This window comes from Vicia villosa, unplaced genomic scaffold (assembly GCF_029867415.1).
Source record: "Vicia villosa cultivar HV-30 ecotype Madison, WI unplaced genomic scaffold, Vvil1.0 ctg.000893F_1_1, whole genome shotgun sequence".
In the NCBI taxonomy this organism is placed as follows: Eukaryota; Viridiplantae; Streptophyta; class Magnoliopsida; order Fabales; family Fabaceae; genus Vicia; species Vicia villosa.
Window position 1 is genome coordinate 241,643 of NW_026705402.1, and position 72,089 is coordinate 313,731.

Genomic DNA, 72,089 nt, shown 5'->3' on the forward strand with positions numbered 1-72,089 from the left:
AATCAATTGTATTCATTTTTTAATAGTCAATCTTCCGCGCTTTGCACCTGAATATCTCGAATGACATCAAACCCATAATTTGCAACAGAGGTAGGATTCTTGGTCAATGACTTGTAATACAATCCCCCTAGATGAATCAACTGGTGAAGAAAGAAACCTCAATTGGATCCATACTCCAAATCATAGCATATTGAATGTCATCTGATGGTGAAGATCAACTAAGCCAATAACCTTGATGTATAAAAAGGCATGAAATTGATTAGCCACAAAATCTCAAGGCACAAACCCTAATATAAAGAATCCTGATCCAAGAAAAATAGGGAAATAAACCCTAGGAGGAAATCCATGTGCATAGAAACCATTTGAGTAAATGTCTCTCAAAAGACCTGAACCAATCACAGTCTTTGTCGAGTGCAAAACACCATCTTTGAGGAAATAAGCTCTAGCCAAGGCCTATGTGACACTTCAGCTTGCTTCAAGACCCTTGATCTCTTGCCAGATTATTAATTAATGAATGCATGGTCTATGTTAATGCCCTAATGGAGGTATGCAGATGAATGCGATGCTTAAGCCAGTTAGAAGTTAGGGGTAGGACAAATTTGGGGTATGACACTCGAAACGGCACTAAAAACAGATCAACGGTTCAAAAGATACGTCATTTTCAAGTTTGGAAAGTTTTCTGCACAGCAAGGTCCGCTCAGCGGACCACTAGCGACTCGTGAGAGAAGCGAACTTCCTTCAGACCTCCGCTCAGCGGACCACTAGCGACCCTGGGACAGAAGCTAACTAGGTGGGGTCTTCCGCTTAGAGGACCCCCCTCTGCTTAGCGGACCTGCGATTTCGCAGATTCTCAGGTCTGCGACAGACCCTGCGATCTCACCCATTCTAAGTCCAAAATCGATTCTAAACATCATTTACAGACAGTTAATCATCAATTGCATCATTATTCATCATCAAACAACACATTACTAACCAATAATCTATGCAATTTCCTCAATTATAATCTCCCTAAACCTAACATATAATCCAATTGACCTATACAATATTCCTAATCAATGTTACCATCCAAAACACGATAAGAAATGCTAACCGGAGAGTCCCCCCTTACCTTAGCCAAATCCTTGACTGGTCTTTCCCTCTTCCGCTCCTCTTTACGTTCTTCGTGTTCCAATCTTCAGCTCTTCTTTCACGTTCTCCCTTCTTTTCACATTCTAACTCTTTTCCCTTATTTCCTTTATTTTATGAAAACATAAAATAATTAGTAATGGGCTTACTCACTTAGCACCCCCACACTACTAATTCTCACCACCCGGCCCAATGGCCCTTAAATCCATAATTCTCCAATAATCCCAAATGTCAATTACTGATATTAACTAATTAATTTCAAAATTCAATTAAATTAATAAATCAGAATTTATGGGGTGTTACAATGAACATATGCTACTGGGTGTTTAATGTCAATTCCAATAGACATACAATACTCATCAAATGGTTCAGATGAAAATACAAGACAATCGGGGAAATGAGCTCTTATTCGAATAAGTTGAGCTAGCAATTTTGCAAACACCTGGTTGCGAGATGACAACAAACAAACACTTGACCTTCTAGTTAATGTATCAACTAAAACCACAAAATATCTAAATGGTCCACAAGATGGATGTATTGGCCCAAAAATATCACCATATATACGCTCTAAAAAGTGATAGATTCATTTCTAATTTTTGTTGGTGATGGCCGAATTATTAATTTCTTCCAAGTAAGAGTTGCATGAGAACTTATTTGATTGAATAATTTTCTGACTCATTAACTGCTGACCGCTTGAATTTTCAATTATTTTTCACATCATTATATAACTGGGATGACCTAACCGGTCATGGCAAATTAAATGTAAACTTCTGGTTTACAGTTATTAATATTGGAACTTACTTTTCTACCATGCTTCATGCACAGTTTCAATTCATTTGTAATATAAGATCATCCAACAGGAGAATTCACTTTGATTATAGTATTAGCAGCTGTAATTGGTTGTATAAAATTTACAAATGAATAATATTTCAAACTTCTAATTCATATTGGTTTGTAAGGTGATCAAGATTTAACATTGTTTATTTGAACTTCTCGTTCATGATTTCAGCTGCTTATTCTCTCCCCGTAATATTCAGAAAAATAATGTATTAAGTGATAATCAGCCTACTAGACTGCAATCAAATATTTTATTATTTGCTCAAATCATATCCTTAAAATTGGGATTCATAAGACATCCAAATGTTCACTTAGATGAGAAATATTATAATAAATGGCAAGTTAAGAGAGAGTTAAGATATAGTATCTTGTTGGCTTGATGCAAATATATATATATATATATATATATATATATATATATATATATATATATATATATATATATATATATATATATATATATATATATATATAATGTACTTGATTGCATGTTTCCAAAGGATGATTTAGAAGTTATAATCTCATAAGTATCAATCATATAAATGACTTTAGATGTCTAAAGAATGGATCTTCAAGTCTTTTTTTTTTCATATGAACATATGCTACAAGATGTTCAATATTAATTTTTATTAATATATGTGATACTTATCAAGAAAGTTCCGGAAAGGAAAAATTCAAAAAATCAGATCATTGTTAGAGAAAACAATTTTACAAACTTCTAGTTGTGAGTAAACAACAAATATGTTACATGATATTTTGGTCGATGCAACAATTAATGTCATGAAAATTCAATATCTCTGATTTTTAATTTCCTTTAGAAACACAAAAATTTACTGGATTGAAGAAACTTCTGGTTTTTCAATATTAATTGTTCGCATCATATTATATCCGAGATGACTCGACCGATTTTACCAACGACACATTTTAGTGTAATTTGTAAACTTCTGGTTTACAATGACACGTGCTTCAATTATAATAATATAAGTGTAGTACAAACTCGAGGAAAAATTTGGTAGCTGTTCTATTACAAATATCAAACATACATTATACTTGTAAATAGAAAAGAATAGTATAATCAAGATTTATATGAGAAATCTAAGCACTATTAGAACAACTTTAAAATATGTAGCAACTTTATACTATTGATATTTTCCTTAATAGATTGCAACATATTTTTACTATAAAAGAATTTTATAGTGCAAAACTGTAGTCTATACAATCAAAAAGAATGATACATGTTAATTATATAAACCAAGTCGCTATCTATTGACATAAGAGACTAACTCTTTTATTTGACTAGTACCAATGAATATGGAGAGTGGAGTTACTTTGTAAGTAGCAATAAAATTTTGGCTCCCTCTCTATATCTGACTCTTATAGTCCCGAAACTAACATTTTCTCCTCTAGTAATCAATGTCTCAATTCTCTTGTTAAAATATCAATATTTAGACATAATAAGATATAAAGAAATTTTATCAATATGACTTTGTTTAATATGATATATTACAATTGAGGACACAAATTAAACACTGATGATCCTAATTTTTTAGCGTAAAAAAATATATATCTAATTTGGGTAATGATTGACAATATATTCAAAACCAATATAATAGTATCTCATGATTAAACACTTTAATCTTACACATGCATACGAACATATTATCATAAAATTATCAAAATCATACAAAATCATATCACTAAAATTATATCACCATATGATTAATTTGTTTTAATATCCTTCAGTGATGTTTGATAAGTTCTTCATGAACTATATAATAATTTATTTTGTTATCCTCTAGGGATACTTGATAAGTTCTTCATGAACTATATAAATAATTTGTTATAAACAATGATCTAAAAAAGATAACCATCATTCTGGGATGCGTTAAAATTATTTGTGTCATTATGTTAAAATGACAATCTTTTTATAAGTATATTACAAATTATGAATTTTTAGATCGACACAACAAAAAAATCTTTATAAAATCCTTTTGGGATATTTTAATATTATTCTTGCAATCTTTTTGGGATGTATCAAAATCGCAATTGATATTATCCTGGTCAAATAAGATATAATAGGTTGAAATTAATATATTTTATGATACTAAAACCAATAAAAAAATATACATGAGAGTTTCATGCTGATAATGTGTTGTGAAATTCACTAAAACAATATAGAGATGAATGAGAGATGAAAAAGAAAAAAAGAAAGAAAAAATAATATTATATTGTATTCTTCAAATACCATTTATATTATAATATAGATCCTATTTATAGATTAAAAATATGAAAAATCATAATGGTTAATAAAAAATAAAAAATGTATAAACTACTAATTAAGATGTACATCACATTTATATTTATTCAAACATTTAACAGCCTATAATCTTATTTCACATAATTTTTTCTATAATAAATAACTATGAATAATTTTGGCAAAATTGTTAGACTTTGAAAACCAATAAAAAATAAATAAACCGTTCAAACAAAAGTAACATAAACGGGACCCTTAGCACAAATCTGCTGATGATAAACATTAGAGCACATGTTGAATTAACGAGCAAAATTAAATGCACCCATGCATACATACTGACTCCATTCAACTCACACTACATGACAAAATGTACCGTGGAACTTTATATTGGATTAAAGGCTGCGCATCGACTATTCACCAACATATAATTAATTTATTCACCAACATATAATTAATGTATTAACCTTAGCTTTTCCCATATATAAATAATCTACATAATATAAGAGATATGAAACTTAACTTATAAATAGTGTGCTAAATAAAATTAAGAGGTAAAGATTTTCTCTAAGACTTTTTTGCGGTGAATGTTCGAATAATATCAACATCTTTAAGTGATTTGAATATCTCCCGCTCGGTGTAATATGTCATCAAGTCATTGAGCCACACATCATTGATCTTGTTGCGCAAATTAGACTTGATAATCTTCATTGCTGAAAAAGCTCTTTCAACGGATGTTGTCGACACCGGCAATATCAAAGCCAACTCAATGAGTTTGTAGACCCATGAAAATACTAAATGTTTCTCAATTTGAACCATTTTCATAGTCAAACTTTGAACATCTTCACAAGAAGTAAAGGAAGCATGCCTTTTTCACTTGATGTACATAAGTCTCAAGTTGCTCCCTTATTGTTCCACGATCATCATCAGATAAGTCTGCATGATAAATATTAGAAAGACGAGCAAGCTTATCAACATCAAACTTGAAAAAAGAGTTCTTGGGGTCAAGACATGAGAAGCAATCCAGCACAACGTTACTTCCTTCACTAAACCAGTGATCCATCTCCGCACATATTTTGTCAATAGCAACATAAAAAATCTCTGCACGGTAATGATGAAAATTAGTGACAGTTCTCCCTTCTCTTCTTGAACGACCCTGAACCGATATTTCTTCATCCATATTTGGCACCGGAATACTTTGAGCAAAACAAATTAATTTCTTGGACATCAATAAATAAATTATCCCAATCATTCTCTCTCAATGTAGCCAACCGAGCTTTAACATCATCAACTAATTCTATAGCAAGCACAATATTAAGATCTTTTGTTTGCATGATTTTTGAAAGTTCATTTGTGATACCAAACAACTTTAAAATGAAAGCAAATTTAAAGCTCTCCATTTTTTCTATCAAACCTGCCGCTTGAGATGGTCCACGTCCATCTTCATCAACAATACTAAGCACCTCTAACACGAAGGACCACATCTGATCCAAACGAATCAAGGTAGTTTAATGTAAACCACATATAGTATCCCCGAGTCTAGCGAAACTAGATGATTGTTACAAGCCGTTTCCTTGAGATATCTCACCACTCTCAAGTCTATTCAAAATATCTTGGTGTGTGCCTCATTCAAAGCATCCATTCTCTTGCAAGATGCATTTGTTGTGGTTACAATCAGGGAGATGTACTCAAAGAAATCATGAATAGATGAGCAACTACTAGCAACGGCCACAACCACCCATTGCAAACGGTCAGCATAACAATGGACATAGAAAGCATAAGGGTTTTCATCTAGAATCTTTCTTTGTAAACCATTAAACTCACCTCTCATATTTGAAGCCCTATCATATCCTTGCCCCCGTATTCTTGAAATAGATAACGTGTGACGATCGAGAATACCATAAAGAATATCCTTTAGTGCCTCAGATGTAGTATATTTGACATGATATAGAGCAATAAATCGTTCCACAACTTTCCCTTTGTAGTTCAAGAACCTAGAAATATAAATAAGAATTCAAATGTATTCGTATAAATTTGAATGAAATTTACAAGTTTAAGTTAATACTTGTAGTGGTTTCAATAACAAACTCATTGAAAGTGACGAAGAGGGGAGAAAGGAAATACGAATAGTCAGAGATAAAGAAAGAAGGAAGCCGATCTATAGTACTGTACCATGATTAGTTTTTTGAGTGAAAGTCCATTTTAGCCCGTCACAAAAATTGCAGAGGTTAGATTAGTCCCTGAGAGAAAAAAGTCCATATTAAATCCCTTACAAAAAATAATTGAGTCATGTTAGTCCCTCTACTAATATTTTTTTCAAACCGGTTTTTTTCTTGCTTTTGAGGGACTAAGTTTTTCTATAGGATTAATCGTAAACCTTCTACCATTTTTCTTATAAAAATAATCACTAATCCATCAAGCATTTTGTTTTATAGAATAATGCTTAAATTTTGACTCGTTGTAGTATTTACTTGAGCATTTTTCTTTATAATTATTCATTTTATTCTAGGAATCAACCATATTTAAGGAATAGTAACTGTGTGAGGGTTTTTATTGTAAAAACGATGCCAAAAACAAAGTATAATAAGGAACACAGTGAGAAGCAAGAAGAACAACAAGGATTGATTATAACTGCTATTATTTACTTTCTCTTTCAATCAAGATTACAAGTGTTACAAGAATAACAAATAACCCTCTCACCCTAAAAGCTTCAATTTTGCCTTCTCAATAAGGACTTAATCCACTATAATCAAACTGATTACAGACAACCACACTGACTGCAACCAATGCCTTCTTGAGACTCCTGACTAGCATCTATGCTTCTCAAGGAAACAACCACAATAAGCTCCAATCAACCTTGTTGACAACCCCAATAAGTTCATCTGATCCTTATCGTGAAACCACCATGACCGCAGTCACAATCTTCTCAGGGCTTTTGACTAGCACCTAGTCCCCCAAGGAAATCAATGAACCAATTTGATTACTAGTGTGTGTTATAAGTTGCTTCTGATAAGCAGATTACACAATTTTTAAGTAGAACAACAAAAAATTGTTGATAAGCAAGATACGAACAAAAGCTCCTTGCTAAAATACAAACTATACAAAGATTTCTCTAACAGAGTTTGTGAATCGCTTTGCTATAGTTTTGTAGAACTTATTTGTTGATTTCAAATTCTTTCAAAGGCTTCCTTTATAGAGAAGAATATATCCTGTGGAGGGTAGAATAAGAAATGCAAAGTACAGTTGTAAAGTCCCCAACGATCATGGTGGGATTGGTAGATAACAATTACAGGTTGGATTGTCCTTACGCCACCCTATAAGAGTATAAGTCACAATTTACGTTAGTAATTTTATGTTCACCATCACCCACAAGCCGTCCTTGATCTTTTAAGTCTTCAGAGGCTTCTGATTGTATGTTGGTTAAAGCATATTGTAAATGATCATAACTTGAATCTTTAGTCCCTAAGTCTTTGAGTCTTCAGAGCTTGTTCAGCAGAACCTTGTTTTCAAAGTCTTAAACATTTGGTCTTTAGAAGCGATGTCTTCAAATCTTTATAACTCGTTCAGCAAAACCTCGTCTTCAGCATCTTCAGAACATGGGACACAGAAGTAAAGATTTAGAAGTCCTCCAAAACTTTCTTACAAAGTCACGATTATAAGCTATTGTACTAACGTTCCTTGGAACCGTTGCAGAAGTAGCATTCCAGAGTCTTGACTTCCAGTGTAACACATCACTGGTACTCTGGAGAGTGTTGAGTTCAAAACTTGATGACGTCATATGCCTTTTTAACAAAGTCAGAACCTGTAAGGCAAAAGCCACACACTAGAACGAAAAGTGTTAGTGTATACAATTGTTCTTAAGATAACATATAAAGTTATCATCAAAACCTAAGGCCAAATCCAAAACCAATCTTATTCTTACATAATGGTTATCACGAAAAGGTGGTGGTAGTCTTGGATGTTTTGTACGGTCGTAGCTATTCCTACAAGCAACGAATAATTCAGATTGCCATTTCACGTTTTTTTCTTCATTCTTCCTTAAATTTTCGTTGACATTTAAATATCTCTCATTCTTAGCCTTAATCACTTTAATAAAAGCTTTGAATCTTCATTCTTCTCTATACACCTGAAATTAAATAAAAACAGTAAAATAGTAATATTAAAACTAAGTAAAAGGCGTGAACTTAACGATATAATCAAATAGTAAAGAACAATAAAAACTAGACTACTCCTCAATACTTAAATATAATTTTTGTCTCATGAAACATGTGATTTCTCGTGTATCTTTATGCCTTAAAAGTGTTTCAATTTATAGAGATAGTCATAAAAATTGGTGCATAGTAACAACTCTTTGAAATACTAATTATATGAACCAATGTATTCTTTCAGCGTTTAATAAGTGATATCAAATATATTGCAATAGTTCAATGGCGGTGACTTATGGCCAAACATATCTCTTGCCCAAAGGTTATGAGTTCAAATTCCTTGGATGTAGAAGTTTGTTCTAACCAATAATTTAAACAATCTAAAAATCAAAATTATATTATGTACCCCATAAGTTATTCCAATATCCTTACAATTTTAAAAATATTTTAAATTTATTCTTTTCTATTTTTACTTTTTGTTTTTTTTTTTTTTTTTTACTGTTTATCGGAGTAATTCGATAACGACAAGTGTTAACACTACGTATGCCAACCGGATAACACAACATGCAGAATTTCGGTTAATATAATTTTTAAAACCGGATAACCCAATTGTGTGTGTTTCGGTTTTTTTTCCAAAACCGGATAACCTATTAGCGTGTTATCTGGTTCATGTTTTGTCAAACCGAAAAAATATATATCTACAAGAGAAGAGGCGATAAACTGGATTAGAGAGGTTGGAATCAGGAATAAAGTGACAGTTATAATAACTCGTTCATATACCAAAAGAGGCAAGAGAGGAAGAAGTGACAAATTAATATTTGGTTGTGATAAAGGTTGAAAATACAAAAAAGGAGATAGCGAAACAGAGTGCTAGTAAAAGATGTGGTTGTCCTTTTAAAATTAGGTCAGCACCGTCGAAAGATGGTTCTGGATGGAAGATCGATGTAAAATATGGAGTTCACAACCATGGATTACCTGATAGATTTGAGGGTCATGCTTTTGTAAGTCGACTAAATCTAGATGATCAGCAGTATATTGTTAATTTGACAAAACGCCATGTTCCACCAAGACACATATTATTGTCATTCCAAGAGCGTGACCCGGAGAATGTCACTCGGATCATGCAAATATACAAACATAAGAGTAAGGGTGTGTTTGTTTCAAGGTTAGAAAAAATGTTCCCAGGAATAAGACTATGGGAATTCAAGATTCCTACTCAAGTTTAAAAAAATTATTCCAAGGAACTTTTTATTCCCAGAAATCTTATTCACACATGATTCTTTTATTTATATTCCAAGGCTTAAAGGGTGGGAATATAACATTCCCATGAGAATAATTTCAACCAACTATAACTTTCCACTACTAATTACATTTATTTTTATTTTTATTTTTTTTGAAATATTTTTAAACAAATTTACAATTATTCCCAGAAAACCTTAATTTCTACCAAACACATAAGTGGGAATAATAATCCTGGGAATACTATTCCAAGGAATATAATTTGAAACCTTGAAACAAACACACCCTGAGATACAGAAAGACATAAGGGGTTCCAGAACAGAAATGCAACAATTGTTCAAGTTGGTTGAAGAATAAGGCTATGTTTACTGTAGCAGGAAAAAGATGAGTCAGAAGTTGTGAGAGATATTTTCTGGGCTCATCCGGAATCAGTGAAGCTGTTGAATATGTTTCCTATTGTAGTGATTATGGACTGCACATACGAGACAAATAAGTACAGGCAACCGTTGTTTGAAATAGTTGGTATGACATCAACTAAGTTAACATTTGTTGTTGCATTTGCCTATATGGAATCTGAGCAGACATAGACTTTTTGTTGGGTATTGGATAAGTTAAAACAATTGTTTACTAAGCAGGATTTTTATCCACAAGTAATTTTGACTGATAGAGATCTTGCTTTGATGAAAGCTATTGAAACAATATTTCCAAAGACAACTAATTTGCTTTGTCGATTTCACATTAATAAAAATGTGAAATCAAAGTGTAAGGAATATGTTGTGGATGATATGCGAGAAACTGGGGAGAAAATGTGGTATGAACTTATAAGGGCTAGTGATGAGATGGAGTACCATCAAAGGTTGAAACAACTTGAGCATGCATGTGTTGACTCCACAGATTTTATTGATTATGTGAATGACACATGGTTGACTCCACATAAACTTCGATTTGTCGAAGCATGGATCAATCAAGTGTTACATTTGGACAACACCAAAACTAATAGGTATGTTTATATAATTTTGTCGATATCGTTTCTTTATCTTAATATTACAGATAATTAGTTTTTTTGTTTTATTTAAAGGGTGGAGTCTGTACATTAGAAACTTAAGCAAATGTTAGAGAACAACTTAGGTGATTTATGCAAATGTTGGGAGGTTATGAATGACAATATCAAGATACAAGTGGGCAACATTAGAGCATCATTTCAGAAGAGTTTTTATGAAGTTGAGCATGCACACACTAGTTCTTTTTATGTGAATTTGTGTGGTTCAGTATCAAGAGCTTCATTGAGGCACATTGCTGAAGAGTGGTTCAGGATTAACATGGTGGATACAAACACTCAAAAGTGCGGGTACTCATAGAAATGTATATGGTTTAATTTACCCGGTGCTTGTGAGTTAGGGAGATATACATTGAGTGGTGATCCGATACCAATTGAGGCTATTCACATTCATTGGAGAAAGCTAAGTATGAAAGGTAATCAAGATGTAGAATTATGGTTTACCCTGTGCTTGTGAGTTAGGGAAATATGTTAGATTATGATATGTTGGACTTTAATATGTTGGACTATGAGATATTGGATTTTAATATGTTAGATTATACTATTTTGTTGACAATTAACTTAATAAGTTTTTATTATATTGTGTTGACAACTGATTTTAAGCATAAGTCTTAATAAAAAATAAGTCTCAAAATATAACATTAGTCTCATAATAATACATAAGTCTCAAACTAAAACATAAGTCTACAAATAAAACATAAACCATGACATCAATCAGAGTCATTATCATAAGTAACTGGTCCGTCCCTAGGTAATGGTCCGCCCTGTTCTACTCTGAGTGCCCGAAATATCTCAACAAACTAATCATCTAGCGTAATGGTCATCTCGCCAAACGGCATATAAAATGACGATGTTTCAGGATGCCATCTCTCAACAAAAGCAGATAAAAGATGTGTATCTACTATGGACAAACTAGTATGCTGAAGAGATGACATGCCAGAGCCAACTAACCAATCATTCATCACATTTGGAAGAGTGTGCGGAACTCATCCTATTAATTTGCTGCCATGTGCAACAACCTTTAAGGTTGTCTTTGGCCCTCTCTCCTGAAAACAATATGTAATATATGTGATAACATATAAGTACATAAAATTTAAAATTATTCAACATAAAATTTAAAATTATTCAACATAAACGAGATATTAACGTACCTCGTCGAACCATAAATGGCGAGCAATATGATCTTGATACCTAGTCAGAAGAGAAGTATCGCTCGGTCCCCCTGCAGCTCCCTGATGTCCCTCGCCATCCTCCGTTATCTGTCGACGTTATCTTCCTCCTTGGCGCATTCCGTCGATCGAACCTCCTCTTCTACAAACCACTAAAAAAGAAATATAAATAATTAAATAAAATATAAAATATAAATAAAATATAAAAAAATATTTAAAAAATATAAAATATTTAAAAAAAGGCGAGCAGGACAACTGAGAGACAGTGTCTAGTTGTAAAAATATAAAAATCGGAAATCACAACCATGGGTTGTCCGGTTGGTGATTGCAAAAAATGTGAAAACTGGAACACTCAACCTTGTATTGTCCGGTTGCTAATTTCCCAAAAGAACAAAAAATCGGAACTCTTATTTGTGGGTTGTCCGGTTGTGCAATTGATGAAACAAAAATCTCTCTCTCTGGTTGTCTGATTTATGTAATCTTCTACACTCTCTCAGTAACTTTTAGGCAAAATGAGTGAAAAGTAAAAAAATTTCATTTTTAACTATTTATACAGGAATAAATTCGTCCAGAAAAATATTTTTTAGAGATATAAGGATAATTGTTAGGATACAAAGTATAATTTTCTCGAAAAATATCAAAGTCAACCCAACCAAACCAAGACTTAAACCCAATAACATATGATTTTGGACAAACAATTCAACCACTTATAGTCATAAAAAAGTAAATGAACTAGTGATCGAATTGTTTGTCCAAAATTATATATACTTGGGTTTAAGTCTTAGTTTGATTGGGTTAACTTTTCTATTGAATATTGATATTTTAATATATTTTGTTGGGAAAAATTATATTTTGTAAGTGGTTAAAATATGACTATATATTAACCACTTATAAATATAACTTTTCTATTGAATATTTTGAAAATTCTTCAACCGTAATTGCCCCATAACTAGTGTTAATAGTCATAGCAAATGTTAGAGCTATTGGAAACTCTCTACATTAAAACTTGAAAAGAATTCTTATATCAGAATGTGTCAATGATTGTTAGAGTATAATTTTCTAGTGGGTAGTTAACACTGTTAACTAAACACCCTTGGGCCTCGTTTTCTGTTTAAGTAGTTAGGCCCACTAGTTGTTGGATACACATATATAAAACTCTCTTGTATCTCTTTATTGTAGCTAAGCTTGTATGAACAATATAGCACAGAGTGCTTCATTCTCTAATAGTCAATATAGCACAGAGTGCTTTTCTTCTTTCTTTCTTATGTAACTGAATCAAGAACAAGATGAAGCACCATCTTCATCTTCTACAATGATAATTTGTGTATACACTTTTTTTACCAATATTGCTTCCTAAAATCACTTTTCGTTCCAGAACATATTTCTCCATCTTTACGATAATCAGGTGAGTTCCATTGTACATTCCAGAACATTGGTCAATAATTTTTAATAAAAAAAAATTCTATGGCTAAAGTCAAATGTTTCATTTATCTAACTATTATTATTAATTTACAATATACATTTCTTTTTATTTTTCATCTTGTTATTCTTTTAATCCATCATTCTCATTTTATTAATAAAAATTAATTTGATAATTTTTTTTCTAATTTCTTATTTTTCATATAAAAAGAAAATAAAAAAAAACAACTTATAAAAAAGGAGGTGATAGTAATAAATTAGAATATTTGTAATTATATAACTTTAATGTTGTACTTGTATCAATTTTTTTAAGCATAGGGTTGGACCCGACGGCCCCGTCCCAAATTTAATAGGAAAAATTGATAAAATTAAGTATGAGATGGATACATAATAAATTTAATTTTTAATTACAAAAACGGAGATGGGGATGCTAGTACTCGCAAAATACTTGTTCCCGTCTATTAAAATTACTTTGTTATTCTTATTTTTTTTATAAAAATTTTATCATTAATCCTTTTTAATTTTAAAATATCAAATTTATCAACTTCATTGAAATAATCAAGTATTATAATAATTTTTAAAGTGATCAAATATTTAATTTAATTATTGTTATAAAAAATATTTTAAAAAATAATAAAATTTATGTCAGTGGAGGCGACAGCGAGGTGAAACTGATATAGAAAGATGGGTACGAGAATATAGTGATTAAATCCGCTTCCGTCCCACCTCGTTGTCATGTCTAATTCTTTTATATTAATTGTCTCCGAATAAATAAAGGGTTAAGTATGTTTTTGGTCCCTATAAATATTTCAAATTTTATTTTTAGTCTCTAGCTATTAAGATATATTTTAGTCCCCGTAAAAATTTTATGCATTCAATTTTAATCCTTACTACTTTTTAAAATTTTGAAAACTGTTTAATTACCCTTAGAATTTTAAATTTTTGAATAATTTTTTTTATATTTGTTTAGAATACTATAAAATATTTCTTTACTAAATTATAGAATTTTATAAAATGAGAAGAATTAAATATGAAATTTTTAAATTTCAAAAAATAATGATAAAAGTAATACAAACTTCAACTTAAAAATCACATTTTGAGTTTTTTTTTTCGAGGAATTTTTTATAACGTTCTAAACATGTCTGTAAAATAATCATTCAAAAATATAAATCAATTTAACAGTAGGGACTAAAACTAGATACATAATAATAACCAAGTTACTCTTCTTAAATGCCTCTGGAACATTTGCAACAAAAGCGATAGCCTTTGGATCCGGTGGATCCATAAGGTTTATTTGAAAGGGAAGAATGTTATGGAGGTAGAGACGGGGCAGTCCTGGACCTGGATTATGAAAAAAGTGTTGAACTGTAAATCTATGATTGCTCTTATTGATTCGGAGTGGCAGCGCATGCTTTTAAACCGTAAGTTCTCTATGAAAACTGTGTATAACTGTTTGATCGCAGGTAATTCTGTTTGTTGGCATTCGTTGCTGAGACGTAATATTGCTCGGCCTAGAGCTCGAATTACGCTGTGGATGTTGTGTCAAGGCCAATTACCCACCAAAGAGCGATTGTACAGATTCGGTTTGCTGGATAACAAGAGGTGCAACCTGTGTGATCACGAAGAGGAAACCGTTGAACATCTCTTTTTCGATTGCTCTGCTACTAAGAGATTATGGACTGCAATTCTGAGCTGGCTTCATATTCACCACTGTCCTTTGCCTTGGAGTTTAGAGTTGCCTTGGATATTGGAGAACACTAAAGGAAAGGGTTTGAAAGCAATGCTTTTTAAATTGGCAATTACGGAAGCTGTCCACGAAATCTGGCTATATCGTAATGATTCTATTTTCAATAGCAATACGCATAGGAATAATACTGTGGAAAAGATTATTGATTGTATAGCATATAGAGGTTGGGTGAATAGGAAACTTAGATTGCATGTGCCAAATCTAATGTTTTAGGATCATTTTTGTTTGGCTGAATCCTATTTTAGATTGCCTTGGTTGTAATGTTTTTTTGAATTAATATATCATTTGATTGGTTCAAAAAAAAAAAAACATGCCATTTTTTTAATAGGAACCAAAAACAAAATTTAATAATTTTATAGGAACAAAAAACATATTTAACCCATAAATAAATGCTAAATCACCTAAAGATTTCTAGTTTTTTTTTTTTTATAAAAAAAAAACCATGTTTAGTCATATGCATAATCTTTGTGACACTTATTACTAAATTGAACATTAATAACACAAATAACAATAAAATAATGCCATGTTTCTAGAAATATATATACCCTGTTTAGTCATTATATAATCTTTGTGACATTTTACTTTCCTAATTTATCAAAATCTTTATATCATAAATAATAATAATAGAATGTATATTATTATTATTATTATTTATAATAATATTTGAATATGCACCAAAGATATCTCAAAGAATACATATTTGTTTATATTTAAGAAAAGAGAGTGAGAGCGGTAATATTGTTTATATTTTATAAAAAATAATTTTTAATTTTATTTTAAATATATTTTACTTTTCAACTTTCGTACATATTAAAAAATAATCATCATTTTAAATTAAAAAAGAATTTATTAGTTATTTTACAAATTTAATTTTTACTAAAGTCTAAAAACAAGTAAATTCAAAAGAAAATAAAGTAATATACAATTGTATTTTTGATGTGTTATAATTTAAAAAATATTTTTTGAATTTTTTAATATTTTATTTAATTAATATTTAAATGTATTTTTGATGTGTTATTTTTAATTATTAAAATTATTTTTTATTTTTAAAAAAATTTAAGCTCATTTCTTAAATTAAAAGAGGGCCTCAGAATTGATTGAACAACCCTGTTAATCATAGTAAATTATATTTTATAAACTTTTTAAAATATCAATTATGAATTTTATAAACTTTTTTAAATGTCAATTATGAATGTTGTGATTTACCGACTGTGTAAATATTTTTTTTAATATTATACAATATTTATAATCTAAAACTATTTTTTAAAACAACTTATTATTTAAAATAGATGTAACAATATTTAATTGGGCAATGGGCAGAATGGGAGTATAAGTATGTATTGCAACTGCAGCTCTATTTTAATGCATTTCTATTATAGTAGCATTTTTCTTTCACTTTTAACATCATGGTTTTTGGGATATAATTCTCTCTAGCGGCTGGATGGTGCAGCTCAATCACAACCATTGATTTCTTTAATGTGAATAAAATTAAATGTACCATAAAGAAAGTAAAAGAGAGTAAGAAAGCGTGAAAATTTCTTTATCGGTATAATAATGATTATGAAGATAAGATAGTTTGAATGGTGAATGTAGTAATAATAATCCAAGGTTGGTTTTGGACACAACATTTGGCAGATAGAACCTGGACGCTTTTTGAGGTCAGGTTCATTTCAAAAAGTGCCTACATTCATACTAGTATTAGTTAGTACACTTAGAACTGAAAAAACTCTCCACCGTTCCCAATCTCAATATTAGTATAAATATATGACACAATTTCACATTATAAATATCCCAATACATTTATTCATTTTTATCTTTAGAATACTGTTAGTGTATATTCTTATAGAGAGAAGTGCTTTCTGAATAATGGCAAATCTTCCGGTGAGGTTTCAAAGAATGATAGATGCATTTGATGCTGATATTGCACTTTCACGTGTGAAGCGCTGCAGCGAGAGTAGCGGAAGCGAGCACTCGCCAGAGAGTTCGCCTGAATTGTCTGATCTTGTGTTGTCTTTTATGGAAGACAACGAGAGATCAGGAGAAGAAGTAGAAAAAAAAGAAACAATTGTTCGTGACGAAGACCGTGATGAGACAGGTGAACAGGAAGATCTTGAAAAAATTGAAATGTTGAAGAACTTGTTTAATGGAAATGAAGATGTTGAAGAGGATGAAAGGGACGATAAAGAAAGGATTAGGAGAGAAGTTGAGGTTGCAATTAGAGGACTTGTTGGAAGTGATACTTCATTTCCTGGATTCAAACGTTGGTTGATGACTCAATTAAGAGAGAAAGATTTTGATGCTGGTGAGTAATTAATGCTATTCTAATTCTTCTAATAATTTAATAAAGTTGTTTTTTAATTTTTTATTTTAGTTAATTAACTCAGTTATTTAATTTTTGATTTATTTCTCTTTGAATAGGACTATGCAAAACAAAGTGGGAGAAAAAGGGAAAACTAACAGCAGGAGATTATGAGTACATTGATGTAAATCTTTCCGGAAAACGTTACATCGTTGAAGTTTCTTTAACTTCTGAATTCGAAATAGCTCGTCCAACAAATCAATATTCTTCTTTACTAGAGACTTTTCCAAAGGTTTATGTTGGTAAAATGGAAGAGTTCAAACGGATTGTGAGATTAATGTGTTCTGCAATTAAAGGATCAATGAAAAGAATGGATCTACATGTACCACCATGGAGGAGAAATCTGTACATGCAAACCAAGTGGTTTGGTTCTTACAAAAGAACAAGTAATGCAGTTGGAACAAGAAAAGAATTGTCACATTTTTCAGCTGAGACTTTTTTTCCTAAAAAGTTGATGGGATTTGAAGCAAGACATGTGAAAGTATATAATTGTAGAGATAATTATGTGAGGATTAATAATGAGTTTAGAGTTGGACACTTGACTGTAGCGCTGAATTCTGATAATTTTGGATTGTGATTATAGTTATGTTTGTTCTATTTTGTATAGAAGTGCTTTTTTTTGTGTGGTTAATAGGTTATTAAATGGTTTTGTCATGTGCTTTGCAAAGAGAAGGACATAAATTGTGCTAGAGAATAAATTTCTCTCATGTATAGCTATGATATTTTTATTTCATCTTTGGGTAGATATATACCAAGCAATTGAGGTTATTCTTACTAATTTTTTGTTTGTATGAGATAAATTTTGTGTAGACCATTATAGCTCATGATTGGTTTCTTGAGGACCAATATAGATTTAATAAATAAAATATCCAATTGGATACTTATATCGTGTGGTAAGTCCACATTTGAATGATATATTATGTATCTAGATGACATATTTCCGGTGTTTTAAAAACTAGACCGAATCTCGGTCGGACCGGTCAGATCGGGAACCGGGGAGGTCACCGGTCTGGTCTGATTGTCGAGTCAGATATACTATTGAACCGATGAGAACCGGCTAAAATCGGTCAAAACTGGAAAAAACCGGTGAATCGGCGATTTTAGAAAACTGGTGGTTCAAATACATACTCCTTTTTTTTCGCACAAAACGACGTTGTTTTCATGATTTTTTTTATAAAAAATATGATTAAAATATGATTAGACTTTATTCAAAACACATTTTCCGCAATCAGACTTGGTTTAACATTTATTTAAATTTATATTTTGTATTATTTTGTTGTGAGTGATGATTATATTTAGAATTTGAATGTAAAAAATAAACATGTAAAATTATGATATTTTAAAATTGTAAAGTTTTGTAGGTGTTGTGATATTTTTTAGAGACTAAGTCATCCGGTTCGACCGATTTAATAAATATATAGTATTGCAATAGAGACCGATTTATTCAACCGAGTTATTCGGTTTAATCCGATTTAGTCATGCGGTTCGACCAGTGACCCAATGGTTCAACTAATGAACCAATGACCCAGTACCCTCACCAGTTTGATGACCGGTCTGATTTTTAAAACTGCATATTAAAATGCATTTGGATGGATAAATGACACGCTGCAAGTGTAAGACAATATTGAAGTGATATAAAAAGATATCATTTCTCAGGGTGTGTTTGGTTGTGAAGTGAAAATGAGAAGAGAGAAATAAGTGAGAGAGAATAAGAAAAGAGAGAAAGATGTGAGAAATAAAGTAGATTTAATATATTGTTTGGTAAAAGAGAAAGAGAATAGAAATAGAGAAGAAAGAGGGGTTGATTATTTTTGAAAAGACAGAAATATCCCTAAATTAAAAAATAGCTCACTAACTTTCAAAATTGTACACAATAAGTTTTTTAATAATTAACTTTTTCATTAGGTAATGAAATATAATAATTTTTTCTTAATGTAACTATTAATTATTTTAATTTTAATTTTAATTTAACATATAAACTAAATCAAATATAGTAAACATAAATTACATGCATTCTAGATGTGACATTATTTAGCCTCAAAATAGCAAAGACTTTAATACTAGTGGAGGGCACAATTGGAATAACAAAAATATGGCATTTGTCTTTGAGCTTTCTTCGCAAGGGAGGAGAGATTGTAATTTATGTGGGTCCCACTATTTTTTAATCACTCTTCTCTATTTCTTTGTCAAGCCAAACAAGGAAAGTTGGTGTCTTCTTCCCAACTTCTCTCTCAGCAACTTCTTTCTCTTCAATTTCTCACATACCAAACAGACCCTCAGAGATTAATTTTGAGTAACGAGTTCTATCGATTCTTTGTTTATTTAAAACGATCAATATATGAGTTTGATTTGCGAGAAAAATAAATTTTGGTTTATCTCTTAATAATAAAAATGAAGAATCTGAGACTTTGTTTCATGTCAACAATTTTGCTCATTTCAATTCATATTATAACGAGGGTTCTGTTTCGTAGAAAACGATAAAAATTAGTAGTACCCTCTTTCGTCTCCGCGTTGTCGTGCTCTATATCCACAAGTTACTGCTTTCGCAACGTAACACATTTGCTTAGAAACCATTTTAAAAGAAGAGTTGTTACTCAGTTGACTCTGAGACACTTTCGTCATCTTAAATCAGATGTCTAAATTTCTAAATCTGACATCGATTATACTTTTTCAGCGTATAAGCAATGTCTATGTGTTCCTACTTTCGTAATGAATCTTTTGCATTAAAAAACATAAATATTGAAACTAAACAAAAAATCTCATTATTTATCATTGGAAAACTTACATGAGGTTTGTCGAATTGATAATCCTTATGTCTCGAATTCTATGATAATTTATTCAGACATATTCAATAATAATATAACAAAAACATCATGCATTTAATACATATTCATCATAATAATAAATATACAACTAAACTTGCTCCAGAGAGATTTTAAGTACATCAGTGCAGAAAAATAAAATACAGAAAACAAATAACAAAAAGTTGAAATCTAAAAAATGGAATTGTGTTTTTTTTCAAGATTACAGGGGTATTTATAGGCCTAATTACAGAAAGATAGGAGTAAATTTGTGTAAATGGCCTTAGATGTTGCTTTTGCAACTGTTGTAACAGTTGAGAATTAAAGAGGTAAGAGAAAGCAGCTCAAATAAGTGATTAGGGCTAATATTGTCTTCTGGTGCGTTATGATCAATAATGATCATTATGGCTTAACCATAGTGCCCTCTGGTCATCATTATGGCGCTATGAAAAAGAAAAGGAAGGAAGCTCCCACTACAGGCAGTAATGGTCATTAGGGCCCGATCGTAGTGGGCTTGATTTTTGCTCCAATTTGTCATAGATTGTTCCTTTTTATCTGAAATCCAAAGAAAACACAAATACAAAAGTAAAAATGCCACAAAAAAAAACAAAGTTTAACTATTTAAAATTTTAGAATAAACACACACAAATATGGTAAAGAATGCTAGTGAGCAAATCTCTCGATACTTAAACCATTGTTTGTCCTCAAACAATTTTCTCAGGACAAGATCTTTTTGAAAAAAAAACTTTTAGAATTAACTTGCATGTATACCCGCATTGAAATTCATGATCCACTCAACCAAAACAAATTATTTCAGTATTCGTTTAGTCCTAAGGGTATTATGAAAATATATTTTAGAGTCTCCCTCAAAGAAAATAGTTGGATCATAAACTTGTCCTTAAATCTATGTATCTAATTTCGTCTCCTTTCAAACACACAACTAACCATATTAATTTATTTCATGATTTTACATAGAATTCATAACACACATGCATTTACTTGAACCGAGGAATATTTATTTTTTCGGTCTTAGGAATGAGCTAACTTTTGGGAAGGGCATTCAATTTAGAACTTTCTGACTTACTCTAATTAGACATCATTTATTCATTATATACTTATACACATACAAATTTTTATTATTATTCGAGCATTAGGATCAACCACTATTGAGATGAATAACCAGGCGAGGGTTACCCAACTTAGCAGGTGTAATTGCATTTTACTACTCATCTTTATTCAACTTTTACTTTTTTTGGTTTTATTTTTCCTCATTCAAACAATAAATAATGTGTAGAATTTACATGCAAGACCAATTTGTGTGAACTAATAAAAATACATCATGCTAACGAAAAGTACGAGTCAAGTTAAATTAATCTGGAATCAAATCGGGAGGCTCTAGATTTTAGAACAAGATTTATTTATCAACTTTCCTAAAGTCCTTAGCTTCAAGCTTCATTTTTTATAAATTTCACACTTTCTCAGTGCAGTGAAATAACAAAAAATTTCAATATTTTCAAATAATTTAAGTTAGGGAAGAAATAGATCAATAACAAAAACACATACAAACAAACACAAGGTACAAACTATGATAAACAAAAAACAAAGTTAAAGCTAAGATAACCCTCTCCCAAACACACACACTTAAACTAAACATTTCATTTTAAAAAGTAAGAAGAGAAGGGATTCAAAGTACTCACAAGATCATGGTGAATAAGAGAAGTGACCCTGAGACAAATGTAACTTATAGATCTCTTGAATCATTTGATTTCACCTCTATTGCTCATCGACTTGTCTTTATTGCTCTCGCCCTTGTCTCAATAATTACGCCTCTATTATGTTTTTCCAAGCCTGTTTTTTTTTTTTGTAGGTTATGCTTCATGTTTGGTAGGTAAAAGAGGATATGGCACAATGAAGGCTTCTTGTATTGGGACATCAGTTAAGGGCTCTTCTAGAATGGGAAAATATTTTTCTCACAAATATTCGGGGAACTATATGCCACTTGCATACAACCAACTATTTTTATTGTTCACTTTCAATCTACTTTAATTAGGAAGCTCAATCATATGTTCTCAATATCTGACACTATTTATAGTCAATAAAATGTAACAATCGTCTGTGTGAATGATCATCCCTAAATCTCAGACAAACTGTACTAGTTTCCAGCAGCTTTGACCATTTACATTGAGGGGACCAACCTCTATCAATAACCTTCCAAAAGTTAGTTAGATTAGTAATATTGAAATTGGCGATGTTAGAGATTTCATATAAATAGAGATCCCTATAAATAAAGATCTCTTCCCTCATATTTTAACATCCATAATATTGAGATTTCATATCTCTCTCCTCGCTTTCTTAAAAAATATTCACTTTCTCTTACTTAGAAACTAGTCGTAGTGCTTTCGAGAAAGGTCTTTTGTTTTGTGAGGAATTTTGTATTCTGAAAGTGTATAATTGTAAATTCACCAAGGATAATTACTTTGGTTATTAAATCATCCATTCATGATTGTTTATTTTTGTTCAAAGTTGAAGCCGTTTAAAAGCTTTAGTTTTTAGGATTTAGGTTTTAAGTCTTAGGTCCGTAAGCTCATCTTGGTTTAAAAGCTTACTTTAGTTTGAGATCAGTGTAAATTAAAATCTCAAGTTGGTTTGTGGTCATCCTATGTAAAACTTTGGTTCGATTCCTTAGCTCCGCCTGATCAATAGCTTTCACTAGTTTGAGATCAGACTGGATTAAAATCTCAAGGGTTCAAGGTCAGCCTGTTCAAAACCCCGGTTCGGTTCGTGAGATGAGCTTGTTTAAAATCTAGATTTACCTTGGGAACTAACCGTTTTAAGTTTCTGTTTCGAAAGAAGACTAATCGGTTCAATATGTCTTTTAGAAGGAGGACTAATCTCTTTTCTCCAGTGTTCGTCATTTGGTTGGAAGGTAGCCTGAAACTTCATTTACTTTGTATAAGGGGGTTCGAGAGTTCAACCTACTAAAATCTCTTAAGATTTACCAGATACTCCTAAGATCAAATCTTGGATACATGACTAAGTCTTCCTGACAGAACCTGTATAATTTCTAGCTAGTGTTTTCTCTCTTCCCTAAAACTTTACTTTCTGCAATTTAAATTTTTTGTTGCTTATTACAAAAACATTTTACAAAATGATTTTAAACTCTGATAATGTTAAAAAAAAAGTTTTTCAAACCAAAGTTTTTCTAAAACACACAATTCCTTCCCCTCCCCCACTGTTGTGTGTGGAGTCACATATTCAACAAGTGGCATCAGATTCTAACTCCTCTTTAAGGACTAATCGTCTCAGGAAGAAGATGGCTTCTAATACACCATTAAACAAGATTTCTTTCCTAAACACTCCTACATTGTATAATGGTGTAGGTTTGAAATATGGAAAGCTCGTGATGACAATTATAGCAAGTGTACTAGCCTCGTCGGAGTAATAAATTTAATTTGTCTCCATAGAAATTGTGAATTTTAACAAGGTAACGATGCTGCGAATTAAAGTAATTAACAAAAGGGGTTTTTTTTCAATATTTCTTTGGTACGTGAAAAGAACAAGAAAATTTACTGAATAAAATTCAATGATTAAAGAAGATTAGATCTTTACTTAGACTCCCCTACATTACATGTTAATGAAGTGTGTATTAACTGAATTACTAAGATGTAGGAATCTTACAGCGAATTAACAATGTCATTATACCCATTTCCTTAGTGTACAACTCATTAATTTACACAATAATTCACTAATTCCTTAGGCTAATTCAAAGTTAAACTAGGCGTTCTACCTTCGTTAATTCAAAAATCACAACTTATAATTACTTATTCCTAGTTAATTACTAAGTTGAATAATTTCTCGATATCAGATCAGTAGACTTATAGTCGATAATCCCTACTCATCTGATATCGATTTGTGAATTCCTAAATGTACAAAAAGCATTAAAATCAAGAACAGTTAAATAATAACAATAACATAAAAGAATTAAATCAATCTCAAACAACCATATGATCCAACAAAGTACAAGTAGGTTTGTCTCAAAAAGATCTAATCTAAAGTAATCTAGCTACTCATAGTGCATGATATTCACGAAAGATAAATGTCTTCAATGGCTTCCAAAACCCTTAAAATCCTTGTTGTAGAACTCCAAGTCATCACTTTCTCTATCAAATTTGGAACTCCTAGAAAAGCAGTCAAAAAGTACTATTTAAAGCAACTTCTGTGTGTCAGAGCAGCACAGCATCATATCTGCATTGGTGAGTATCTCGACCGCGATATGACATCATCCTGTCCATGATGTCAGCATCACGGCCGCGTGAAAACTAGTGATGAAATCCTCTTTTTTTCTTCAATTTTTCACTAAGTCCCAACGGTCTTCCTCTTAGTACTTTTTTCTCACTTCTTCACACTTTTCCATGACATTTGCTCATTATTCAAATGATTTCATCCAAAATTGCTCGTAAATATTATGTAATGACCGAGTGTCATAACAACCCCAAGCTTACTATGTTGCTTGTCCTAAAGTAACTTGTCTCCATACTTAACATTTCATCATAATTAAAATGCTTACCCTTACCTATGAATGTTACCATCCTTATTTTTGTTGATCAACACTTTTGTTCCCTGCTTTGACCCAAGTAATTAAGAATTTTTTCTCCAACCACACAAGTAGTCAACTTTTGTCTCATCTAAGAAAGATTCACTCATTTTTACAGAATAATAACACAATCAACATACAAAAGCATTTAACAATGAGTTTGTAAAGTTTCTAAACGAGTCAATCAAAGTCATATTTAAACACACACTTTTGAGGTCTTTTCAAGGTTGAAACATTGCTTATGTCAGGGTAGGATAATTTGAGATAGTATGCTTAAACCTTTGGAGTTAAGTACCTAGTTTTCCTTTTGTTACCTGATCCCTTTCATATTACTTTTTTCTTGTTCATTCGGTATTGGAGAATTCCTTTTATTGATCATATATTTAATTTTCTTATCACAATTTTTTTTTGATGAAGTCAATTTTAACTTCTTTTTTCTTTTTCTTTTTCTTTTTTTTGGACCAATTTCTATCGTACCCCAACCTCAAACTTAAACGTTGCTAACTTTCAAGAGCAACCTCAAATTTATTCTTCTGCATCAGACAAGTAAAACAAATATTTCTAACAAACTCCAAAGAGGGTGGACAAATTTAATCTTTCAAGTCAACTGACTATATAATAGGTTGTCATCGAAAGAATGGCTAAAACTCAAAGTGGTAAGCAAGTGATATAATCATATTTCAATAGGGTGCCTTACAAAGGCTCACGGTTTTCACAAACAGTTGCGTCAGTGTGTATTTATCTGACCAATAGACTCAGATTATAAATAATGTAAATTCTAGAAAAAAAACTAAGGAACATATACTATCATAAAGAAAAAGTGAATATGGGAACTTTTTGCCCAAACCTTATTATAAGTGAGAGTCTTTCAACTTTGATGAGTGTTTGTCTGAGATAGTCCTTAATGCGTGGAAGTGGATGTGCATCTTTTGTAATCTTTTAGATTCTAGTAACTTTTATGTGTGGAATATACTCCACCTCTCCTTTGTTTTAGGACGTAGGGATTTTCTGTTCTGTAATCGGGTGGAGTATCCCTTATAATCCTTTTAATAGATTCATTGCCTATTAAAAAATAAATAAATTGCAGTAAACCAAAAATGTTATCCCTATAAGCAATCATAAAGGATACATGTTGGTCATCATACCTAAGGGCAGTTGGATTGAGATCCACTTTACAAAGACACTAAATGTTTGGAAGAAGACTGTATCTCTCATTCAATGCAAACAATTTTAGGTTTAGGTTCTTTAGCCATTTTTTAGGTAATTTATTGAAATTCATCCATGGTTCATCTAGGAGAGTTGCATCTGGTTTTTTTTTTTAGGGCCAATTTGGAAGAGACATAAGAAATGCCTCCAATGTTCCAAAAGAGACACTTCAGGATTTTTAGGACTAGGTAAAGACCTAGTGATGAATTTTCCTGTAGAAGCTTGCTCCCTTGTGTTCTTCCTTGACGCAACCAATTTGAACCCTTTATTATTGTGTTCTTCTTCATGATCTTCCAAATTAGTCCAAGAGTTTTTCAAAAAATCTTAGACCATAGATGGTTCTAATTTCATATGGGTTTCTAAGACTCTTTCATCTTAAATGGTAGCATCCACAAACTCAAATTCTGAGCTACTAGGGGAGTCTAACTTCACAGTCTCTTGAATTAGAGGTATAAGTTGCTTGTCCATTCCAGTTGTTTACCCTACAGTGCAACCAATCTATGTCTTGCTAGACAAGTCAACTACATTATCCTTACTTGATAAATCAATTATCTCAATGAATTGTTCCTTTTTCTTTTAACATAGATTTTTTCCAAATATTCCTTTGATTTAACTTTTGCCTTGCTTTGGTCTTGAACATTTCTTCTCTTGCAGTTATCTGAAGCGTGTCTAATACAGTTGCAGAATGTACAAAAGTTTGTGAGTCTCTCATATTCCATCTCCACAAAGAAGGCAAATCTCACTCTTTCGACCAACACTTTGTACCTTAACTCTTTGAGTAAATCCGAATCGACCAAAACCCTATCAAATGACTGTTAATTTATTGGAAGTTGAGTCAATGCATATTAGAGTACCAATTCTACTTGCTACAGCATATAGTATCTTAGGTCTTCAATATTCTTGGGATAACCCATATATGTGAATCCATACATATGTTGAAGTTGGATTTATGGTTGAACCGGATGAAATCTTTTGTCCATGGAAAAAGCTTTAGAATTCCTGAACTGACATTCCATTAGCTGACTGACCTAACTCATATGACGTCTTCTAGGAATGAAAAGGAGAACTCGAATAAGCCCTTTCCTAAAGACGTTTTCCTCACTTTCCAATGGAGGTCCATGGATAACTTGACACACAAGTTAACAATAGTTGGGGGAGTGGACCCCTTGGGCCATATGATTCTTTCAATAAGGTTGTGTTTGCAAATTTCAAGACCAAACTGATACTCATCCTCAGAAATGAAAATGGCTATACGATCACCTTTCACACATGATATCGGCAACTGGCCTGAGTGAAGGTTTTGATGCTGTGATGACCAGAGCAACAATTGTTTCATAGAACAAGAAGTGAAAATGTGAATATAGTATGATGGAATCAAAGAAGAAAGATGAAGAACAGGTAGATCAAAAACGTGTTTAGTTTCTTCTATTTTGTTTGAGCATGTTTTTTCGACAAATATATTTTTCATTAATATTCTGAAATAATAAAACTAAAAAATGAAAGAAAGTGAAGTAATAAGTACTTGAATATATAACATAAATACTTTATTGATGTTATAAAATTATTTATAATGTAAAATTATTTTTTAAAAACAACTTATATTATTTTAAACAGAGATAACAATATTTAAATGATTGTTAAATGAGAGGATGTGTGTGGGAAGGAATTGGAAACCACAGGAGCATGCATTGCAGCTCTAGTTTAATGTATTTCTATACGTTTCACTGTTAACGTCATGGCTTTGTAAGTTTTCTCATAACGTAAATAACATGTCCACATAATGTCAAAAAAGAAAATAAACAAAACAAAGCAAAAGAGAGTAAGAAAAGCGTGAAAAATTTGACACGTTGAACCTGGTCGCTTTTTGAGGTCAGGTTCATTCAAAAAGTTCCTAACTAAGCCTACATTCATGTTACACTACGTTGGAGCTGAAAAAAATCCTCCATCGTTCCCTATCTCAACCATAGTATAAATATAACACCACTATATCACGTTTGAACTATACAAATAAATAACTTTATTATATTCATTGTTTGTATATTCTTAGTGGTGTGGTTTCACTACGCCAAACAAGTGAAAAGACAGCGCTTTTTTGGCTTTAGGCAGCGCTTTAAAGCGCTGTCTATTCCCCCGCTGCCGTAGGTAAAGGCAGCACTTTTTTTCACCTTGAAAGCGCTGCTAAAGGCCCCCTTTAGCCAGTACTTTTACCTATAAAGCGCTGCAAAAGGCCCCCTTTAGACAGCGCTTTTTTATAAAAAGCGCTGCTAAAGTCCCCCTTTAGACAGCGCTTTTCTCAAACAAATTTTTTAAGAAAAGCCTTTTAAAAGCGCTGTCTATTCCCCCTTTAGGCAGCGCTTTCCTCAACTTTAGACAGCGCTTTTCATTAAAAGCGCTGTCTATTCCCCCTATATAAAGTGCTGCCTATTAAGAGTCAGCATATATGCACCAGATTTTCACCATTTTTGCACCAGGTTTTTACCAGAATTTGCACCAAAATTGCTTAAACTTGAAACAAATTTGTAGCTTCAATATAAAATTTGAAACAACAACAACATCAATATACATCTTCAATCCATACACTAAGAGAATACTCAGAACAATAACTCATACAAAATCTCAGAACCTAAGTTATGTCAACATGGATTCTATACAAGAGGATTCAATTTAAAAAAAAAGCCTAAGTTATGAATAGTGAATGTCACCCTAAGGCTAAAAAAAAATGATGTAATATTTGAGACACTTGCAGATGCAATATTTGTATCTTCAGACGGTAGCGACTCTTGGGCATGTTTCAGGGCAGCCATTATCTGATTTATGGCAGAAGAATCCTGCAATGAAGTTGTGTAAGACAAAGGCAGGATTGGCACAATACTCTAATTCTGATGGTGCAGTGTGCAGATACAAATTATATAATGAAATACATTATATCTAATTAGAAATACAAAAGGGAATTGATGTGCACATATTTGTCAGATCAATCATCTCACCCCTTATGCATGAGCAAAGTAGTTTTTAGCACCTTGATTGAGACCCTTTCCAACAGAACCAATTTCAAATACCAGTGAAACACCCCACCACAAAAGTTTAAGTTAGGTTGTTAGCAAATAAAGTAATTCTAGAGTGGTCATAAATTTAAACAGTGTGCATTAGGTCAACCTACAAACTACACAGTGGGCAAATTTACTACAAAGTACCTTTTCAATTAACGAGTGATTAAGGCCATGAACAACATCTGAGTGCTCGTCAAGTTCTACTAAAAATCTTCTGCTTCCGAGATAACCCCATGCTTCTCCAGTGAAAACTACAAAAACAAGTTGCATTGAGTTTATGAAACTATCAGCAATAAAGTTCAGACAACCATTAACATGTCGGTAAACTACTGGGTTCTTGAGTATTATAAATCCACTTGTTCATTTTTTAAAATAACATTTTATTTAAGGGAAAAATGTTTAAATTTGTTTATCATAATCATAAAAGAATTAAAAAGAGAAAAAAGCCAATATTTTTTTGTGCTTCTCTAAAAAGCTAGGAAAAGTAGCTTTTGAATAAAAGTTGCATGCATCTATCGTAAATTTATTTCTGTCTTCTTTAATTTAAAAGCTTATCCAAGTGCCTCCTACACAAAGGTTTTACACTATACTTGTCATGGATCTAAAAAGGGACCAATGCATTAAAATAATAATGGTGTACCAAAAAAGCTGCAGTTTTTCCAGTGCCAGTTTTAGCCTTGACCATAACATCCACACTTGCAATATAACAGAAGTACAGGGATCATCAAAACTGATTCTAATAGACATATTAAACGAATGAGAGAAATGTAATAACAAGCAAAGTAACAAATAAAAGACTTGAAGTGGATGAAAAAAAAAGTGATTAAAAAAAAATCCCAATGCAACAACCTTTACATCTTTTGTAAGACTATCAAGTGTTGATATGCTTTTCAAATAGAAAGAAGATGTAACTTTTGAGTAGGGAAAGGTGAATGAACTTTAACTGGATTTGAGAATTGTGACAAGTGACAACACTCAGAAAAAAAGGTAACAAAAAAATGTTTTTTGAAAAGAAATATCAATGAAAAGATTCCAATTTTTGTTGTTAGTTGGTGTATAAAGAAAGAATAGAATAACATTCCTAAAGTATATGCCTAACATATAGTGGGAGGAAGCAAATGAGGCGTTTCTATGTACTGAAGAAAATCATGTACGGACCTATATCAATATCATACATATGACATTTTTCTCCCAAGTAGGATGGGGACAAATGAAACTGATTTTTTCTCTGTCCCAAATGTGGTCCAAAGCTCAAAGCTGCTTTATACACGTATATTATGGATAGTTTAGTATCAGTCGTTGTGATAGTTTATCAATAGAATACGAAATAAGTTAGTTAGAGAGACACTTCCTCACTCAAGTTTGTTTAAGAGGAAAATAAGTGAACAAATGACTCAATATTTAAGATTAGTCACACTCTGCTTTCATGTGGTTTCATATGGGACAAAGCTATCTATTTCTATCCAACTAAAACCCGCTTCTTTCCTAACTTTTTTCTTACTCATGAGGCTTCTAATTACATTAACATCTTCCCATCTTCCAAAAGATGCATACATATTAGACAACATCACATACACATAATCTTCATCCCTCTCCAATTCAATCACCTTAGCAGCCGCAACTTCTGCTACTTGTAAATCTTCTTGAGTTTCACAAGCACCTAGCAAAGATCTCCAAACTACACCACATGACTCAAATCCAAGTTCATGTATCATTCTCTGTGCTCTCCACAACTCGCCTTTTTGCCCCATGAGTCGTATCATTGAACAACAATGCTCAATGGAAGGTGCAATCCCATATTCATTTATCATAGCATCATAGTAATTAATAGCAGACTCAAATGGTATTTGGCTATGGGAACATGCTGATATAAGGTTAAGAAATGTGATACTGTCGGGTTTTGCATCTCTTTCCATTTTCAGCGACTCGAAGAGACTGATAACTTGTGCAAAATCGCCGTTGCGAGCATACCCGGATATCATTGCATTCCAGCTTACAAGATTTCTATCAGAAAGCATATTGAATATTGATTCGGCATCGTTCACCCGCCCACATTTTGAGTACATGTCGATTAGGGCAGTCCCCACTACTACCGATGAATCTAAACCGTATTTATTGTACAACAATGAATCAGCATCCCCCATGTTAAAGCTGACAGACCAGCAATTCCATTTAAAATGATTGAAAATGTGAACTCATCCATCTACAAGTTTCTAGCTCGACTTGTATATGAAGCAACTACTTATGAACTTGAATAATACAGTGTATTCTGGTGGAGTCTTTGGATAATGTCAAACATATTTAACCCTAAAAAATAAAAGAGAGAACTTAATGTTGCATTTAAAGATATATTCAACTTACAGCAGCTTCATCTTGTTCTTTCCTTGAAACCCCAAAGCGATTAGCAACATTTTCAGAGGTGATCCCCATAGGAAGAAGGCAGTTTTGGGCTTTTTCAAACATTTCCACCTGAGACAACAAAGAGGCAAATTTAATAACCAAAGGAGAAATTGATATCTATACACACTCAAATTTATCAGCCTAATAGAAGGGCCTATGATATCTATCCCTCCAAACAAAATGCATAGAATATGTCACAATCTATTAAGCCTATAGATGTACAGAAAACATAAAAACAAAATCAATCTTCAACCAAAGATTTAAAGATCCTGAACCTCTAAGAAACCCTTCTCTAAAGTATAGTTCAATATACAAGAACAAAAAGAGAAATCTATTTACTCAACCTAATCCAAAACACAACAGAACTGTGTTTCATTTCCTCGTAACTTATGCTTCTATTCTCTATAAATTTACTCAAATCAAGCAAGTTAATGCTTCTCTTCTCCTCCGCAATTTCAATCAAATCAAGGAAACAGTGTAACAGATATATCAGCAAGTTTCCTAGTACTCAACCTTGACTTAGATTTCTTCAACATCAATGGTGCATTTGGAGCTTCATTTTCATCAGAAGCATTTTCAATATCGAACGGTGAATGAACAGCAGCAACAATGTTTTTCTTAGGAGTACTGAACTCAAAATGCATCTGCTTAGCAATCTCACTCTGCAAAACCAAAACCAAAACTAAAAAAAGATACAAAAATAGCACAATCAATCAATCAAATAACACAAATTGAATCAAAATTGAAAATGAAAATTTCATGACAAATTGGCACAACAAACATACTCTTGTCAATTAGACTTGTTTTCGGGTTCTTTATATTTACTCTGTTCACTTACACTCCCTACCAATACTTCACAACAAATATACTCTTGTCAATTAGACTTGTTTATATTCGCATTGTGAAATATGAATCCATAAATATATTTTTCCTAATGCTAATGCTCTTCAGTCTTTACTCTTTCCTGAAGCTACATTGCCTCTTAAAAACTCCTAAAAAGAAACCCCCAAGAAAAAGAAACCTCTCCATAAAAACGCTTCAAACAGAATCACTCCTCCATTCAGCATAACAGCTTCCTCTTATATTGTTGATCCATGACTTAATGGATCTAAGCATTTGACATATGTCTTCTTAGTTCGGGTACACTCTTCGACTCTATCACATTTAACCATGTACGGTTCAGTCAACAATTTCATCAAGTGCCACACTTCATTCCCAAACTCAAGCATGATCCATTGCCCGTGAATATAAGGCCGTGTTTATAATAATAATACAACAACAAAGCTACCATTGGTTCATAGCTTATTTCTATCTCGACAAAAAGTTCTTAATCAATCACTACCCAGAAGGAAAAAATTAAGGACTACCCTAAGTTAATGTCATTATAGTATATATAATTACCAACACAGATAAACTTAATATTAATTATGTGGAGATTAAAATTGATATTATAATAATAATAGTGCAATTTCAATGACAAAACTAAATATTTGCTATCATGTTCAATTTTGAATACTTCTCCAATACAAAATAGAGAAAACACAAAGCACATCTTAAGCTTATTTCTTACATATATACAACCAATTGCGTGAAATTCATACCAAATTGCAACGACGGAAATGGAATGCGTTGTTCAGGTGATGTGCCGAGGAGGAAATCGACCTTTCTTGAGAAAGGAAAGAGAGTACTCAGCAGCATCAATTAGGTCAGCAATGTTATGCAAAGAGCGTTCATCAGAACCAACCCAAAACATTGCACGTACCTTGGCTTTCATAGAGAGTCTAGAGGCGAAGTTCAGTTGCATCGAAGGAGAATTCAGGCTTCTTTGTGTCTGACGATATAGCGACAGAACTCGACTCCTGTTACGACTCAAATCCTCTGCCTTCGCCCATATCAAACCCTTACCCATTCTGCAACACACCAAAATAGTTGAATAGAAATCGATAACACATGCATCAGATGAAATTAAATTGAAACCACTATGTGCGACGATGATGCTAAGCTTTGCAACTGGCTCTAATGGCAGACTAACGATTACGCAAAAAAAAGGAAGAGAAAAACCTAGACAAGTGTACTGCAAAGGGGGCAGCGTAACCAAATTTAATAATAGTTAACTTGATTTATCAAAAATGATGAAAATAATAACAAAACAAAGTGAATCTGGTGTTGTTTTCATGGTTTCAGGTGATGTAGAAAACAAGATCTAGGGTTTAAACAGTAAAATTCGAAAATCTTAAAAACCCTAACATTTTGGAAACGAATGTGGAAACACGAAGAGGAAGAAAGAACTGAGAGGAGGGAACTGCATCGGAGAAGATGAGCTGGCCTGTGACGACGGATCAGAGCTAGAGATCGAAGAGGATTGAACTGATGAGGGGAGGAACTAAATGGTTAGCAGTAGATCTACAAGAGATGTGAATATCTGTATGTGTGCGTTTTTTTGTCCTTCTTCTAATTTTGATTTTTTTTTGGATTATGCTACGTGGTTCTAAGAAGCGCTGCTTATTCTAGGGTCTTTACTAGCGCTTGTGTAAAGCGCTTTCTAAACAATCCTTTTAGCAGCACTTTTACTCATTTTCATATACAGTTTCCGTGTTTTATCTTTTATTTTACTTATAGCAGCGCTTTTGTACAAAAGCGCTGTTTAAGGTGCGCTGTCTAAAGGCTTTTTTGGTGTAGTGTTTTTGAATATGGCAAATCTTCCATTGAGGTTTCAGAGAATGATGGATGCATTTGATGCTGATATGGTACTTTCATGCGTGAAGCGCTGCAGCGAGAGCAGCGGAAGCGAGCACTCGCCAGAGAGCTCGCCTGAATTGTCTGATCTCGTATTGTCTTTTATGGAAGACAACGAGAGATCAGGAGAAGAAGAAGATAAAGTTGTTCCTACCGAAGATTGCGATGAGAAGGTTGATGAAGAAGATTTTGAAAAAATTGAAATATTGAAGAGCTTGTTTGATGTGAATGAAGAGGATGAAAGGGACGGCAAAGAAAGGATTAGAACAGAAGTTGAGGTTGCAATTGGAGGACTTGCTGGAAGTGATACTTCATTTTCTGGATTTAAACGCTGGTTGATGACTCAATTAAGAGAAAAAGGTTTTGATGCTGGTGAGTAGTTAATGCTATTCTAATCCTTCTAATAATTTAATTAAGTTGTTTTTAATTTTTTATTTAAGTTAATTAACTCTTGATTATTTATTTTAATTCTTGATTTCTTTCTCTTTAATTTGTATAGGACTATGCAAAACCAAGTGGGAGAAAAAGGGAAAATTAACAGCAGGTGATTACGAGTATATTGATGTAAATCTTTCCGGAAAACGGTACATAGTTGAAGTTTCCTTATCTTCGGAATTCGAAATAGCTCGTCCAACAAATCAATATTCTTCTTTACTAGAGATTTTTCCAATGATTTTTGTTGGTAAAGTGGAAGAGTTCAAACGGATTGTGAGACTAATGAGCTCAGCAATTAAAGGATCAATGAAAAAAATGGATCTACATGTAGCACCATGGAGGAGAAATTTGTACATGCAAACCAAGTGGTTTGGTTCTTACAAAAGAACAACTAATGCAGTTGGAACAAGAAAAGAGTTGTCACATTTTTCAGCTGAGACTTTTTTTCCTAAAAAGTTGATGGGATTTGAAGCAAGACATGTGAAAGTATTTAATTGTAGAGATGATTATGTGAGGATTAATAATGAGTTTAGAGTTGGACACTTGACTACGGCGCTAAATTCTGATAATTTTGGATTGTGATTATAGTTGTGTTTGTTCTATTTTGTATAGAAGTGCTTTTTATGGGTTGAAGAGTACTATTAAGTGGTTTTGTCATGTGCTTTGCAAAGAGGAGGGTATAAATTGTGCTAGAGAATAAATTTCTCTCATGTATAGCTATGATATATTTTTGCAATTTTGGGTAGATAGAGCAAGCAATTAAGGCTCATTGTTAACAATTAATTTTTGTTGGTTTGAAATAAATATTGTGAAAAATATTGTATAGTACATGGTTGGTTTTTTCGGGTCAAGGATCAATAGAGACTTCTTAAATCAAATATCCAATTGTTACCTAAACACTAGTATTATGCAGGGGTGGCAAAACGGGTCTGGCCCATGAGGCATGCCTATTTTACCCGCACATTTGTGCGGGGCGGGCCAAGGTTTTAGGGCCTCACCCTCTAGTGTGACCGTCCCGCCCCGCCCCATTTTTTATGCGGGCTTTTGCAGCACTGAAATTGACATAAATTTTGTATGTTTAGGCCTAAAAAGTATGGTGTTCGCGGGCTTAGCCCGCCCCGCCTTCACTTTCTTGCGGGACGGGCCAAGGTTTTAGGCATGCACCCTCTACTATGACCGTCCCGCCCCGTCCCGTTTTCTTACGGGCTTTTGTGGGGCGGGCCTAAACGGGGCGGGCATGCCCGTTTGCCACCCCTAGTACTATGTGGTACACGAAATTCTTTTTAGAATGATTATTTGTTTAATATACTAGTGAAACATTGTGGCCGATAAACTTTAACCTCTATCGATTGTTTTTGTGTGTGACAAAACACTTAGAAATACATAGAAATATACTTTAACCTCTATACTAGTGAAACCTTATAGAAATACTTTTATACTTTAAATTTTAAAATTTTACATATTTTTATAGAATAATGCATTTTTTTATAATTATTTTAATTTATAATAATTATTGCCCCACAATCTAAAAGTTTTGGGTCCGTCCCTTATATCGGAGCTATGGTAGTGTTGAGGAATTTGAATCACGATCCTATGACTCTTGTACTACTTCCACACTTAACCTTTTGAGGCACATTACCATATCCAATATCACATTCCTTAATATACTACAATGATCTTTCTTAAGTCTTTCTTGAGTTATGTTGATTATGATAAGCATCTCAGTGCATGTGATTAATTCACAACCTATGAAGCACGGATACTTCAAAAACTAGGTCGTATCGTATCCGATATGCTCTGATACGCCGATACGCTCTGATACGGCGCTGATACGTATCGAAGGAGTATTCGGATTTATTTATTTTAAAAAATAAGTAAATAAATTCCGATACGGCAGCGATACATCTCCGATACGTCAGGATACGTGACTTCTCAATTTTAAGAGTTTTTTATTTTAATGACTCTTTATTCTTTTTAATGGTCATTTTTAATAACCTATTTAATTCCTTCTAAAAACCTGTCATTTTTCAAGAATGGTTTAATTTATCATGATTTATTACTACCAATTTTCAACATTTTAACTTTAATTCATATTAATTATAACTTCCTCCTTTTTCTTACGTATCATTCCTTTTAATTCTTACAAGAAAGTTTTACATTCAATATTATACCTTGCAACCTCTTTTTCTGCAACGAGTAATTTCTTCTTCTTCATAATGCCTTCACATTTTTTTCATTAAGAACATCTTCTTACTAAAATATAGGTATTACTTTAATATTTTCCAGCAATATAGTAATGTATTTAAAATTCCATTGAGTTTGGTTTTGTTAGACTATAATTTAACTGAACGTATCTTAAACGTATCGTATCTTATAGATTTCAATTAGTAACGTATCTCCATATCAGATACGTATCGTATCTGATACTCGTATCATGTCCGTGCTTCATTGTTCACAACAGAATGGAGACTACTTGATTCAGAAAAGTCCAATACTTTTTAGATGATTGCTCAGACTGATTGGCTTAGATAAAGATTGTTAAATCTAAAGAATGGAAGAAATTAGGCATCTATGATAAAATCATGATTTACGAAGTAGACATGAAATTAGACAAGGGGCATTTATTTGGCCTTCTCGGCTACTGGTTTGTGAATTCTAATTATATTGTCTTTCCTTGGGGGTATGATGACACCAACCAATATCAATGTTCTTGCCACTCTTGGTTTTCCCATTGTTTAGGAAATGCAAACATGCTTTGCAATAGTAGTATAGAACTTGTGTCAACAAATATCACAAGTGAGTATAATTTTATCTTCTTCATAGGGATTTTTTTATTTGAACACGACTATGAAAAGCATACTCATATTGAGAAAAAATAAATATCTTGTACTGGTATAATTGGAGGATATCTTGGGAGCAGGCTAAAGACTGACGCTTTGTCCATTGCTTAGATTTTTGTCGCCTTTTCTTAGGTTCGAGTGCCCTTATTTAGGATCAGGCTCCCCTTCCTAAGACACACCTCCTGAACCTCCAATCTCTTCGTCCATAATGTGAGATCATACATAGAGTGTGTACCAGTTCAACATACATTACATAGAAAGTTGTGGGACTTAACTACACCTTCTGGATTTCAGGAAATCAGCCCCCCATTCTTATATTGGTAGCTACACTCTAGGAAGACTTGGTTCCAAACCCTTGGGACTATAAATACATTAGTATAGTGATACTTGATATAACTAACAATGGAGAGAAATACATAGATACTATAGCTTATGGTCTCGTGTGAGCTAGCTCTCAATACCATAAAGATCTTAAAGTCTCTAACAACTCTTATCCACTAGGGGTTATCGAGTATTTGTACTTTAACGAGTACAATTGGCGCCTATTGTGGAACTCAAGTATAACTACTTTGGGCCACACATTACTTGTGGTTGCTTTCACCATCTTCTCACGATGATGTTCGAGCTAAGTTCCAAGAAGATCACCAATTTCATCGCTAGAGGTTTCATCGGGGGGTGGGATGGGGAATCTTGCTTCTCCGAGAGAAGGTAGGCCAGACAAGTATTAACAACAAATGTCACACCCATTAAAGTTACCAATGCTTTCAAAAGGGATGAGGGACCCATAATCACATTTTTCGAGAAAAGGCGATCCCATAGTCATCATGATATAGTAAACCAACTAGGATATGAAGAGAGTGTTAATTGACTTTGGCAGCTTAGCAAACATCATAATTTAGAGCGCCTTAAGGCTCCAACTGGATCCCAATAGCATCAGATCTTTTCAAGGGTCTTTGGTCGTCCTGTCATGTGAACAAGTGCATGTCAAGGGTCACATCACCCTCGAAATAACATTTGGTTCATCGTGAACCGCCTTGTCTTTTGTCAAAGTTATGTACCTTGTAGTAGACGCCACACACCCCTACAATGTCATCTTGGGAAGGCCTGCTCTCAATTTGTTAGGAGTGGTCTTGTCAACAATCCATTTAAGCTCAAAATATCCACTACCAAATAGGCGCATGGATACGGCTAGTGGATATATTAATAGGGGATCGGGCGATCCTCCAAGAATGTTACCTAAGTAGCTTAGAAGTAACGAGGGAACCCCTCGCCCTAGGTGTCATCCCTCATCATGAAATAGATTATGCTGATACAACATGCTAGAACCCAAGGTTAATGGTGAAAAGTGAAAGGCTTACCCCCGCCGAATATCTTAGAGAGCTTTAGATTCGGCTAATGTGGTCTTTGTGAGAAAGGCGTCGAACAAGTAGCGTATGTCCGTTGCAGCATTGATTTTGATGACCTCAGTGTCGCATATCCCAAATATCCATGTCATCTCCCCAACATAGATCACATGATCAATGTACCTTTGGGTTACATAATGCTAAGCTTCATGAACACATATTCATGGTACAACCAGATTAAGATGTATCCCATAGATGCATCCAAGATGGTGTTCATGTCCAACCATGGTCATTACTATTATAACGTCATACGTTTTAGCTTAAGAACGTTGGCATATCTTATCATAGGCTCATAGATGTGGTGTTCTCCAAGAAAAAAAGACATGATGGCCCAACCTGGAGGTTTACATTAAAGACCCTCATGGCATTACCAAAAGGAAGTGTGAAAATTGTTTTATTTTTAATACAAATTGAAAGTGCATATCATCCATCAAGCATGCATGATAGTATTTACATTTTCATTTTTGCTCATTTTTTACATGTATGGTCTAAACTAGTGTATGTTGTATACAATGAGCAATGCTATGCATACACCCCTTTTCTACACCAAATGCTTTTACACCGTATGCATATACTTCTTTTATCACTGCACAATTGCCAAAGCAAGAAACGAAATTATTAAAAAAATTAATTAGTACATACTTATGATGTAATTTACGGTATAAGTGTACACTTTGGTGTACAAGTAGCTTTTCTCGTATACAATTCATGACATGCTTTTTATTCTTTTAATGTTCTTTTTGCATGTATTATTAAATTACTTTATGCTGCTATAAAGATAAAATATTTTATTTTAGCATCAGAGTTATTAGGAGTATAGGATAAATGTACTAAAATAAATTTATTTATTGAATTTATTCAAATGCATTATTATTTGTTTCCAACAGTTGAAAAGTGCTTTCAGAAGTTCCAATCTTTATTGAGAAATCAATGCAAACAAATAACTCTCCTAGAGGTCAGATAGTATTTATTACACCAAATACTTATACGGTGAACAGTATTTTTATGAATAAAAAAATATTTCAATTTTTAAAATTAATTTTGTAACACAAAATATAAAATTTGTCATCAACCAACTTTATTGTTGTATTAACCAAAAAAATATATGTTATTAACCACTTACTTTATTTATTATTTATAAATCATGTTTACTACTTCATTTTCAAATTTTAATATCAAATTTTGGTTAATATTATGTAATTTATTAGTAGTAGCAAAATGAACCTTATTTTTCCATGTACTAAGTTATATATAATTTATTGGAAACAACAATAAATAATCAACAAACCTTAAATGACAAATGAGAAATGAGGGGACCTTTTTTTTTCATCTTTCATCATTTCCCATCTGACATCTACCATTCCTTCCATTATCACATGTGACAATTTATACCTACAAAGAGAAAAAAAGGTAAGGTGAGATGGGGTCTCCCTGCCTCAAGCCCTTGTGATATTTAAATTGTTCATCCTACTTCCCATTCCAAACAACACACATTCTGACATATATGATTTAAAACATAATCACTTCGTTGAGCTTATCTGGTATACCTACTTCAGACAAAGTTTTTCAATAAAGCTCTACCTTAGCATATAATAAGCTTTTACTAGGTCTACTTTAATTGCAAAAAGAATCTTTCTCCCTTTCGATTGATTCATAATATCATCATGTCCTAGGCCACTACAATATTCTCATATATGCACCTTTCAGGGATAAATCCTACTCCCTCCATTTTTTATTATAAGGCATTTTGGGAAAAAAATTGTATTTAAATATAAGTCAATGTTATTTTTTCTATTATATCCTTAAATATTTATTATTCTCTCTCCTTTCAATTATATAAATTTATGTTCCACATGTCATTAATGAAGGATAATTTTGTAAAAACCTTCTTAATTTCTCATTTTCATACAACAATTATTATTTTTCTTAATCTGTGTGAAAAGTCTAAAACGACTTATAATAAAAATCAGAGGGAGTATTTGATAAGGAGACACCAATTTATCTATGTAGTCTGTAAGCATATTCATTATAATCATACTCAAGAATTTGTAAATTGAGCTGCATAGAGAAATTGGTCAAAATTGATTCACAAACTAGGGATTAGGAACTTTAGAAATCAGACATAGGTCAGTACATTTTACCTCTGCAATACCATCGAGTTTTCCCATAAGTTCTTGGTGAAGTTGCAGACACTACCTCCTTCCAATCTCTCCATCAATTGATTCTTTTTCTTTTGGATACTTTGAAGGGTATGCACCTTCAAATTATCTCCATGATGTCTTACTTTGAAGGGTATGCACCTTCAAATTATCTCCATGATTTAAATCACGTTTTTTGGTTTATGGTTTCTGAAATCTAGTGTTGATCTACTTTTAATTGTCATTGATGGTGTTTGCTTACGGCGTTAACATGTGAAACTGTTAGGAAGCAAATTTTAGAACCCTAACAACTCAAGAAAAGCTAAGAGAAATAAAAGAGACAAGTAAAATAAACTAAGAAAATTAAAGACTTTTCATTTCATTTGATATTTCTTTCAATGTCTCAAGGACTACATATATAGTACTCCTAATGGATAATTAAATAAAGCCCAAACTTATAAAAGCCCGATTCGACAACCTTACAAGATCCTAAGAACATTCTAGAATTATTACAAAACAACAACTAATATAAAATACTAAATAAACTATATTAACTCTCTATCATTGCCGCCGGGTCCACTTGAACCTTGTCCTCAAGGTTCTAAAATTAATATGAGAGTAGAGATATTGTTCCTGGATCTCATTGCCTAAACTGAAGCACCATAATAGGAAATTTAGCTCTATGCCAATTTCCAATCTTAGTATTAGCACAATCTTCAAGTCTTGCTTTAGGCAATGGATACTCTCCTAAGTCTTCAGTCATAAGCATGTTCAAGATATATTCACATCTGTTCATAAGCACCATGATTGAGATTTTGCTGACTGTAAGGTTCAGAACTTTAAATATTGCTTCATGAGCCCTTGGATCTCTAAGAAACAAAGGAATGTTCCATATGTTGAAAACAACATAAAGGGTAATTATATTTTCCCCAGGAAGTAGACAAAATTGAGAGATTTTTGTCTTTGCATTCTCATCTGGTGCCATTGTGCTGCGGCATGCCAAGATTTGTGGAGTCAGCCCTTGGCTTCTAAGTCCTCTCACACTATGTTGAGTTGGTTTTGTTTTTTTTTCACCAACAATATTTAAAACAGGAACAAGGCTAACATGAACCAAGCAAAATTTGCTAGCACCTACTCTATATGAAAAATGTCCTAGTGCTTGAATAAAGGGCATGTACTCAGTATGAACTATGGTTCCACCAAATTCTATGACACATACATCAGCTGGACATTCTTTTCCATCCACTGGTATGTGGGCCACTCTTTCTATCCGATCTTGAATAGTATCTATTATATGAGGGACAACCTGTACAGTTTTTCCTAAATAGTCTCCTATTCTCTCCTTATCAGTGATAGATTGGTAAACATTTCCTGTAGTTATAAAGCACTCATAATTTCCAAGATCCAGATCCACCTCACCACCATCATCCAAGACACAAACTTCTCCATGTAAGTCAGACAGATTTGTAAATCCATAAAGAGGAAAATCACCATCGACATTCGATGAACGGTCATTTGGAGCCATAGAGAACTCATGATTTAACTTTCTCTTGCAATTACAACCTTGTTCATAATCAAAGGAAATTAAAGGAAATTCTAATTCCCCAACGACATGTGTATCATAAGGTAGCAGTGATGGATCTGCCTCAACAGGATCTACTACAACAGTATGTGTGTATGAAACCAGAGGAGTGACCGAGGGTGGGCTAAGCTTAAAAGTAGGGTCAAGGTTTACAAAATCAGACTCTACGGAAACATGTTCAAATGAGGATTCATTGTGAATCTCATCATGTGGAATCAAAGGCTCTATGGAAACATTTTCACACAAGGACTTATTCTGAATCACAATATGTGAAATCGAAGGACTATTCATAGGTACATTTTCAAACAAATCATCCCTTGGAATCAAGGAACCAGCATCCGAAACATACAAATTCTCACTACTCTTATCATTAGACTCAAAACTCAGAAAAGGAATTTCATTCCCATCAATTGAAGGATCAGCAAAAGTTACCTTACAAACATGAATTTTGTGCTCAGATGAAAGAGCAGACTCGTTTCTCTCGGTAAGGATTTTCCTTCTGGGAGATTCAACAACCTTGAAAGAAGCAGAGATCGTCGGAGACATGAAATTCTTGGACAATTTCGACGTGGCTGCTGGTGACGGCGGCCTAATCTTTCCAGGTTTCAAAACCCGATCTTTCACATTTTCCTGTCCATAATCAAATCCTCTTCTCGGAAAATCTATGGGACTATTGGCAGGGGTGTGAGAGAAACTGGATCTAGGGTTCGCCATGAGGGAAGAAGGTTCAGAGAATGGATTTCCGGTGAAGCTCCTTCTCATGTTATTATTGGATTCTGAAATTCTTCGATTAGGGCTCGAAGATTTAGTGTCGTGGTTGGAAGAAAGGGATACAAGTTTCTGGTAGGTGGAGAAAGGGGTTATGGTTCGAATGGGTCGAATAGTTTTCGGCAATTTAGCCTTAGGTGTTGTTGGGGATTCTGCCTGAATTCTTGCCGCCGAAGGTTCAAGCTTGGATTTTGGGAATTTTTTTGAGTCAGACAACTTTTGAGATTTTTTTTGTGATGTTTTCTTAAAACATATTTGAGACACCTGCAAAGATTTCTCAAAAGCTCTTCTATTTCTAGAATAGATATGATATTTATGACTAATTGTGAAAGAAGTGTTGGTTGGTTGGAGTTGTTGATAATAACTATTGTAATGATATGAATAATGAGATGATGTATATGGATTAGAATTAGGTGAATGTGGTGAATACCCATGAGTCAAATATAAACTTGGTGATGGTGTTGGAACATATGGATTTGTGTAATAGGGTGAGAAAAGTTCCCATGGAAAGGATGGAAATGAAGGTGTGGTAGGAGTTATGAAAGAGGGGTTTGGGGGATAAGTAGGAGGAATGCTCCATTGATGAGATGAAGGTGTAAGATAAGGGTAATCCATAGGAGGATTTGAGTACATGATGAAAGCACCAAATATTAGGAAGCAAATTTTAGAACCCTAACAACTCAAGAAAAGCTAAGAGAAATAAAAGAGACAAGTAAAATAAACTAAGAAAATTAAAGACTTTTCATTTCATTTGATATTTCTTTCAATGTCTCAAGGACTACATATATAGTACTCCTAATGGATAATTAAATAAAGCCCAAACTTATAAAAGCCCGATTCAACAACCTTACAAGATCCTAAGAACATTCTAGAATTATTACAAAACAACAACTAATATAAAATACTAAATAAACTATATTAACTCTCTATCACAAACCTACTTTGAATTTGCTGAAAGAGACTCGGAAGGCACAACCATCCACTCCTAGCACCGGTATATTCTAAATTTCTTTTGCATCAAAGCTTCCTGTTTACCGTAGGACTGTGAAAATATATATTTTCGGGTGTAGGACATAAATATTACTAACTTTTCTATTATTTTATCACTACATAATAGATTTGTCATTTCTAATATATTTATCTAAAGTTGCGCCATTTTCTTGAGCTTTTATGTTCTAAAGTTCAAGTGTCTGCCAGTTGTTTGTTATTTAATGTTGATATTCGAACCATTTTTGCTTGCCATGTAATTACTCTTGCTCTTTTTTATGGGTTAGGTAGGCCCTTTGCAGTTAGGCGGGAACAGAACTTGTTCACTTTCTGAAGTTGCATATTGATCTACTCATGTTCGTTTTGCTGCTACCAAAGATGCCATATGTCGGCATTTTAATAAATTTGGGGAAGTACTAAAAGCTGTTATAGTTACTAATTCAATAACAGGTCAACCTAACAGGTCAACCAAAAGGGTGAGAAGTTTTAGATGTTCTTACACATTATATGTATATCACTATGTTCAAGATTTTTATATTTCTTTCTATATCATTTCGCTTTTTTAAGCAGTGCAGCTTATGTGGAGTTCATGCATAAAGAAGCAGCAGATAATGCACTATCATTGGATGGAACTTCCTTCATGTCACGTATTCTTAAGGTATTGATGTCTGCGTAGTACTTCAGTTATCTAGAGTTCATGTGTGTTTGATGTTTAGATTCAAAACAGTACTGCAATTGGAGCACGACATGGATTGACGAGGGATCCGATGCTGAGAGTTGCTTTTAGTGTATGACAGAATAGTTTCACCGAGGATGAATCGTCGAATTTGATGGCCAACTCAAAATTCTCTTCGACACAAGTAGGAAGTGTCAATGGCAATTTCTTAAATTATTACCGGTGTCAGTGTTTTTGGCTGGCTGAGATTTGCCTAACTTTGTAATTTGTGCTATGGTAATTTTCAGAGTGGAAGATTATTTCACGACGAGGAAATTCCGAGTGCACCCTCGTTTTGTAGTTTTACTTGAGAGATAATGCCAATTAATGGTGATGCAAGCTTGAAACAATTTGTTAGGTTAGTATATTTGTTTAGGGTTTAGAATACCTCGCAACACTGAGTTCTTAATCTTCATTAAAAATACTTGACATATGAGTTCTTAATCTTAGCCATACAACAGTTATCAATGTATACTAGTTTTAATTCAATGTACAACTTGTTGTCTGTCAAAGTTGTTATAATTTTGCTGTTGCATTTATTTTATCAGATTTGATGCAATTGATGCTCTTGAGAATTTGAAACGGGCTACTGATATTTTCTTAGTTATGTCAAGGATATTGAATATTGCCCCAATGAGGTAGGTATATGATACTAGAATGATTAATACACATGTACTAAAAAGAATACTAGGCTGGTACTCCACTTACAGATAATAATTTTATTTTTGTTAATGTTTGCTAGTACTACTGTGCTGAAAATTGAATTGAATTTCTTTCATGTTAAGATTAAATATTTTCTGTATCTTCAACCGATATGTGTTTTTGAATGCCAGTAAATCAAATAATTACTTTACCTCTCCAATAGATTTTGAATGCTAGTTAATCAAATAGTTACTTTATCTCTTCAAAAGATTGGCTATAAAAGATTTTTTTAGATGATTCCATGAACATGGCTATGTTTGAGCATTTTACTTGTTAAGGGGATAAAGGTTTATGGTAATTGTTTAGACTATATTTATTCATGTTTTATGTGAGAAGTTTATGTTAATATAATAAATATGAATTTATGTCTTATAATTCAATTACACTATTACTTTTTAATTCAAAATTTTAATGAAATATCTGATTTTTCTTGCATGCGTAGGCTCGACTATAGAGCTGTCAAAATAGGCTATCCGACTCTAAATGGGTTGGTCTTGATAGACACTTGGCTTTTTAAGGCTAGGCCAAAAACGCCCTGTGTAATATAGGTTCGAGATTTACTACCCGAGTGTGGCCCTAGAAGGGCTTCGGGCTACCCGATCCTAAATGAGTTTTTTTATTTAAAAAAATTAAAATAAAAACGCCATAATATTTATTATAAATAAAATTAAAAATTATGTTATTTTAAACATAATACATTTTAAAGTGCTATATTATCTCTTATAAATATTATAATGTGTTTTTAAATATAATATATGTCTAAATTGTGTAAAATACTACTTTAATATTTGTTATAAGAGAAAAAATAATATAATACAATAAAAGAATGTTGATTATATTAATGTATAATATTTAAATGACAAAGATTGAATAGAATAAAGATAAAAATTAGTGAGACGAGAAAAATCAATGTACTATTTTGAAGTAAGATAATATAAATATAAATATAAATATTTTTTTTAACTTACAATTATGCAGGTCTAATGGGCTACCCACGGTCCATATGGGCTAACCATATAGGTAGCGGACTTTTTAGTGCTGGGGTAAAAACGCCCTAAAAACTATGGGCTCTGATTTTAAGGTCTGAGGCCTATAATTTTTCGGACTTGGTGCACCGGCCCATATGGGCTAGCCCATTTTTACAGCTCTAGGCTCGGCCAAGCCTTAAGCTCCAATTTTGGGCCAAGCCTTAAGGTCCAATTGTTTTTTAATATCTTTAAATATCTAGATCCTACGGAGAAAAAAACAATAACAAAAAAAAATTAAATGTTATTAATTGAATCAACGACATCCTAAACGTCCTCGCCGCTCTGAGAGAAAACTTTTACACACCACCCTTTTTCTCCCCAAATCCAAAGGTTTTATGTCACGATGTAACTTTAGAAGATGGTGGTGCAAAGCTCTTCCTGGACGTACCACCTCTATCCTCAACAGGGAAGTTGAGTCACCAGTGTTGTATTTGTCGTAGTTGTTTCACCTAGATTTTGTTTCGAAGCTTTTATTGGGTGCTCATCTTTCACCCTGTAGGGTTTTTCTCAACACCCGATCTGATCCATCGCTTTAATTTTCAACCGTGTGAACTCCGACCCCACCTCTCTGGTGGTGGTTGTTTCTGTTTGATTGTGTTTCGTCAAAAGCCTGTTTGGGTATGTCCCTCAGCTCAACCGCAGCAGAGTCACTCTGTTTGTGGGGTCTAGTTGTTGGGTTTGGTTTCAAAACACCCGTGAGGGTCGGCTTACTCCAGCTTCAGCGGTGAATGTTTGCAGTTTGGTGGTTCGCTTTTCTATTTTTGTTTTCTAGTTTTGTTTCAGATTTGTTGAGATCTGCAGGATTCAAAGCTTTGAATTTGCGCCTGTAATAATTGAGTTTTGGTTTGATTTAATCAATTTCAATGAATTTGAAATGATTTTGACTAGAAATGGTCATATGCTCATTGTTTGTGTTGTTGCAAGTTGTGGGTTCAAGAAGTTGTTACCGTGCTGACGGTCAATTTTATTTGTCGCACACTTTTTTTTTGCAATCTAATTTCATTCCCCTTGTTGGATTTCCTGGTTTATGCACACTTTTTTTTTGCAATCTAATTTCATTCCCCTTGTTGGATTTCCTGATTTGTGTTTCGTGTGTATCGTCCTTAAGTATAGGTTACACTTTTGTGCGGTTTATTTTACCACTTTTGTGGTTGTTGTGTTTATGCCCCCTCTGTACTTCTTTTGTTTTAATACATTTTTGTATGCTTAAAAAAAATCAATTATATCAACAGTATTTCTTTTCATTTAAAAAAAATAACATTAAATAATTTGATAAATTACATTAATTAATAGATTTAAATTTTCATTTTTATTTTATTAAATTTTGATTTGATTTTAATTATATATTATTTATAATTGCACAATACAACCAAAACAAAAATGACAAAACTTCATTATATAGAGAATAGACCAAATATTTATTTAAAATATGTTATTCTAGCAAAAAAATTAAATTTAAAAAAATATAATTGAAATTTATATAATTAAATCAATAATCACAAAATCTTTTTTTTCCAAAATGATCATACAAGTATTTTTATATTAAAATTCATTTAATTCATATGTATCGTACAACTATTTAATATCAAAAAAAAATGTTAGAATTATTAATTTAATTATAGAAATTTTAATTTTATCAAAATAATAACATCTTTTCCGGACATAAAGATTGTTTGTATTTTTTATTTTGAACAAATAAAATTACTATAAATAATTAAAATCTAAATCTTTATTTAATAATATCACATGAAATTTAAAGTTTAAAAATACAAATAAATATAATTAATTATGATTTATTAATTAATTTAATTAATCTGTATTTTTAAATTTTAATGTTATTAAATTTAGATTTACCCAAAACGCCCAACACATGGTAACTTCATCTAAAAATAACAAAAATTTATAATGTCAGTGTATAAAAATTAATCTCTTAATATAATTTTTTTTTAAAAATTTACACAATTTTTATTATAATGTTAAACTTGAATGGTAAAACTTTAATTCTTACATGGATTTTCCGGTATAATGAAATTAAATCTACAATTTTTCATTTATGTAAAGTGTTTAAAAACATTATCTAATTTATGGTATTGCACATATGAATGATTAAAAACATTATTTAATTTATGGTGTTGCACATATGAATGATTAAAATCATTATAAATTATGGTGTTGAAATATGAATGAGTTGAGATAGATTAAAAATGAAAAGATAAGTTTAACAGAAAAATAATAGTGGACTGCATCACATAAAATCATTTAATTAACAGTCCAATAAAATCATTTAATTAACAGTCCAATAATGGACATCTATTTTTAATTAGTTAGTAATTGTTTCTTTCATTCAGAAAACGAATTGGCAAAAACTTGGAAGATATCGTTGATATGTAGGCAACATTAGACGCAAGCAGCTATAAATCGATGCTATTTGCTTGGAAAGTTACCCTTTTGAAAAACAAAATTGGTTCAATATAAGAGAAAGGTCTTCGAAAAAAGCTAATTCACGTGCTCTTTCCTTTCTTCTCCCTTTCTCAAATAAAAAGTCAAAATGGACCCAACTTAGATTTGGAGAAAAAAATGTGAGAAACTCGGTAAGCAGATTTATTGACAGAAATCCAAACAGATCTCACAATAACCGGCCAGTAAGCTTCTTCGATTTGATTTAGCTACAGCCGCAATGGCAAATTCAAGATCTAGGGTATTGGTTTATGATACCACCCTTTTCTCGGTACAATGTAGCTTTACTCGTCAAAATACAGTAAATAAGAAGAAAATCAAAACATTATACAGAAATATGAAATACGATTGAAACAAAATTGAGATGCTACTGAAAAAACTGAAAATTGAAATGCAAGAAATTGAAAAACGGTGGCTATAATTTCAGATCTAGCATTAACCCTAATTCACAGAGAAAAAAACATATGAAACCTATTGATGAATTGAGCGTATTTATAATCACAGAGCTCTGCCCGGTGGGAAAATCGTGGCCATCCATTTGTGATTGATCCGATGGATATAAAGGGGTAGTATAAATAAAACTTATCAAATTGAATAGTTTTAGTGTCTACTTGCTTATAGGTTAGATGTGTTATTATTTCACTTGAACATTGATATGAGTTTTTGAAATATTATAAATAAATTTTTTTGGGTTTGGGTCTACATACAAGGAAAAAAAAAATCACATTTCAAATAATTTATCAATTAAGGCACTTTAGAAAAAAATTCGCCACGCAAAGGAGACGTCACTCTGTGTGGCACATTCACTTGATTTATAGAGGGGATGTCATATTACATGACGCGTGTTCCTCTATCATGTCATGCAGTGTGGTGCATGCACTTAACCTTTAAATGCAGTAGTCGTTCAATACGGCTACTCAATTGTTTTGGTTTTTTTAAATACAATTATCATTCTCCACCATTTTCTATACTTCTTTCCTAATTTCATTCTTTAAAATGTCTTCTCGTACCACTCCTAGGTTTTCAACAATAATCAAAAGAGATGTCCATTTTTTTTCGACAATAAAGTCTGCAATGAAGATTAAACTTTGGAATACGCATACGTTCGAGCATTTTCAGAGGAGTTTGATCAGATGGTTAGACAGAGACATGATGGTGAAAATATCAGAGGAATTTATAGGCAAGTTATGATATCCAACGAAAATGGAGTAACTCGTTCATGGAAACCCGTGAAAAACGACTATGACGTTCTTATGATGATGCTTGGACCGGTTGAAATTGTCTTAATGGTTGTAATCTCTTATTTTTTATGATGTGCTCAGTTGTTGTTTTTTTTCTTGTGGTTGTTGTTTGCGTGGTTGCGTTAAGTATGTTGTACTTGAACATTTAATGGAATGTGAAATGAAAGTCTAATTCAAATTGAAATTTCTTAGTTACAAAAAATAAAATACATATTAAGATTGGCATAAAATTTTATGTTGTAGAGCTAGACCCAATATTTGGACAATTGTTTTGACTGTAACCGGGTTGACGACATGTACTACATAATCAAATCATTTTATTTATCGCATTCATTTCAATTCAAATACAGGTGCTGTTATGGAGGCCTTTTTTCTTCCTTTGCATCTGGTCATTGTGCCAAACAATGTCCCCTTGATAGGCAGGTCAATAATCCTCATTTGCCACCACCGAGAACATATTGATGTACACATTATTTTTATTACCCTTGATATGCATTTGGTCATTATTTTTAATATGAACTAGTAAATAAAAATAAATTTAACAAGAAGTAAATAAATTTTAACTTTTGGGATAAAGGTTTAAATTGGACATGCTTAATGCACTTATTTAATCAATATTAAATCAATCAGAGTCGCATTATTCTTCTGAGTGAGTATTATATAAAAATGTTTGTTTATGTTTGATGATTATTAGTTTATATAGGATTTTTTATCTAGAATTGTTTGTGATGAATCATTATTCGTTATCACTAATGTTCCCATGCCTAGCTGAAAGTAATAAAAGGAAATAAATCTTCTTTTTTTTGTCTAAGATCAATCTTTAAAGGCTATTTAATGGCTCAAGTACTGTCTCTATAGGGTTTTATTCAATGATGAAGTGTATCCACCATTTTCCAACCCATTTACTCTTGCTTGTATGAGTTTTTCGATCTATGATTTTCCATACATCTTTTAAGTTAGGGCGGGATGCTCCACGCTAGGGTTCGGACCCGACCCATACGTTTCAGGGGGGAGAGATTGAAATGTACACAGTTTCCAAACACGAGGCTCAAGGGGTAATGTGCTTAAAACATAGATTATAATGTACACAGACCCTCGAGCATGAGACCGAAATGGGCAAAGTGCTTTAGATAGAGAAATCAGAATGTACGCAATCCCTCAAGGAAGAGACTTTTAAAGGAACTATGGGATCTAAAGGTGTAGGGTGCTTTAGGGAGAGAGATAGATTGGAGTGTACGTTACTTCCAAGGGATTTTCACTATAACCATATATATTTACAGATGCTCAAGCACACAAGCAAGAGACTTATAATGCTCAAACCCTTAAGTAAGAGACTTTTAATATTCAATCAAACAGACAAGAGACTTCCAAATGCTCAAGCTTATAAGCAAGAGACTTCTTATAATCTAACTATTACAAGTGATATTGTTTGAGAGTTACACTTGATATACAATCAGAGGTGTAAACAAGATACAATATAAAATACTCTTAAGACTTGCGAATTTCTAAGAGTGTACAAGTGTTGAAAAATTCCAAGTTAAACTTGTGCTTTTGATTTGATAAAGTAACAACTTTTGTTTGTCAATAGCTCATTGTCTCTTTTCTTCAAGTCTTTTGTTCCTTAAATAGAGAAATATAAGGGAGATGTTGAAGAATAATTCTTGCATAAGTGGGCCTTTGAGAAGCTTTCATCAGAGGCGTTGAAATATTTCTTCAAATGGTTAATGTCTGGCAGAAACACTTTTGGAAATCCTTAGTTTCAAAATTAATTATGTGTTTAATCCCTACTGTCTTTGATCTTGAATCTTGACGTGATTAAAAGAAGACAAATTGTCTTAAGAGTTTGATAGTGACCTATCGGAGTTTCTTGATCCTAGCGCTTTGACTCACTTGTAAGTCTTCAGAGTCTAGATCTTTAGAGTTTGACCTTCTTCAGAGTATGATCTTCACCAGTTGACCTCTTAAAAGTCTGGAACTTTAGAGGTTGACTTTTTTCAGACTCTAGTCTTTAAAAGTTGACATCTTCAGATACTGATCTTCAGGTTCTGGTCCTTCAAATTTTGGTTATTTCAACTTCTCTTTAATGTTAAATCTTGATGTCAGGACTTAACTTATAACACAAATTTCTAGTCTATTGTCTTTCACACATGAACATAAACTAGTATACTCAATTTTTATTTAAACACTTTGTTATCATCCAAAACTTAGGGCAATGGTACAAACCAATTTTGTTCCAACAATCTCCTCCTTTTTTATAGTGACAAATACAAATATTTAACAATATTTGTTTATTTAATTAACAAGTTGACTCCAAGTTTTGAGGCTTGTAAGCTCCTACTAAGTCTGGTAGTCATAAGGGTTTATAAGCTCCCCCTAATTTCTATATAGGTTACTTATATATAACTTTACAGCACAATATACATAACTTGTCAGAATTTAAGCAAAAAAGTACAATTGTTAAATTCATAGCTTAAATACCTAACATCTTACTCCCTCATTTGTCATCAACAAAAATATGAAGAATAAGATGAGAAACATATCCACAAATTTAAATGTTTAGGATTTATCAAATCTGAATAAAAATGAGTCAGGATCATATTCATTGCACCTCATTAGTCATCAATTAAAAAATATAAATCTTTTGAAAAATGATTCTTATCAAAACATTTGGAAAAATAAAATTTTGCTAGAACGGTTGGGAACAACTATCAAAATCTCGAGAATGTCCAATCTTATTTTGGTAACTGAGCATTTGAGAGAATCAAAGCAGTCGAGGTTAGGGAAAAGTGTTTGATCAAGAATATATCGCTCTCATTTGTCCATAGGTGCACAACAACCAAAGCTAATTTTGATTTTTCCCAAACCTTATATAAAAGAGAAGTTTCGTTAAAATCAAGGTCACATTATTCTTTCTTCCAACTAGTTCTTCTAAAGACAGACAATATGGACAAATCATCTGAGAGTTCAAAGAGAGGCTCCTCTAAGGTAGTCAGCAAAGCCATTAGGACCACTTCCTCTAAGAGGGACTTCTCCAAGAATGATGATATGATCACTTCCACTGAAGGTGCAAACACATCTATCGGAGCATCAGTGGTAGGTAGGACTTTAGTTTCAAAGATAAAAATACTCAAGAAGACTAAGAATCCAGTTGATGAATTTGACTTAGATGTTTATGAGGACTAGGTGAACTTCATTAGGTCAAGTGGTTGAAATAATGTCTAGATTTGAAAGTTGTAACCTTTTTTCCAATATTGTTCTTTCGGTGTGGTTTGGGTACCAGATCCCTAACTTAATTTCTTTAAAATTTGTTCATCTTTTCTCGTATAGCCACAATCCATCCATCATCTGATAGAGCTTCGTCAATAGAAGTAGGTTCAGTCATGGAAATAAGTCCCAACATTGAATGTTTTTCTCTGAAATCAAAACTTGTCTTCATATGACTATCCTTATTCCTAATGATGTGAATACTTGTATTTGAAGGTCTATCCAGATTGAGTGGCATCTTGTGAGCCATTATGAACTTTTTCATAAGCTTATTCATCTGAATAAATTTCAGAAGTCGGGTTAACTTCTAGACTTGAATAAGCTTTTGAAGTTGAATAAGCTTTTAGATCCACTGACTTATTCCACTAACTCATTCTTCATACAATTCTTTCAAATATTAATTGAGAAAAAATGATATGCACTGACAATGTAAAATAATTTTACACTGTCAACCAATCACGACCATGTTAAGTGCCAAGTCACATTGTTATTTTTAAAAAAGTTATATGACATGGCTAATTGATGAATCTCAATTAGATGACAGTGTAAAATTATTTTACACTGTCAATGCACTACCTTTAACCTCATATTAATTAATTATTATAATTAAATTAAGGTGAACACTCCGGTACTCTTGAGTTTATATAGGTACCGGTACCAACAAATAAAATACTATAATTTTATGTCATGTCACTTATTTATTTTAATTTATTTTAAAATAAATTAACATTTAGTTTACACTAAAGGTACCGGTACCCAACTTAAATACATGTGTACCAAAGAATTTACCTTAAAGTAAAACTAATAATAATATTTATTCTATTCTTGGTTTCTTCCGTCATTTGAAAACAGTAATAGTTAAGTTATTTAAATTAAATTAAATGTAATAAATAATAAATATGATACATATGCATATTAAACTTTTTTTTTAACATTTGTTCCAATCATAACTTAGACACTAAAGTATAGCATGTATAAGACACTAATAATAATAATTTTTTTAGTTAATTATTAATTAATTATATTATTAAATTAACAAATGATAAATTAAAAATATGACACATATGCATACTAATGTTTTTTTTTAGAATTTTTCAAATGATAACTTACATACAAAAGTAAAAGACTATTAATAATAACAATTTTACTAAATTATTATTTGATTAATTAAATTCTTAAATTAACAAATAATAAATTTGACAAGTATCAATAAAGATGAATTCCAAATGTGGTGCTCTGCAATTAGGGGTGGAAATAGGCAGGCCGAGCTAGGCTTTGCCAAGCCTAAGGCTGGCCTGTCAATAAAACTGAAGCCTAAGCCTGACCTGTAGCCTGTCGTGGGCTTATTTTTTAGGCCTGAGTCTGGCCTTTTCGAATGCTTGATTAGCCTGTTAGCCTACATAAAAGCCTATTTGTTTTAGACATATGTATTTAAACAATTAAAATAATGTTTAAATAGACTAACTAACTAAAAGACCAAGAGACTAAAAATTTATTTGCATTGACTTACTTTAACTTACCTATTAGCATAAGTTCTAGGAAACTATTTGTTTTAGAGAACTTATGAAAACAATGTTCATCAGATGTTTTCATCTTATTTTCAGAAGTTCTTCAAGATAACCAAATTTTATTTTTGTATTTTAATTCAAAGTACAAAACATAACATAATGATAATAAAAAAATATTCATATTTATTTAAATAGGCCGATCTGATAAGCTTAAAACACTTTTTTTAGGGCCTGAGGCCTAGCCTTTTTAACTAAATAGGCTTATAAAAAAGCCTAAGTCTTTTCTATTTAAAAATAATATGTGGTCTGGCCTGAGCCTATATAGGCTAGCCTGTAAGCCCCTGTTATCGGCCTGGCCCATTTCCACCCCTATCTGCAATTTATGCACATAACTTATTGGAGAAAAGGAAGGTTTTGTGGGGGATTATTGAAGATATGTCATATAACATTCAAGGTCATTGGTTTTTAATGGGTGACATTAACAACGTGTTGACTGTTAAAGAGAGAATAGGTGGGAATCAAGTCCATGAGAGAGAGTTATGTGACCTTGCTGATATGATGCATCGTGTGGGCCTGTTTGAGAAGGAGAGATTGGGTGATCATTATACTTGGTTCAATAACCAAAGTAATGGAGAAATATACTCTCGTATTGGTAGGGTCCTAGGCAATATCAATTGGCATCAAGCGCAGGTGGATACCATGTTGGCTATCATGGACCATGGGGTTTCGGATCATGCCTTATTGTGTCTTAAAGGGAAATAGCAAGAGCAGAAATACAAAAAGGCTTTCAAATTTACTAATGCTATATTTAAAACCGATGTTTTCTTGGTTGCGGTGGAGAAAAACTGGAACAGGAGATTGGAAGGGAGACCCGTGTATAAAGTCTGGAAGAAATTACAGAGGTTACAAAAGGTGATTAGGGAGAAAATCAAACCCTTCATGGTATCAAAAGGCAACTGATGGCAGCCAGGGAGAAGCTTGATAAAGCTCAGCAGGATTTAATTCATGATAGAATGAATGTGAAAAAAATTACTCATGTGAAAAATGGTATCCAAGAGGTAATAAAACTGGTTGATTTAGAGGAAAACCTTTTAAGGCAAAGATCGAAAATAGATTGAATTAAGCTTGGAGATATTAACAATGCATTTTTCCATGATGGCTTGAAAACTAAGTATAATCAAGATCATATCAGGATGTTATAGGATAAATTTGGTAATCAGCTGGTGCAACAAGATCAATTAGAAGTAGAAGTAACTCAATTCTATCAAGAGCTAATTGGCACAACTTCTCCATCCTTGGAGAGCATTAATTTAGATGCGATGAGAAGGGGAAGACAACTGAATGGGAACCAATGTAGAGACCTGATTGCTCCAATTACTGAAGAGGAAATCTTTAAGGCAGTAAAGCACATCAAGGATGTTACTGCACCAGGGATTGATGGGTATGGGGCTCGTTTTTTCAAAGGGGTCTGACACATTATCAAGAAAGACGTGATTGAAGCAGTGCAGGGATATTTTTTTTTTGCAATGGAAGGATGTATAAGGTAGTTAACAATACTCTAGTTACAATCATACCCAAGCATCATTCAGCTAGCAGGGTTAGTGAGTTTAGACCCATATCTTGTTGTATGACCTTGTATAAAGTTATCTCAAAAATCCTGGCAAAGAGGATGAGGGAAAGTTCTCAGTAGTATTATTGACGGGAGTCAGGCAACATTTGTCCTGGGAAAGCACTTACTGGATCATATTATGCTAGCTTATGAATTAGTTAGGGCGTATAACACAAAGGGCAGGGCTCCTCAGTGCATGCTGCAAATGGATATACGAAAAACCTATGATAGTGTGGAGTGGAGAGCTCTTGAGGACATTATGGCAGAATTAAGCTTCCCAAATAATTTTATTAGATGGACTATGCTTATGGTGAAAACAGTCTCATATAGATACAAGGTTAACAACGTCATGTTTGCAAATGTTCAAGCCAAGAGAGGCTTACGACAAGGAGACCCGTTATCCCCGCTTTTGTTTGTTCTAATTATGGAATACTTGCATAAAACTTTAAAAAAGACGGGGGATGATGCTAATTTCAAGTATAACTCGTAGTGTGATAAGCTGAGGATCATCAATATTTGCTATGATGATGATCTCCTCTTATTCTCAAAAGGAGATAGTGGCTCTGTGAAAATGATTATGACTGTCTTGCAGGATTTTGCTTCAGCTACAGGTCTGGCCCTGAATCCCTCTAAATGTAAAACGTACTTTGGTAATGTGGAGGCTAATGTGAAGAGTGACATTCTGAACCTCACTGCCTTCGAGATAGGTGAGTTGTCGTTTTGCTACCTAGGGATCCCCCTTACTGGTAAGAGGTTAACCGCTCATAATTGCCTAAAATTGGTTCAGAAGATTGCGTGTCGTATTAAACATTGGTGCTCGAGATTACTGAGTTTTGCAGGGAGAATGCAACTGATTCAAAGTGTCATTTTCTCTATAAGTAACTTATGGCTTCAGTGCATTCCTTTGCCTAAAGGTATCCTCAATAGAATGGAAGCGATCTGCAGATCTTTCCTTTGGGTGGGGACGAAAAAAATTACCCGTAAATCTCTTGTTGCGTGGAAAGATGTTTGTCATCCCAAAAAGAAAGGCGGGTTGCATATTATATCGCTTCAGAGCTGGAGTAAGGTGTGCATTGCAAAGAACTTGTGGAATTTGAATTCGAAAGAGGATAGACTTTGGATTAGGTGGGTTCACACTTACTATAATAAGGGTGAAGATATCATGCTAGTCCCCATTAGAAATTCTGCATCGTGGATATTAAAGAAAATGTTGAGTAGCATAGCTGAGATTGAGAATCTGCAGGCTTGGATTAATATGAAGCACCAACGCGGATTTTCTGCTAGAGTTATGTATAAAGCTATTGCAGGTAATAACCAAGACGTGGATTGGTGGAGCGTGTTTCATGGTAATGTGGCCCGTCCGTATGCAAAACACATATTGTGGATGGCTTACCATAGGAAGTTACTTATGAAAGAGAGGCTTCATCGATTTGGTATGCTGGCGGATGACAGCTGCAGTTTTTGTGGGGATTGCAAGACAATCGATCATTTGTTCTTTAGGTGTAGTGCTATTAGTAGGATTTGGAATACAATGCTAACATGGTTGTAGATGATCCATAGGCATAATGCTTGGAATGAAGAAAGAAAGTGGATCAAAGATTTATGCAGGAAAAAAAGGTGTTGTACTAGAATTCGACAATGTGCCATAACTGAGACGGTTTATGAATGTTGGATATATCCGAATCAAACGTTTTGGTGAGAAGATTGCCCATGATGGTGTTGTTTCAAGAATCTTTGATGCAATAATCTATAGATGTTGGAATGTCCCTAAGTTGAGAAAACATCTGAGTTACTTATTGATGCCTTAGTTTAGGGTCTGATTTAGTTCTTCTTGAGTTGTTTGGACCCTTGGGTCACTTGTTCTTCATTGTATTTTTGAATCTCAACAATAAAGTATCTTTTGATTCAAAAAAAAAAACGTTCCTCTCAAATATTTTCAAATCATAACTTACACACGAAAAAAGACACTATTAATAACAAGAATTTTAATTAATTATTAAAAATAAAACTATGATATTCTTTTCTTCCTATCAAATCTATTTTATTAATTAATTATGAATTAAATTAAAAACCAAAACGAGGATATCCTATAATTTAGCTATATCAATTTAAATAGTTAAATAAATTAAAATAAAACAAAACCTAAATGACCACATTTTTTTTTATAAATATGAATAGTGGGTTAGTTAGGTAGAGAAAACATATATAAATTAACCGACAACTTTACATTTTTACAATTAGGTCTGTTCATAAAATTTCTCAATCTCTTTCAATTTGTTTCTATAGATTGATTCTATGTTATTTTTTCTAATATTTAATGATTAAAGTTGGTATCTCTCTTTATAATTTTGAAATCAAAATTGAGGTTAACTTTATAATTTTATAATTTAAATCTTATACATTAAAGTTGTTAAGTCTCTTAACAATTTTTTAGCGTCAAAATTGAAGGTTATTTTGTAATTTGATATTCATATTTATTTATTTATTTATATTATTTATATTTTTAATTTTTAATTTTTAATTTTATTTAATAAATTATTATTTCTTTGATAATTACCCACTAATTAGCCATTTCTTTATTTGATTATTACCTCCACTAACTGAATTTTTATTTAAATAAATAAAAATAATTTAATTCACCTATTATTTAATTAGTAATAATAATAATAATAATGTAAAATTAAAACTAATAATAATAATAAAATTTACCAACCCACTTATTCCACTACAATTATTTTAAATATTAATTAATTAATTAATTATTGTAATTAAATTACAACTCTTTTTATTTTAAATTAAAACTAATAATAATATTTATTCTTTTTTTTTGTTGAAGAAATTAAAAATTTATTACTATCAAACAAAAGATCCTTCAAGTACAAGACATACTTATCAGACTACAACACGGTAAAACTCCAATCTAAAACTAACGCCGAAAAAACTACAGACAACACCGAACAACACAACACCTAAACAGAAACTAGCATATATTATTTGAAATACATTGCAAAGGATTAAGCATCCAAAGATGATAATCAACCGTAAAACCCATAAAATAAAATTTCAACCAGTACGATTGAAGCTTAACCTTTTCAACAATTATCATCACCGACAAACGTGAATTCTTAAAGATCCGTTGATTACATGCTTTCCAAATTCCCCACACAGCTGCTATCCAAATGACATGCAAGACAATACGATGCTCCTTATCCTTCCCCACCAAAGCCACAAAATAGTCATGATGGTCCTCCATTGGTCCTGAAAGACCGACACAAAACCAAGCCACCCTGCTAGGATCGGCCAAACAATACTAAAATGCGGACACCGGACAAAAATATGATCCCTATCCTCAGTCTCCATACAACCATTAGAACAAGTTTGATTCTCCTCCGCTAAAATATTACGCCGCATCAAATTATCCTTTGTCGGTAATCTATTACAAAATAACCGCCAAATAAAAATATTTACCTTTAGGGGAACCACTTTCGACCACCAAACCTGAGAACCACGAAACAGCTGAACATCCCCTGTCGTCGTTAACAAATGATAAACACTGCTAACATTATAACAATGTGAAGAATGAAGCCGCCAGACCCACGAATCCTCCACCGCCTCTCGCAGAACCATTGTCCCCACCTCCCGTATGCAATCCTCCAACAACTCTTCCTCCCATGCAAACAACCCTCTCCGCCAACTCCACGCTTTCCCTTCATCCCCCACCCTAAATTATACATTTGAGCTACCGTTGCTTCCTTATATTCCGACAAGTAAAAACGCCTCCTAAATCTATCCTCCAACACCTCTCCCTCCAATCAAGGATCCCTCAAGAACAAGGTATTCTCACCATTACCAACAACACGCTGAAAATTCTCAGCCACCCACCCAGGAACATTCGAACCCAACCCTTGACGAATTGTGTTTACACTCTGCCACCATACCGACCCCCCCGCTGCCCCTATATTCAACCGTCCCCCATTGTCACCGTATCAGAATGCTAACACACGATACCACAAAGATGTCTTCTCTACCAACATCCTCCAAATCCATTTCCCTAATATTTATTCTATTTTTAGTTTCTTCCGTCATTTGAAAATAATAATAATTAATTAATTTAAATCTTATATATTAAAGTTGTTAAGTCTCTTAATAATTTTTTTGACGTTGAGGGTTATTTTGTAATTTTATATTCATATTTATTTATTTATTTATTTATTTTTATTATTTATACTCCTAAATTTTTATTTTTATTTTTTTAATAAACTATTATTTATTTGATAATTACCCACTAATTAGCCATTTATTTCTTTGATTATTACCTTCACTAACTTAATTTTTGTTTAAATAAATAAACATAATTTAATTCACCCATTTAATTAATAATAATAATCATAATGTAAAATTAAAACTAATAATAATAACAAAATGGAAAATGCTTAATATTAAGAAAATATTAAAACAAGAAAGGCAAGAATAGATCTCAACCATTCAATATCACAACCACCCTATGATTCCTATTAAAAAGGAAATTAAATTAAAAAATATCCACTAAATTAACGACACATTTATATTCTTGTGTTTCTTATTCAAATTCTTTCGTACTAAATAGCATTACTCTAATAAAATTTACCAACCCGCTTATTCCACTACAATTATTTCAAATATTAATTAATTAATTATTATAATTAAATTACAAATCTTTTTATTTTAAATTAAAACTAATAATAATATTTATTTTATTCTTGATTTCTTCCGTCATTTGAAAAAATAATAATTAATTAATTTAAATTAAATTAAAAGTAATAACTAATAAATATGATACATATGCATATTAACTTTTTTTTTATATATCTACTATCTACCCAATATTATTAAATTGACCATACTACCTAAAATAACCTTCTTGTAAAAATATGTTACCCTTGCAAAAGGTTGTTTCAGTAATTAACAAAATGAATTTTTTCATTGGCCATGTGTGCTTCTAGGCATGGCAACGGGGCGGGTCGGGGACGGTTTTTACCTCCCCCAAACCCAAACCCGAATTCCCAATCAATCCCCGTTACCCACCCCAAACCCAAACGGGGATGAGGAATTAAAACCCAAACCCATCCTTAACGGGTTCGGGTTGGGTTCGGGTATCCCCGCTCCGCCACCATGTATTTCGTAAAATCAATTTTTTTAATAAAAATATTTACTTTTTCAAAAATCAAACTACATTATAAATAACAAAATAAAACAATCTAAAAAGATTTCATATATATATATATTTCAAATATTTAAAATAATAAATACAAATCAAATTATTAAAACATTAGCCACATATTTAATAATATAAATTATGAAATATAAATAATAATGTACATATTGAAATAAACGGGGCGGGTTCGGGGACGGGCTCGGGGTGGGTACTAGTGTCCCCATTACCCGACCCATCCCCATGTTTTCTAATCGGGGAAAACCCAAACCCGAACCCAAACCCAGTCAAAGCGGGTTTTCCCCGTCAACTTCGGGGCGGGTTCGGGTGGGTACCCGTGGGTCTGGGTTTTATTGCCATGTCTATGTGCTTCGCTGATTCGTCCTTTAACACAAAATTGTACTTTCCCTCCAAACCTACTTTACTTTGTCTGCAGCTTCTCACGCTTTACCTTTCTTTCTCACACTTCAATTACCTTTCTTTCTCACACTTCACTACGGTTTCCTCTCAGAACTCCATATTTTCTCTCGGTTTTCCTCCCTTTCTATTATTCTTCTCGAACGGCGCCGGTAAAGAAACCACCGTAAGGTATGCGTTTCTTGCTTTTTTTTTCAAACCAAAATGCTGTTTGTTGTTTGTTTCCCGTTTCGTGCTTGACACTACCGTCGAGCCAGTTGACATATGCTATTTGTTGTTTGTTTCCCGTTTCGTGCTTGACACTACCGTCGAGCCAGTTGACATTGAAAATGTTTTTAGTTATTCAGAATGTTGAGTGCTTGACACCCGCCGTTCCTTTTCATTTTCATTCAGAATGTTTTTTGTTTGGCCTCATAAGTTATGCTTGCATTCTACCACAGGAACAATGTCAAGGGCTCCCATTCTCATAAACGATCTGGTCAAGGGGAACCAAGTCTGGAAAATGCTGATTAGGGTTGTTGATCTTTGGGTTGTTAATGAGAAAAATGGCAATCAACACCTTGAGATGGTCATTCAAGATGTGAAGGTATCATTTTTTCTAAGATTACAAAGCGTTGGTTTGTGTTTTTATAATTTTTCACTGTGTTCTTTCTGTCATAACATCTACTCTTTATGTTAATAGTATTCAAAAAACCTAACATTCTTATGTGTATCTGGCAAATGACCATTATTAAACGATGCTCTTTGCAGGCTGATAAGATTCATGTCACAAGTTGGAACAGAGATTTCAAATATTGGTTCGAACAAGTGAAGGAGCATGAGACTTATATTATGTATAATGGAGAGCCTGTTGACAACGAGGGTCCTTTAACAGTCTGTTCTCACCCACTCAAGCTCGTCCTCAACGGAGGGACTACGATGATGAAGGCGTCGTTACCCGACATACCAACCCACAAATTCATTTTTCATCCTATTGATAACTTTCTCAAAGGGACCTACAAGCATGACATGTTATATGGTGAGATATGACTATTTTATTTTGTGATATGGTTTACTAATTTGTATCTCCTTCTGTTAGCTCACATATCCATGAATGCAATTGTTTCTAATATTGCTTGACTTTGTTTCTAATATTGCTTGATTTGCTTCATACATTTTAGATGTTATAGGGGTGTTGCAAGATGTTGTTAAGACACAAATGGGCGGTGGTAATAGGAAATCTTGCGTCAATATTACCTTGCGTGATGTCGAAGGGAATGTTATCGAGGTGGCATTATGGGAAGCTTACGGCAAGCAATTCATGAACTACACTACCCCGAACAACACTTCTGGGCCTACAATTATCGTTTTGACCCATGCCTGGTGTAAGCCAAATTCAGGTTTCAATTAGTTAACAATGCATCATACTTGATGTTTACATTTATCTACTTTAAGTATTAGATCACTATTCCATGTTTCCTGTTACACTGTTCTTCTTACAAACCTTTGCCTTGCACTATAGTTTCCGGTCTTCCGTCTCTTTCGAATGCATGGAACGGCTCTAGACTTCTCATTAACTTGGACCATCCACAAGTGGCAGAATTCAAAGTTAGGTAATGTATTCACTTATCTGCAAAAATTCATCAATTAATGTGTTTCAATTCCATAAATTTATTTCTGAAAATCATGTTGATTTCAGTTTTGGAACTACTGATTTATCTGGTATACCTGCCCTCTCCCAATCATTAACATGCGATTCTTCCATTCAATCTGCAAACAATTTCTGGACTAATTTGAGTGAGGTCAGGAGTATCCATGCTATCGCTGCACTAGCAAAGGTTTGGCTTAATTTACATAATTTCTGTTATGAATATATTGTTATTCTTTCTATGTCATTAGCACGCCATTAAGCTTTCAATTTTGTTTTCCATTATCTTCGATGCAAAAGGATTCTTTCGCAACGACTATTGGCACTACTGTCGGTTTCAAAGCTTCTAAGAACGGATGGTATTTTGAGTCTTATGCTGGGTCATCTGGAAATACAGATCCTGAACCTGTTTCGAAGTGAGCACTTATTCTTGCCCTTTTACCCAATTGCATATCTTACTATAATATCTATCAATGACCTTAAACTCACTTTTTCATGGTAGGTTCAAAGTTGAGGTTGAAGTTGTCTATGGTGACCACAATGGAACATTTGTTTTTTGGGATAAGGATTGTATTCCTTTTACAAAAATGACTGCTAGGGAATTAAGAGAGGTTATGAAAGAGGTGACATTTAGCATTGGCATTTCGCTTTTATTGCATTATGCCGGTTAGTTGCATATTAATCCTATAGTTGTAACACCCCTCTAAATAACCCGCGGCAATTAAACATATTATTAAATCAGAGTAACATGTAGAGAGGTATCACAATTCATAAATAACGATTATACACGTCACATAAGTCATGCATCATTCGAACACCTGAAAATCATAACTCATTATCCAAACCATGTTCTACGCAGCGGAAAATACCACATCAAGTCTACATTATTACTAAATGTTTCAGACTTCAATCAAAACAGATAAATATAGAGTTACATTCAAAACCACAAACAAACGTTCCCAGTGTTACAACTACCAGAGCATGACACCTGACGCTAACTAAAAACACTGACTCATGAGCTAATCCTCACCGAGTCGAACAGCCGCTATCTTCAGTCTGAAAATGACAACATGTAAGGGTGAGTCTCATCATAATTAACAAATGTTATAAGGTTATAAAGCAATAACACGTCACAGTTGCATCATTCACCCAATTGTTTCATAAACAGACAAACAAAACAAAACAAATAACAACCAACGCATTATCAGCATTTACCTCACCGGAATACCTCCAATCATGTCATAAATCATGCATATGAATGAACTGACACTATGCATGTGGTACCAACGTCATCCAATGGGTATAACCCATGACCGATCTATCATCATCCAGATACGGCCCTGCCAGCACAGATTCCACACAATGGGAATCATGCCCTTCACTGATCCAACACATCCCTTATGGATACAGTATCAACAATGCACATGAATGAATGCAACATATATAACATACTTATATCATTATCATCATCATCCTCAATAATCATCATCATCATTCAAGTATGTTCATATATATTAACATCATTCAACCACAATTCTATCATCATCATGTCGAAAACATGCACATATTTGCTACAATCATCATCATCATCAAGAAATAGCAACATATGTTATCATCATTCTAAAACTAGTCAAATCATCATCACATAGATCGATTAATAAGGTTCATTTAGCCCAAAACGGCGCATCAAATGAACCAACGGTTAGAAAGTTATGCCTCTTTGAACTTTCTTAAAAAAAAATCACAAAACATCAACAGCACGCGGCGCCATCACACATTCGCGGCGCGGAACGAATCGAAACAACGCCTTCGCGGCGCGTACACATGTTCGCGGCGCGGAACGATTTGGAACAACGCCTTCGCGGCGCGGTCACCTGTTCGCGGCGCGTACTGAACGCAACAAGACTTCCTTACCATATGCCTTCAGGTTCGCGGCGCCTCCCCTATGTACGCGGCGCGAACCGCGATTCTAAAACCCCAATCTGCAGAAAAGACAGCATTCCATGTATCCCAAAACACCCCAACACATACCAGTGCGAACATGGAGAATTAGAATGCACAAACAACACGAATTACGTCTCGTAATGCACCAAATACACATCAATTGAGATTATAACAACACATACATCATAGATTCAAACACAGGGGTCAAATATCATACAATTGACACAATCCCTAAACCTATCATATGACTCAATTGATCCGAATTCTACATCTATTCAGCATTACTAACCCCTAACCCGATAATAGATGATAATCAAGACAAGTCCCCCCTTACCTCAGATAATTCTGGATTCTTGGTCTCTCCCTCTATCGTTCTCCTTCGCGTTCTTCGTTCTTCAGACCTCTTTCTTTCACGCTCTTTCTTTTTCCCCAATTCCAATGTTTATGAAATAATAAAATTAGAAAAAGGTTTTAGAGAATCACCCCCCCTTCTTCTTCTATTTCCACATATGGCCCAAAAGCCAAAAACTTCATTTATTCATTATTTCCACAATTTCTTTAATAATTCTAATTATTAATTCAATAATAAAATTAAATTAATATTAAAATTATACGGGCGTTACAACCCTCCCCCACTAAAAGAGTTTTCGTCCTCGAAAACATACCTCAAGCAAAGAGCTCCGGATAGGAATCTTTCATCTGGCTCTCTAGCTCCCAGGTTACATTCCCTTCAGCTGGTCCTCCCCAAGCTACTCTGACTAAAGCTATTTCCTTGCCACGCAATTGCTTCAGTCTTCTATCTTCAATCCTCACAGGCAATGTTTCAACCGTTAAGTTGTCTCTTACCTGTACATCGTCTACTTGGATCACATGGGACGGATCTGGAATGTACTTCCTCAATTGAGACACATGAAACACGTCGTGCAAGTTTGCAAGCATCGGCGGCAAAGCGACACGATATGCCAATTCTCCCACCTTTTCAGAAATTTGGAACGGTCCAATAAAACGCGGAGTCAACTTCCTTGACTTCAATGCCCGACCAATTCCTGTCATAGGAGTAACTCTCATAAACACATGATCTCCCTCTTGAAACTCAAGTGTCTTCCTTCTTTTATCATAGTAACTCTTCTGACGACTCTGAGAAGCTCTCATCTTCTCCTGAATCATCTTAATCTTCTCCGTAGTCTGTTGTACAATTTCTGGCCCAATCACGGCACTCTCACCAGATTCATACCAACACAACGGCGTCCTACATCTCCTACCATACAAAGCCTCAAACGGAGCCATACCAATACTCGAATGATGACTATTGTTGTAAGTAAACTCGATCAAAGGCAGATAGCTATCCCAATTACCTCCTTTTTCCAGCACACAAGCACGTAACAAATCTTCTAACGACTGTATTGTCCTCTCCGTCTGTCCATCCGTCTGCGGATGATAAGCAGAACTCAACCTCAGTTTAGTACCTAAAGCCTTCTGCAAACCTTCCCAGAACTTAGACGTAAACCTCGGATCTCTGTCTGACACGATACTTGAAGGAATACCGTGAAGACTAACTATCTTCTCGATATACAACTGGGCTAGCTTCTCCATCGGATAATCCACCCTCACCGGTATAAAATGTGCAGACTTAGTCAACCTGTCTACCACAACCCAGATAGCTTCACAATTTCTGACAGTTCTCGGCAAACCCGAAACAAAATCCATTGATATGCTATCCCACTTCCATTCAGGAATAAACATCGGTTGCATAAACCCAGACGGTTTCTGATGCTCAATCTTTGACTTCTGGCAAGTCAAACAAGAATACACAAATTCAGCAATTTCCTTCTTCATTCCCGGCCACCAAAACAACTTTTTCAAATCGTGATACATCTTAGTAGCACCAGGATGAATACTCAATCCACTACGGTGTCCTTCTTCCAAAATACGCTTTCGGAGTTCATCAACATCAGGAACACAAACTCTATCACCAAACCTTAGTATACCATTCTCGTCAACTCTGAATTCACCAGTCTTGCCTTGATTTACCAAAGTCAACTTATCAATTAATCCAACATCAGCTTTCTGACCTTCTCTGATTTCTTCAAGAATACCACTAGTCAGCTTCAGCATGCCCAATTTAACACTAGTAGAAGTACTTTCACACACTAAACTCAAGTCTCTGAATTGTTCAATCAAATCCAATTCCTTCACCATTAACTTAGACATATGCAAAGTCTTCCTACTCAATGCATCAGCCACAACGTTTGCCTTACCCGGATGGTAATTCAAACCAAAATCATAATCCTTCAGAAATTCTAACCACCTTCTCTGTCTCATATTCAGCTCCTTCTGATCAAAGAGGTACTTCAAGCTCTTGTGATCACTGAACACCTCAAATCTCGAACCATACAAATAGTGTCGCCACAACTTCAAAACAAACACCACAGCTGCCAATTCCAAATCATGAGTCGGATAATTCCTTTCATGCACTTTGAGTTGTCTCGACGCATAAGCGACCACTTGTTGATTTTGCATTAACACACCACCTAAACCCATTAGTGATGCGTCACAATAAACCACAAATGATTCTGTCGGACTTGGCAAAATCAGGATAGGAGCACTAGTCAACCTTCTCTTCAGTTCTTGGAATCCTTCTTCACACTTTGCATCCCAAATAAAAGCTTGTCCCTTCCTGGTCAGTTTAGTTAACGGCAATGCTAACTTTGCAAATCCTTCAATAAACTTCCTGTAATAACCTGCAAGGCCAAGAAAACTACGAATTTCTGATACTGACTTCGGAGCTTCCCACTGAGACACGGCTTCTATCTTTGTAGGATCAACAGCAATACCATCCTTAGAAATCACATGTCCAAGAAAACTAACTTCTTCCAACCAGAATTCACACTTCGACAGTTTGGCAAAAAGTTGCTTCTCCTTCAACAGTTCTAACACAGTTCTGAGGTGTTCGGCATGTTCTTCCTCATTCTTAGAATATATCAGGATATCGTCGATAAATACCACCACGAACTTGTCGAGATAAGGATGAAATATTCTGTTCATATACTCCATAAAAACACCAGGTGCATTAGTAACTCCAAACGGCATTACAGAATACTCATAATGTCCATACCTTGTTCTAAAAGCAGTCTTCTGAATATCATCATCTTTCACACGTATCTGGTGATACCCAGACCTCAAATCAATTTTACTAAATACCCGCGCTCCAACCAACTGATCCATCAAATCATCAATCCTCGGCAATGGATACCGATTCTTGATAGTAACCTTGTTCAATTGTCTGTAATCTACGCACAGCCTCATCGAACCCTCTTTCTTCTTTACTAGTAACACAGGCGCACCCCACGGAGAAACACTAGGACGAATAAATTTCTTCTCCAGCAATTCTTCTAACTGCTTCTTCAGTTCGGCTAGCTCAGACGGCGACATACGGTACGGTGCCATCGACACTGGACTGGTTCCCGGAATCAAATCAATAGAAAACTCCACTTCTCTTTCCGGTGGTAATTCATTTACATCTTCAGGAAAAACTTCTGGAAATTCACACACCACAGGTAAATCGCTACTAGCCACCTTTTCTTTCACATTCATCATTGCGAACAACATAAATACTGTTGCACCATCTCCGATAGCTTCATTCACCTGCCTAGCTGTCATTTCCAGATTATCAGCACAACTCTCTTCAGGAAAAGTTACCGTCTTCTCAAAACAGTTGATATGAACACGGTTGAACTCCAACCAGTTCATTCCCAGGATTACATCAAGTTCTTTCAACGGAAGGCACACTAAGTCCATTCCGAATTCTCTACCAAAAATATCAATCGGACAATTCAAGCATGCAGATGAAGTAGTTACTGAACCCGACGCAGGAGTGTCAATAATCATACTTCCATTGATGTCAGATATCTCAAGATTTAACCTCGTAGCACAGTCCAAAGAAATAAAAGAATGAGTTGCTCCAGTATCAATAATCGCAACTAAAGGTGTGCCATGAATGAAACACGTACCTTTAATCAATCTGTCCTCTGGAGTAGTCTCTGACCCGGTCAAGGCAAAAACTTTTCCTCCCGATTGGTTCTTCTTTGGCTTAGGACAATTAGGACTAATGTGACCCTCTTCACCACAGTTGTAACAAGTCACCACCCTCTTCCTACAATCAGCCGCGACATGACCCACTTCCTCACACTTGAAGCACTTCTTCTGGTTCAGCTTACACTCATTCCTACGATGTCCCATCTCACCACAATTGTAGCATCTGATACGAGCACTGGAATCTCCCCCACTGGGTTTCTTCCAATCAACAGGTTTACCTCTACCATATGGTTTACCTCTGTCCATAGGCTTCTTCCCCTTTCTGTCAACCAACTCGCGAGAGTGAGATGACTTCAGCTTGACGCTATCTTCCTCAAAAATCCTGCTACAATCCACCAGATCAACAAATCTCCGGATCCTCTGGTACCTGATACCCTGCTTGATCTCATCCCGAAGGCCATTCTCAAACTTGACACATTTCGAGAATTCACTGGCTTCGTCGTTGTTGTAGTGCACATAGTACTTTGCCAGTTCCACAAACTTGGCAGCATACTCTGGTACAGTCATGTTACCTTGAACCAACTCCAAAAATTCCACTTCTTTTCTGCCCCTGACATCCTCAGGAAAATACCTCCTCAGAAACTCCCTTTTGAATATAGCCCAAGTAACCGCTGTACCGCCGGCATCCAGTTCAGCTTTTGTTGTCAACCACCAGTCATCAGCCTCCTCAGACAACATGTGGGTACCAAACCTCACCTTGAGATTCTCAGCACAATCTATGACTCGGAAAATCCTCTCGATCTCTTTGAGCCATTTCTGAGCACCCTCAGGATCGTGCGTGCCTTTGAACAATGGAGGATTGTTCCTCTGAAAATTCCCCAGTTGCCTGTCAGCACCAATCCCTGTTCCTACAGTCCCTCCTCCAAGCACACCAGCAATCATGCCCAGAGCCTCAGCAAGAGCATCATCGTTTCTTCCTCCTCTTCCAGCCATTTGTTCTGCTTAAATACAACAATCCAGTCAGAACAAGTATCGACAATAACTCGTATTAGTCGTATACACAGGAAAACTGACACTGACACTAAGACTCTGGTCACAACGACCGACTATGCTCTGATACCACTATTGTAACACCCCTCTAAATAACCCGCGGCAATTAAACATATTATTAAATCAGAGTAACATGTAGAGAGGTATCACAATTCATAAATAACGATTATACACGTCACATAAGTCATGCATCATTCGAACACCTGAAAATCATAACTCATTATCCAAACCATGTTCTACGCAGCGGAAAATACCACATCAAGTCTACATTATTACTAAATGTTTCAGACTTCAATCAAAACAGATAAATATAGAGTTACATTCAAAACCACAAACAAACGTTCCCAGTGTTACAACTACCAGAGCATGACACCTGACGCTAACTAAAAACACTGACTCATGAGCTAATCCTCACCGAGTCGAACAGCCGCTATCTTCAGTCTGAAAATGACAACATGTAAGGGTGAGTCTCATCATAATTAACAAATGTTATAAGGTTATAAAGCAATAACACGTCACAGTTGCATCATTCACCCAATTGTTTCATAAACAGACAAACAAAACAAAACAAATAACAACCAACGCATTATCAGCATTTACCTCACCGGAATACCTCCAATCATGTCATAAATCATGCATATGAATGAACTGACACTATGCATGTGGTACCAACGTCATCCAATGGGTATAACCCATGACCGATCTATCATCATCCAGATACGGCCCTGCCAGCACAGATTCCACACAATGGGAATCATGCCCTTCACTGATCCAACACATCCCTTATGGATACAGTATCAACAATGCACATGAATGAATGCAACATATATAACATACTTATATCATTATCATCATCATCCTCAATAATCATCATCATCATTCAAGTATGTTCATATATATTAACATCATTCAACCACAATTCTATCATCATCATGTCGAAAACATGCACATATTTGCTACAATCATCATCATCATCAAGAAATAGCAACATATGTTATCATCATTCTAAAACT

At 33.6% G+C, this 72,089-nt stretch overlaps 4 protein-coding genes, 1 non-coding gene and 1 pseudogene across 6 annotated transcripts in view; 3 read left to right on the plus strand and 3 right to left on the minus strand.

The window, feature by feature from the left end:
* Positions 1 to 4,780: 4,780 nt before the first annotated feature.
* LOC131632010 (uncharacterized) lies at positions 4,781 to 6,388 on the minus strand (annotated as a pseudogene).
* Positions 6,389 to 14,617: 8,229 nt separating this feature from the next.
* LOC131632011 (uncharacterized) lies at positions 14,618 to 15,202 on the plus strand. The gene is made up of 2 exons (XM_058902775.1): positions 14,618 to 14,663; positions 14,706 to 15,202. The coding sequence occupies exons 1-2, from the start codon at positions 14,618 to 14,620 to the stop codon at positions 15,200 to 15,202; spliced, it is 543 nt and encodes a 180-aa protein (XP_058758758.1).
* Positions 15,203 to 16,798: 1,596 nt separating this feature from the next.
* LOC131632001 (uncharacterized) lies at positions 16,799 to 35,225 on the plus strand. Of its 2 annotated transcripts, none has more exons than XM_058902766.1 (2): positions 16,799 to 17,291; positions 34,635 to 35,225. In XM_058902766.1, exons 1-2 carry the CDS (start codon positions 16,856 to 16,858, stop codon positions 35,150 to 35,152), a joined length of 954 nt encoding a protein of 317 aa, XP_058758749.1. In that variant the 5' UTR covers positions 16,799 to 16,855; the 3' UTR covers positions 35,153 to 35,225. The 2 variants fall into 2 exon arrangements, with proteins under 2 accessions (XP_058758749.1, XP_058758748.1); XM_058902765.1 differs by lacking the exon at positions 34,635 to 35,225 and adding an exon at positions 17,408 to 18,072.
* Positions 30,156 to 31,209, minus strand: LOC131632002 (putative pentatricopeptide repeat-containing protein At5g47460). The gene has a single exon (XM_058902767.1). It carries the CDS (start codon positions 31,141 to 31,143, stop codon positions 30,424 to 30,426), a length of 720 nt encoding a protein of 239 aa, XP_058758750.1. The 5' UTR covers positions 31,144 to 31,209; the 3' UTR covers positions 30,156 to 30,423.
* A 14,083-nt stretch (positions 35,226 to 49,308) lies between the features above and the next one.
* On the minus strand, positions 49,309 to 49,408 carry LOC131632022 (small nucleolar RNA snoR109). The gene has a single exon (XR_009292890.1). It is a non-coding gene; the product is annotated as a small nucleolar RNA snoR109 (small nucleolar RNA).
* A 13,457-nt stretch (positions 49,409 to 62,865) lies between these two features.
* Positions 62,866 to 72,089, plus strand: part of LOC131632012 (uncharacterized) — a 10,816-nt gene continuing 1,592 nt past the window's right edge. Inside the window, exons 1-7 of the mRNA XM_058902776.1 lie at positions 62,866 to 63,006; positions 63,171 to 63,438; positions 63,581 to 63,799; positions 63,922 to 64,012; positions 64,099 to 64,237; positions 64,348 to 64,463; positions 64,550 to 64,670. Of these exons, the coding sequence (XP_058758759.1) occupies positions 62,866 to 63,006; positions 63,171 to 63,438; positions 63,581 to 63,799; positions 63,922 to 64,012; positions 64,099 to 64,237; positions 64,348 to 64,463; positions 64,550 to 64,670 (1,095 nt within the window). The remainder of the gene's footprint in view (positions 63,007 to 63,170; positions 63,439 to 63,580; positions 63,800 to 63,921; positions 64,013 to 64,098; positions 64,238 to 64,347; positions 64,464 to 64,549; positions 64,671 to 72,089) is intronic.

What these genes read in the sequence shown, in the direction of transcription:
- LOC131632011 (XM_058902775.1), top strand. Translation starts at nt 14,618, where the DNA reads ATGATTGCTCTTATTGATTCGGAGTGGCAGCGCATGCTTTTAAACC. An exon ending in GCAGCGCATGCTTTTAAACC is followed by an intron (nt 14,664 to 14,705) that starts GTAAGTTCTCTA and finishes GTTTGATCGCAG; the next exon opens with GTAATTCTGTTTGTTGGCAT.
- LOC131632001 (XM_058902766.1), top strand. Translation starts at nt 16,856, where the DNA reads ATGGCAAATCTTCCGGTGAGGTTTCAAAGAATGATAGATGCATTTGAT. An exon ending in AGAGAAAGATTTTGATGCTG is followed by an intron (nt 17,292 to 34,634) that starts GTGAGTAATTAA and finishes TAATTTGTATAG; the next exon opens with GACTATGCAAAACCAAGTGG.
- LOC131632002 (XM_058902767.1), bottom strand. Translation starts at nt 31,143, where the DNA reads ATGGGGGATGCTGATTCATTGTTGTACAATAAATACGGTTTAGATTCA.